This window comes from Quercus robur, chromosome 2 (genome assembly GCF_932294415.1).
Source record: "Quercus robur chromosome 2, dhQueRobu3.1, whole genome shotgun sequence".
Taxonomy (NCBI): domain Eukaryota; kingdom Viridiplantae; phylum Streptophyta; class Magnoliopsida; order Fagales; family Fagaceae; genus Quercus; species Quercus robur.
Window position 1 is genome coordinate 62,138,432 of NC_065535.1, and position 71,783 is coordinate 62,210,214.

At 36.8% G+C, this 71,783-nt stretch overlaps 5 protein-coding genes across 7 annotated transcripts; 2 read left to right on the plus strand and 3 right to left on the minus strand.

The window, feature by feature from the left end:
• Positions 1-9,788: 9,788 nt before the first annotated feature.
• Positions 9,789-15,332, minus strand: LOC126714394 (NAC domain containing protein 50-like). 2 transcript variants are annotated; one of them, XM_050414531.1, is made up of 2 exons: positions 14,444-15,332; positions 9,789-9,996 (listed from the first exon to the last, which is right to left on the minus strand). In XM_050414531.1, exons 1-2 carry the CDS (start codon positions 14,912-14,914, stop codon positions 9,952-9,954), a joined length of 516 nt encoding a protein of 171 aa, XP_050270488.1. In that variant the 5' UTR covers positions 14,915-15,332; the 3' UTR covers positions 9,789-9,951. The 2 variants fall into 2 exon arrangements, with proteins under 2 accessions (XP_050270488.1, XP_050270487.1); XM_050414530.1 differs by lacking the exon at positions 9,789-9,996 and adding an exon at positions 13,562-13,768.
• Positions 15,333-15,582: 250 nt separating this feature from the next.
• On the plus strand, positions 15,583-16,304 carry LOC126706940 (DNA replication licensing factor MCM4-like). The gene is made up of 2 exons (XM_050406535.1): positions 15,583-15,992; positions 16,084-16,304. Exons 1-2 carry the CDS (start codon positions 15,809-15,811, stop codon positions 16,302-16,304), a joined length of 405 nt encoding a protein of 134 aa, XP_050262492.1. The 5' UTR covers positions 15,583-15,808.
• An 8,187-nt stretch (positions 16,305-24,491) lies between these two features.
• On the minus strand, positions 24,492-26,276 carry LOC126714395 (uncharacterized). The gene is made up of 3 exons (XM_050414532.1): positions 26,024-26,276; positions 24,983-25,071; positions 24,492-24,854 (listed from the first exon to the last, which is right to left on the minus strand). The coding sequence occupies exons 1-3, from the start codon at positions 26,045-26,047 to the stop codon at positions 24,707-24,709; spliced, it is 261 nt and encodes an 86-aa protein (XP_050270489.1). The 5' UTR covers positions 26,048-26,276; the 3' UTR covers positions 24,492-24,706.
• Positions 26,277-38,982: 12,706 nt separating this feature from the next.
• On the plus strand, positions 38,983-41,589 carry LOC126714398 (COBRA-like protein 4). Its single transcript, XM_050414535.1, has 6 exons — positions 38,983-39,139; positions 39,246-39,325; positions 39,523-39,979; positions 40,511-40,658; positions 40,744-41,021; positions 41,113-41,589. The coding sequence occupies exons 1-6, from the start codon at positions 39,088-39,090 to the stop codon at positions 41,394-41,396; spliced, it is 1,299 nt and encodes a 432-aa protein (XP_050270492.1). The 5' UTR covers positions 38,983-39,087; the 3' UTR covers positions 41,397-41,589.
• Positions 41,590-41,802: 213 nt separating this feature from the next.
• On the minus strand, positions 41,803-46,516 carry LOC126714396 (COBRA-like protein 1). 2 transcript variants are annotated; one of them, XM_050414533.1, is made up of 6 exons: positions 46,281-46,516; positions 44,805-44,884; positions 43,393-43,849; positions 43,072-43,231; positions 42,709-42,986; positions 41,803-42,481 (listed from the first exon to the last, which is right to left on the minus strand). In XM_050414533.1, exons 1-6 carry the CDS (start codon positions 46,351-46,353, stop codon positions 42,192-42,194), a joined length of 1,338 nt encoding a protein of 445 aa, XP_050270490.1. In that variant the 5' UTR covers positions 46,354-46,516; the 3' UTR covers positions 41,803-42,191. The 2 variants fall into 2 exon arrangements, with proteins under 2 accessions (XP_050270490.1, XP_050270491.1); XM_050414534.1 differs by having other exon boundaries at positions 46,276-46,511.
• Positions 46,517-71,783: the final 25,267 nt, after the last annotated feature.

The following is a 71,783-nucleotide window of genomic DNA, read 5'->3' on the forward strand; positions in this document are numbered from 1 at the left end:
ATCAACTCATTATGCTGCTGTTCTGCACATTCTTCGATACTTGAAGGGCACCCTCTTTCATGGCCTTTTCTACTCAGCTCAGTCTCCTCTTGTACTCCGTGCATTCTTTGATGCTGATTGGGCAGGAGATCCTACTGATCGCAGGTCTACTACAGGTTACTGTTTTCTCCTTGGTTCTTCTTTGATTTCTTGGCGAAGCAAGAAACAAACTTTTGTGGCCCGCTCCAGTACTGAAGCAGAATATCGTGCTCTTGCTGATACCACATCTGAGCTCCTTTGGCTACGATGGCTCCTTAAGGATTTGGGTGTGTCCACCTCCTCTGCTACTCCCCTTTATTGTGACAACCAGAGTGCCATTCATATTGCTCATAATGATGTCTTTCATGAACGGACTAAACACATCGAGATTGATTGTCATTTTATCCGTTATCATCTTGTCCATGGTGCTCTTAAGCTTTTCTCCGTCTCCTCCAAAGATCAACTTGCAGATATCTTCACCAAGTCACTTCCTAAGGGACGCACTCGTGATTTGGTTGACGACCTCAAGTTGGTCTCACATCCACCTTGAGTTTGAGGGGGGCTGTTAATGTGTATTGTGTTATGGGCTTTAGGCCCAATTAGGTTACTTGTATAGCACACTTGTACTTGTACTACACTCTACTTGTACTACACACATATGCCTCCTATATAAAGGCAGTGATGTATATTCTTTCATTGAGGAAATACAATACAATTATTTTGTATTTCTAACACTTATAGTAACCTTATATGTTATATTCTATCATCATTTGGAAATTTGACCAATCTTGAATAGTTAGACCTCTCTTTCAACAAGTTCGATGGGGAGATTCCTAGTCAATTAGCAGATCTAACGATGCTTGAAGTCTTAAAGCTATCACATTACAAACTCATAGGACACATACCTTCAGGAAATCAATTCAATACATTCAACAATGATTTGTACACTGAAAACTTGGTATTGTGTGGGCTTCCATTGTCAAGAACATGCGACAACCATGAGGCAAAGCAACCACCACCACCGATCTTGCAACAAGATGAAAATTTAGAGCATGAAAATGGGTTTAATTGGCAAGCTGTTTCCATAGGTTATGCATGTGGAACAATATTTGGAATTTTTATGGGATATCTTATGTTTGAAATTGAAAAACCAAAGTGGCTTGTGAGGATGGTCAAATTGGTGTAGCATATCACGCATAGAAGATTGAAGAAGAATGTCCACAAACGTGGTGGAAGAAGATAACTATTTCTAAGGTATGTGATGTTATTATTTTTTAGACTTTAGAATGAATCTCTATACCAGAAAACATAAGGTTTTTATTATTATTAGCGACTAAGAACTTTTTTTTTCCTGTTCCTTTGAAGATTATAGTTATGTATCTTGGATATCTTATGAATTACCTACTTATTCAAATTCTTTGAGTGTAATTTAGATGCCATGGACATCTTTTTTTTTTTTTTTTTTTTATCTCTTGCCTACTTGCATATCTCTCAAAATAAATTAATTGTATTATTTCCACTATTCCAAATAGTTCGTTTGAAACTTTGTTAGATCATAGTTGATTCAATTACTATGTTGTGTTCAATTTTTGAAGGAAAAGAATATATGTGTCTGATTTTGACTAATTTGTTGAGAATCCATAATTTACCCCAAATGTTTGGGATTGAGCGTTGCTGTTGTTGTTGAATTATTGTTTTGAGTTTGATTATAGTAATTTGTTGTTGAATTATTGATCAGTACAAAACTTTGGAAAAAAAAAAAAGTGTGGTTACTTAATTGTATTAACTTGAAAATTCACTTTTTTTTTAATAAATATCAATTGAACTAGTTATTGGAATACTCAACACAAAAGAATGTAAAAATGTTTATGAGTAAAACAGTAATGATTTTATATCCTGCATGAACAACATGTATTCTTGTAATTGCAAAGCCAATGACTCAATTTGAACAGGATATTATATGGCAAATGGGGCTTGAATCCTTGTATGCCATTTAAGAAGACATAATATGGCTATGATGATGGTTGCTATTTCTAGTCTTATGCAAAATGGTGCATTTTGGTGTCTTGATGTAGTCACAATTGTTGGTTTGTTCACATGGATCATCCCTTGGTTTTATTTCTATTTGCTATGTAGGTTTATTATTTTGTTTTTAAAGGATAGGCTGACTTAGTTTGTTAGCTTGTGTTGAGGTGACACTGTTATGCTTGTGTTTTCGGTGCTTACAAATTATTCCTCTGTCTAGTGTAGTTGCCTTTTGGGCTCTATGTACTTTGGTTTGTATTTAATAAAATTGATTGATTCATCAAAAAAATTTATTTATATCGTAACCAATGATTGGTTTAAAATATCATGCATGTATAATATTAATTTTGCATGTGAATATTGATCCTGCCAATAATACTCAATAATTTACTTAATCAATTCAGACAATTCCATTTTTTTGTTGTTGATAATTTTAGAAAAATCTATGTTAGCTTGTGGGACTATACTACTTTGTGTGAATGTCTTTTTTATTTATGCATAAATGATTGTTCAATAAATGCCAATTAAAATTATTTTTATAAATGTTTACTAGGCTATGCTATGGTGGAATAGCTTTAGCACTAGTAATTATCATAGACTGAGGCCCTTAGACCTTAGTGCTTGCTTGCCTAGAGATTTCCTTCCACTTTCTTGAGGAGAAAAACAAGTGAGGATTCCAATGGATACAACAAATGGATCCGACTTAGCCTTGGGCTGGCCAAATATGCATTTTGTGTTAACCTTTGTAAAGATGGATTTCATTTGGGCTCAACTTCAATGGAACATGACTGTGTAAATGATGACTCCAAATTCAATTTCTTTCCACCATCAAAGAAAAAAAGGACATTTTGATTGAACTTTGAAGAAATATGTCTCCATCAAAGAATTACATTGAGATTGTTTTCTCCTTTATTGTTTCCATCTAGTTTCTTTATTATTTGATGCCTTTTGTCACTCTCTTCTCCCTCCGTCCCTCTCCTTCTCCCTCCGTCTCTCTCTCTCTCTCTCTCTCTCTCTCTCTCTCTCTAAATTAAGAGGCTCATCCATAGTTGGTTTATTAATATAGACTTTTCAATTACTCAAAAATTTATTTTGTGTTAACTGATTTTTTTTTTTAATAAATAGTAATACTTATTAGAACACACATGAAAATAATAATAATAGTGTTTTAAACCGGGTTTATAATACATTACATAATCAGAGTACAACTACAAAAGGGCCTAACTTTTGTAGTTGTAGACTGGGGTTATAATTGGTATTGGAGTTAGTTGTGATAGTTGGTGTTGGAGTCAGTATTAGGCCCAAAATTACCTCCACCTTGGATGAGAGGTCAATCCAGTTTTCATTATTGGACAGTAGGTTTTTATACGTATGTTTTATTGATCTGATTGGTTTACTTAAGATGCATATTTTCTGCTTATCTTATCAAGCATGTGTACTCACTGTAATCAGGAATAATCCTGCAATAGTTAATTTCCTAGTTATAGTCATTCTTTTTTAATCAAATGGTTTCTTATTTTTAAAATTGATGTGCACCAAACACAGAATCTTGACATTTTTAGAAAAATGTGTATCATTTTGACTTTTAAAAGCTACATCACATTTGTTTGGCTATGTACAAGATTGTTTGAGATGAGAATCATGAATCACTACAAGAAAAAAGACCTGTTACAACAAGTAATATTGCAACAACAAAAATAATTGGGGTAATATATATATATATATATATATACTATAACATATGTGGGTTGTCTTTTGTTGTAATAGTAGCTTAAATTTATTACATCAATTAAGATTGTTGCAAGAATTACCTTGTTACTTCTAAATGTGTTGTTGTAATATCTAAACCTTATTTTATTTTGAAATATGTTGTTGCAATAAGTAACCACTTATTTCACATCAAAATATATTGTTGTAATAGGTAAAAAAAGACTTGTTACATGTGTTTGATTGTAAACTCAACATATTATGTATATATTTGTGTTTTTGGACATATTAATTTGATGGAGTACTTTGACTTTTGCATTTTTTAATTTGTATCTTTAATTTATTATTGTAGTTCCTCAATATAATGTTTATATTTTCTTATAATGTGTATATTGCAAGACAGAGTAATAAACAAATTAATAATAATAATAATAACTCAACCTATTGTAATAAAGTTGTTTGTAATAAGCTATGGCATTTTTCACATATTACAACAAAACCTTTGAAGCAGTAAACTATTGCCACAAAATTATTTATTGTAATAAAGAAGTTATTGCATCAACTTGTTTGTTGCAATATGTAGAATTTATTGCAATAAGATCTTTTGCTGCGTAAACCTATTACCTCGAAGTTTATTACAACGACTCGTAATAACTTTTTCGACGTTGCAATAACACCTTATTGCAATGACTTTGTTATTATTGCAATGATTTTTCCTATTGTAGCAAGCCTTTTTTCTTGTTGTGATAACCACTAGGCACTTGAACATACATTTTGAAAGAAACAAAAACTCGATTTTAATGCACAACGATGCCTTCCATTCTCATTGATTATTTCTTCATGTAATATATGTTTTATCACCTGTCTTAACTTCTATATAAACCCCTGCCTCATTCTCATTCTCCAAGCACCTGCCTCATTCTCCACATAATCCAAAATGAAAATGAATGTGCTCCATTTCCTGTTCCTAGCAGCTATGGTGGTCAAAGCTGCTTCCCAACCACCAAACCCCACCCCTTTCCCAGATCTCCCTTATGACTACTATTCCGTGGTCCTACATTGGCCAAAGTCTGTCTGCAACATTGGATGGTATCAATAGTAGTCTCCCTTATGACTACTATTACCACCAAATTATTTGTTGTAATAAAGAAGTTATTGCATCAACCTGTTTGTTGCAATATGTAGAGTTTATTGCAACGAGATCTTTGTGTTGCATAGAGCTATTGCCTCGAAGTTTATTACAACGGCTCCCAATGACTTTGTAGTTATTGCAACGATTTTCCCCGTTGTAACAGGGTTTTTTTCTTGTAGTAAATGATTCGCACTGTTGCATTGTTGTTGGGCTTTTTTGTGTGTGTTTAAAAAGGTCAAGATGTTAAAAGGATCATATTCAAACTTATTTCAAGTAGGTTTAAAAAAAAAAAAACTTAGGGTCAAGGTGTTCAAATTTCTATTGTAGGGAGTCAAAAGTAAAAATAAATAAAATTAAAAAAAAAAAAAAAAAACCAAAACCAATTCTACCTTAGCAAAAGATCAGGGTCCAATGTCTCTTCTTCTCAAGAGACCCACTCTACGAATGTCACAAGTATCTTCACACCTAAGCCAAGAAAGGACCTCCCTTAGGTTGTTTAATTGAGAGCTTCTAGTTCTCTCGATATGCCTAGATTGTCTTTCCTAGTGAGATGATTTAACCACACATTGGAGTCAAAGTTAGGAAATGAGAGTGTAACAAATGACCGATTGGGAAAAGGTTTGGCGAGGAGGTAGTTGGAGTAATGCTTAGGACACAGAAAAGTGCACAACTTTGTGCCACAACTCGCCACGTGGCGAGTTGTGATTGGTGCAGCTATGTCCCCACATGGCCCACGATCACACTTACACCAATCACAAACGCCCCACGTTGCGAGTTGTGGCACAAAGTTGTGCACTTTTCTATGTCTTGAGCATTACTCAGGAGGTAGACCAAAAGGTGGAGTTTCAAACCTAGCTCATACCAAGAGAAAGATTCCAAACAAATACAAAGAAGACAGTGAAAGAAGTGTATTTCAAACCAGCATGTGCAAAGTAAAGAGCGAAAAATGTGCTTTGTATTATATATATTACCAATTGAAGGGGTTCATTTTAACCCCTTGGACTGAATATGTTTTTAATAAAAAAAAAAAAAAAATTCAAAGTTGCTATTTTGCTAATATGGATGAAATTTTAAGGAACTTTTATTTATTTATTTTGTTTTGTTTTTTGAGATAGAAGTTTTTAGGAACTTAATGTTGTTTTTAAGCTTGCATGTAATATTTAAGGGATTGTGGTTAGACTTATTTGGAAGGTCTACATTAATAATAAAGACAACTTCAGGTACTAAAGTATTAGAAAATGAAACTTTAATTAGAGACCAGATGGGTAATAACCCCAAAACTAAAAGAGCCAAAATATAATTTACCATTATTATTATTTACTTCATAGTCTCTATATTTTTTTTTTCAAGCAAAAGTCTCTGAAAACCACTTATGCTTAAATTAAAAAGTGCTATTCTCACATTTAAATAATCGATAGTTTATTTATATGTGACTTAAGGGTTTTATCTAGAGATAGCTTGGAATATCCTACCAACGAAACAAGTGTTCATCTCTTTACCTATTGTTGATTACTCGATTTCTTAGCACAAATTGTTTGGTCTATGATTTAGCAGATAGTGGTCACTTAAGATATCATCTCTTAATATTCAAAGCTCAAGTTAGTGAGTTAAAATTATGTTGAATACATACAAAGCTTTTCTATCCAACAAGCAGTGGAATCACAAAACTTTGTACTATATGCTGCTACATGTTATGCATTGATTTGAATAGCTAATGATATGAGCCAAGGGCTGGAGCCTTTAGATCCAACATTGTTAGTTGAAAACATCAACTTTTATTATAACAACTACAATAGGACGACATGAGAAACCGCACTGGTGAGAAAGACAAGGCAACTAGGCAAGAGTGTTTCTCATTTATTACTTTATCTTCTACCAATAACAACTTTTCACCTTGTTGTTATGAAATATTTTTACACAATAATTTGTATTTGTGCTCCACTATTTTGACATGATATATGAAAACATAAATTAACTCTTGTTTTCAGTTATGAAACACACTAAGGTGTTTGACATTGACTTAAAAAGTTAGTTTTTTTTACTATTTAGCTTATTTTTATTATTATTCAACTTATTTTTGCTATTATTCATAGGTCCCATTGCACTTTTTAGTATTATTCATGGGTCTTACTGTACTATTTTAGCTACTTTTTATCCTTATCTATAATATTTTTTCAGCAAAAAGTTTTCAGTTTCAACTAAATGATTTTACCCTTTTTTACCTTGGAATGAAAGAAAGATGATGAAAAAAGAGGCATGTTGTAAGGGAAGCCAATTTTTGGCTCATAACTTACCTAATCGAGCCACCTGTATTTTTTTATTTTTTATTTTTTAAGGGAAAGCTCTCCATCTCCTCGGTGTCCTTCTCTATTTGCCAAAAGGGTGATGGAGATGGGATCAGTAAATTGAGTGTAAGTGTAAGTTTCCTTTAATATATTAATTTTCAATAACAAACCATGGTAAGTGTACGTTTGGCAAAGATCATTTTTGCCAACTTTTTTTTACTATTCAACCTATTTTTGCTACTATTTATGGGCCTCACTGTACTCTTTGGTACTATTCATAGGTGTTACTGTACTATTTTAGCTAATTTTTATCTTTATCTACAGTATTTTTAGCAAAAAAATTTCAATTTCAGCAAAATAAGTGGATCCTAAATGGACCCTAAATATAATAGGAAGTTTAAGGTTATAGTATAGATTCTATATATAGACAACAATTTTAGTAAGTAACAGTTGAGCTTTGAGCTTTTAAGAGATGGGATTAACCATTGCATCTCCTTAAATCTTCTTGCCGAAGAAATTGAGCTAGATGCCAATTTGGTTTTTGACTCAGCAAAACAAATGAGCCTTCCAATGCAAATGATTCAATTTTAGCACTGCAAGGATGGTTTGAAGCAAATCCCTTTAGTAAAAAAATCAACACTTTTATAGGGAAGTGAACAAATGTGCCGATGCCCTTTTGAGGTGTGTGGCCAATCTTAACGAGGATTTTGTTTTGTTTTTGGAACCTCTTATTTATTAATACCGTATTTTGTAATGCCTCAATTAACATGCCAAAATATTGATTTAAGTCCTAAAAAATGAAAACCACATTTTTAAAATGTAAGAAAACGAGGAATTACATTGATTTAATCGTTCTAATGATCCAAGAGTTCAAAATCCCAAGCTTGCCATTTTTTTGCTAAGTTTGAATTTTTGATCCAACTGTCCAATTAAAATAAATATTTATCCATTTTAAAGATAATGAATTTCCCTTCAAAAAGATAGCACAAGGCCTATGATTTAGAATTTAAGTGGATTTAAACTCTTCGGTTTTTACACTCAATAATTTACTTGTCACAAAAATTAAAAAAAATTAGATGATGGATACGTGGCGCAAAATTGGATTTCAATTGAAATCCAATTTAGAATCTAATTGGATTTAGATTCGTTGATTTTTACACTTTATAATTCACTTTGCATAAAATTAAAAATTAGATAAAACACATAATGCAAAATTAAGAATCTAATTGAATTTTTTTTCAATTAACCATAAAACGGTCTTACTAGCTAAACAATTAATGTGTTTATTTACAAGCCTTTGACCACAAGTGTTTTTGGACCTCAACAGAGGACGATACCCCATCCGTTGTCTTTGGGTTTGGATGAAAGAGGCCTATTACTTGTTGGACCTTATTGATTTAAGCTACTTTTAACATTTGATTTTACTTCTTTATTTCTTGTTTTGTAATTTGATTTTTATTTTCGTTTAATATATGATGTGATCTGATAAGAGAGTTGATTATTGCAGAATAATATTTGAATATTTTCTTTGTGCAGGTCGTCCTTAGTTCAGAGTTCAACTAAGTAAACTAAATATTGGCTTGCATGCATTTTTAGTGTTTGTATCATTGCATGTACCGGCACTTGGTTTCAGCACGTAAGCAAACTATATCTAGTGTTTGAAAAACTGTACTATTTTCTTTGAATTTTATTTTCTTACCTATCTGCTAATACCAACAGGAAATTATTATTATTATTATTTTATTTTTTTTAAAAGCAAAAGGGAATAAGGAAAATTGAATGACTTTGCAACTAATAGTCTAATACACTTAGGATCCGTTTGGATACAGCTGAAAATTGAAAATTGAAAAATATTGTAGCAAAATAATTTTTAAATGTGTGAATAGTACCGTGAAACCTATTTTTAATGAAAAAGTTACTGAAAAGTGAAATTTGTGGGTCCATAAACAGTACACGATGTACACTGATTGGCTGAAAAAAGTTTGAAAAGTCCAACTTTGCGGCTACTGTTCATTGAACAGTGCATAAACAGTAGCCGCAATCTCAAAAATGTGTAAAAAAAAAAAAAAAAAAAAGGAAAAACGCAGACCCACGTTTCAGTTTCAACCGAATCCAAACGTAGCTTTAAGTCTAGTTAATATAACTTTTGAACAAGTTTACCGGTATCACTCTAGAGTCTAAATAAGAGTCAAAAAGATCCTATGGTACAGTTAGTTAACTCGTTCATCATGCCTTCCTCTCTCTCTCTCTCTCTCTCTCTCTCTCATGATTCGAAATGGCATGGCATGGCATGGCCTAAGATAAAGCAAAGGTCAAATATAGGAACAATTAATTACATCATAATAATAAGCTATTAACACAATTAATTTATAATAAATTTGAAAAAACCATAAAAAAAAATGTTGTAAGAAACACTTATTCAAAAAATGACAGAAAAATGAAATAGTACTAGTACTAAGAAATAATAAAAATGAAATACTGTGAAATTAGTGTTAATTACTAACGTCGTATACATGCTCAAGATAAGCAAGGTCAAATTAGGAACAAATACATCAGAATTGATATTAACATGATTAATCTTATAGTTTGAAAAAATCAATAAAAAAAAATGTTGCATGTAAATCATTCAGAAAATGACCCAAAGAATGAAATAGCACTAATAAAGAAATGATAAAAATGAAATACTGTGAAATTAGTGTTTTTTTACTTTCTATTAAAAAAAAAGGTTAATCTAGATTGGAGAAGCTCCATCTCTTGCCCAACGATGTCTTAGATGTTGCTCTTCTAGATATTCTCCTTCTTTGAAATGCAGCAAATGACATAATTATCCTGCAATAACAACAACAATAAAACCATTTAGGGAGACATTTAACCCATATTGAAAATTTTGCATTGTGTATTTTTTTACTTTTTAAATTATTAAACATGAAAATTAGGAAATCGGCAAAAAATCCATGGCTGTTTATTCCATAATAAATAAAATCAAATAACTTTGGACAATATACAACATTAAGCAATTCAGCATCATTAAGAAAAAAAAAAAGTGGGTCACCATAATTGTAGCCAAATAAAATGGGAGAGAATAAGCATTTAAAGTCGGACTCGATCATAGAATTAATTATGTATAGAACTTATGCGTCAACACCCACTTCCTAGAATATGTTAAAGTTCACCCTCATATATTCTCAGTTGCATCCTTTGCTAGACATTCTAATCAGATACATGCATCAAAAGAAGTCATGAATGTTCTGTCACACACACATGCGCATCCATAGATCTCACCCAATAACTTTTTTTTTTTTTTTTGAGGGTGACCCAATAACTTAATTTGAGCAATATATATATATATGCAAAAATATAAAGCAAGCATCATTAAAAAAACCAAAACTGAGTCACCATTATAGCAACCAAACGATATTTCAAAGAAACTCAAGAAACAGAGCAATATGGATTATAATTATATAATATCAAGAAGAAGGAAAAAAAAAACTTACATGATTAGCCGTGTTTGTAAACTCCCCGTCAAGTCGGTATTCATTCATGGTCCACCTTCCCGTGCCATTGAAGCCATTCTTAGCGACAAAACTGAAACTTCGCTTAGACCCATAGTGTATTGTTTTGCTATCATCGTAAAGCTCTTGGTCTTTTTGACTTCTCCAGGTTGCAGAATGTGTAGATCTCTCAATGTGCTTATTTTTCTTCTTCAGTTTGGTGTAAAAATAGAGACGGTCCATATGGGTTTCTTGAAAAATCTTCATCCACGCGCTTGGATCCCCAAAAACATCACAGTCGACGATAACATTCATCGAGTCCTCCAACATTGGGTTCCCTTGGACCTTGTTGAGAAGATAGTAGAGAACAATTTCTTGGTCATTGGGTCTAAACTTGACACCAGGTGGCAACTCCATATGTAACTTTCTGCACCAGCACTGATCTGATGATGAATCTTGTTGTTGTGTCGACATTGAGTGCTCAAAAGATCACTGGAGTTGAAACTAACCGAGAATCTTCAAAGGGTTTGAAGATGATGAATGGAGTTTGCGTAAAAGAAAATTTCTTCAAGTGGGTTTGAAGTGAAGAGCACGCAGTACTGAATGTTTTTGTAGCTACAGAGAAGAGAAGAGAAGAGAAGAGAAGAAATAATAATGATTGCAGAAAGGAAAGCTTAGGGTCTGAGTTATTAATGGAGGTTTAGGGTTAAGGAAGGTTATATGTATTTATATATAAAAAGAGAGACAAGTTGTGTGATGTGGGGCAAAATGGTAATTAGATATAATAGCCCTCCAACGGTCAGAACTCAGAACAGCTGTGGAAAGTTAATCAATGTAATTTGTTTTGTCTTTTTTCGAATTGGGTTTAATTAATTTTCTTTCCTAAAGGCGGCGGCATTCCACGTGTCCTATGGAGAGTGGCTAGAATTTTATTCATTACATACCAGGTCAGTTGTAGTTGTACACGTGATGAGGGTTTTAGTTGTAGTGAGGTGGGACTGTGTCTGTGGGAGTTTGAGAGACCAACGGAGTGGAAGTTGAGGGACTTGGGGATTGGGTTATGTGGTTATGGTTGAAGAAACTTTGTTCAAGCATTTTCTCAAACATGGTGGAGGCATTAATGTTAAGGGAGGCTAGCATTGATGTTAGACAATATATGGTTTCCACTCCCACGTCCACCGACGATCCGAGGGAGGTGAGGGCTACGACGCCGATGATGCTCGGCCGACGTTTGTTTGGGGCACGAACATAAGCGTCGAGGATGTGATTTATCAATTTTTGAAGCGTTTCCGGAAGATGGGTTGCTCAGGGAAGGGAAGTATGAGATTGCTATCAAAAGAGTATGCCCTTGTGAGGTGTGTGGCCAATCTTAATTAGTATTTTGTTTTGTTTTTGGAACCTCTTATTTATTAATACCGTATTTTGTAAGGCCTCAATTAACATGCCAAAATATTGATTTAAGTCCTAAAAAATGAAATCCACACTTTTAAAATGTAAGAAAATGAGGAATTACATTGATTTAATCATTCTAATGATCCAAGAGTTCAAAATCCCAAGCTTGCTATTTTTTTGTTAAGTTTGAATTTTTGATCCAACCGTCCAATCAAAATAAATATTTATCCATTTTAAAGATAATGAATTTCCCTTCAAAAAGATAGCACAAGGGCCTATGATTTAGAATTTAATTAGATTTAAACTCTTTCAATTTTTACACTCAATAATTTACTTTGCACAAAATTAAAAATTAGATAAAACACATAATGCAAAATTAAGAATCTAATTGAATTTTTTTCAATTAACCATAAAACGGTCTTACTAGCTAAACAATTAATGCGTTTATTTACAAGCCTTTGACCACAAGTGTTTTTGGACCTCAACAGAGGACGATACCCCATCCGTTGTCTTTGGGTTTGGATGAAAGAGGCCTATTACTTGTTGGACCTTATTGATTTAAGCTACTTTTAACATTTGATTTTACTTCTTTATTTCTTGTTTTGTAATTTGATTTTTATTTTCGTTTAATATATGATGTGATCTGATAAGAGAGTTGATTATTGCAGAATAATATTTGAATATTTTCTTTGTGCAGGTCGTACTTAGTTCAGAGTTCAACTAAGTAAACTAAATATTGGCTTGCATGCATTTTTAGTGTTTGTATCATTGCATGTACCGGCACTTGGTTTCAGCATGTAAGCAAACTATATCTAGTGTTTGAAAAACTGTCTACTATTTTCTTTGAATTTTATTTTCTTACCTATCTGCTAATACCAACAGGAAATTATTATTATAATTATTATTATTTTTATTTTTATTTTTTTTATAGCAAAAGGGAATAAGAAAAATTGAATGACGTTGCAACTAATAGTCTAATACACTTAAGTCTAGTTAATATAACTTTTGAACAAGCTTACCCGTATCACTCTAGAGTCTAAATAAGAGTCAAAAAGATCCTATGGTACAGTTAGTTAACTCGTTCATCTTGTCTTCCTCAAAAAAAAAAAAAAATGTTGTTCATCTTGTAATACATACATACATCTCTCTCTCTCTCTCTCATGATTCGAAATGGCATGGCATGGCATGGCCTAATATAAAGCAAAGGTCAAATATAGGAACAATTACATCATAATAATAAGATATTAACACAATTAATCTATAATAAATTTGAAAAAACCATAAAAAAAATGTTGTAAGAAACACTCATTCAAAAAATGACAGAAAAATGAAATAGTACTAGTACTAAGAAATAATAAAAAAGAAATACTGTGAAATTAGTGTTAATTACTAACGTTGTATACATGCTCAAGATAAGCAAAGGTCAAATTAGGAACAAATACATCAGAATTGATATTAACATGATTAATCTAATAGTTCGAAAAAATCAATAAAAAAAATGTTGCATGTAAATCATTCAGAAAATGACCCAAAGAATGAAATAGCACTAATAAAGAAATGATAAAAATGAAATACTGTGAAATTAGTGTTTTTTTACTTTCTATTAAAAAAAAGGTTAGTCTAGATTGGAGAAGCTCCATCTCTTGCCCAACGATGTCTTAGATGTTGCTCTTCTAGATATTCTCCTTCTTTGAAATGCAGCAAATGACATAATTATCCTGCAATAACAACATCACTAAAACCATTTAGGGAGACGTTTAACCCATATTGAAAATTTTGCATTGTGTATTTTTTTAGTTTTTAAATTATTAAACATGAAAATTAGGAAATCAGCAAAAAATCCATAGCTGTTTATTCCATAATAAATAAAATCAAATAACTTTGGACAATATACAACATTAAGCAATTCAGCATCATTAAGAAAAAAAAAAAAGGTGGGTCACCATAATTGTAGCCAAATAAAATGGGAGAGAATAAGCATTTAAAGTCCGACTCGATCATAGAATCAATTATGTATAGAACTTATGTATCAACACCCACTTCCTAGAATATGTTAAAGTTCACCCTCATATATTCTCAGTTGCATCCTTTGCTAGACATTCTAATCAGATACATGCATCAAAAGAAGTCATGAATGTTCTGTCACACACACATGCGCATCCATAAATCTCACCCAATAACTTAATTTGAGCAATATATATATATGCAACAATATAAAGCAAGCATCATTAAAAGAACCAAAACTGAGTCACCATTATAGCAACCAAACGATATTTCAAAGAAACTCAAGAAACAGAGCAATATGGATTATAAATATATAATATCAAGAAGAAGAAAAAAAAAATGCTTCTCAAAAAAAAAAAAAAAAAAGAAGAAGAAAAAAAAAAACTTACATGATTAGCCGTGTTTGCAAACTCCCCGTCAAGTCGGTATTCATTCATGGTCCACCTTCCCGTGCCATTGAAGCCATTCTTAGCGACAAAACTGAAACTTCGCTTAGACCCATAGTGTATTGTTTTGCTATCATCGTAAAGCTCTTGGTCTTTTTGACTTCTCCAGGTTGCAGAATGTGTAGATCTCTCAATGTGCTTATTTTTCTTCTTCAGTTTGGTGTAAAAATAGAGACGGTCCATATGGGTTTCTTGAAAAATCTTCATCCACGCGCTTGGATCCCCAAAAACATCACAGTCGACGATAACATTCATCGAGTCCTCCAACATTGGGTTCCCTTGGACCTTGTTGAGAAGATAGTAGAGAACAATTTCTTGGTCATTGGGTCTAAACTTGAGACCAAGTGGCAACTCCATATGTAACTTTCTGCACCAGCACTGATCTGATGATGAATCTTGTTGTTGTGTCGACATTGAGTGCTGAAAAGATCACTGGAGTTGAAACTAACCGAGAATCTTCAAAGGGTTTGAAGATGATGAATGGAGTTTGCGTAAAAGAAAATTTCTTCAAGTGGGTTTGAAGTGAAGAGCACGCAGTACTGAATGTTTTTATAGCTACAGAGAAGAGAAGAGAAGAGAAGAAATAATAATGATTGCAGAAAGGAAAGCTTAGGGTCTGAGTTATTAATGGAGGTTTAGGGTTAAGGAAGGTTATATGTATTTATATATAAAAAGAGAGACAAGTTGTGTGATGTGGGGCAAAATGGTAATTAGATATAATAGCCCTCCAACGGTCAGAACTCAGAACGGCTGTGGAAAGTTAATCAATGTAATTTGTTTTGTCTTTTTTCGAATTGGGTTTAATTAATTTTCTTTCCTAAAGGCGGCGGCATTTCCACGTGTCCTATGGAGAGTGGCTAGAATTTTATTCATTACATACCAGGTCAGTTGTAGTTGTACACGTGATGAGGGTTTTAGTTGTAGTGAGGTGGGACTGTGTCTGTGGGAGTTTAAGAGACCAACGGAGTGGAAGTTGAGGGACTTGGGGACGGGGTTAAGTGGTTATGGTTGAAGAAACTTTGTTCAGGCATTTTCTCAAACATGGTGGAGGCATCAATGTTAAGGGAGGCTAGCATTGATGTTAAACAATATATGGTTTCCACTCTGACTCCCACGTCCACCGACGATCAGAGGGAGGTGAGGGCTACGACGCCGATTATGCTCGGCCGACGTTTGTTTGGGGCACGAACATAAGCGTTGAGTATGTGATTTATCGGTTTTTGAAGCATTTCCGGAATATGGGTTGCTCAGGGAAGGGAAGTATGAGATTGCGATCAAAAGGGTCATTGAAATGAAATCGAAGGCGACATGTTTGATTATGATCCTGACTTGTACACCAAGATGGTTAGGTACCCACTTGAAGTGCTGGGGATTTTCGACATTGTTTTGATGAACAAGGTGGGACGAATTAACCCCTTGTTTGAAAAGCACATTCAAACTCGGATTTTCAATCTCAAGAGCTCCACTTCAATGAGAAATCTTAACCCATCTGGTTAGTTTCTCTTTTTGCTTCTTAAACAATTTTTTAAACCCATATTTGACTTTTGGGATATTTGTACTGATTTGGGTTGTGTTTTGATTAGATGTTGAGAGGATGGTATCTCTAAAGGGTATGATTATTCGAAGTAGCTCCATAATTCCCGAGATTAGAGAAGCGATATTTAGATGTCTTGTGTGTGGTTACTACTCAGATCCTGTTGTTATAAATAGAGGTAATTTCATTTGGGTTGTTGTGATGATTATTGGTTTAATTTGTGTCATAGTAATTGTTTTTGTTGAAATGAATGTATTTAGTAGTTGTTGACTAGTGAGTTTTGTCAGGGCAAATAACTGAACCCAAGATATCCTTGAAGGAAGAGTAGTGGGGTTGTAATAGGACACTGGCTGTGATATCTGACCGTCGATTGTGTACAAGTTCCTGAAATTCAAAAATCAAAGCGAATGATTAATAAAAATTAAAAAAAAAAAAACATATATAGAGAGAGAAAATAAAATGGTTTTATGTTATGAGTTTTGAAGAGGAAATTAATTACCTGAAGGATTTGGATTGTTGTTGTTGTTGTTGATGATGGTGTTGTTGATGTTGTTGTTGGGGTTGGTAGTGTGGTTGAAACTGGTGTTGAGGAAAAGAAGCCATTTTGAAAGAGAGAGAGAGAAATGAGAAAAGAGGTCTGAACAAAATATAGAGAGAGAGAGAGAGAGAGAGAGAGGGGCTGGCGAGGTAGCCGATGGGGGAAGATTCTTCCTATTTTGCTATTTGGATATCACTGGATAAAAGGAGCTCAACGGAAATTTCCTACTACCGAAGAGGTAGTTTTAAATTCTGTAAAATACACACGAGGGAGCAAGCTGTTGCTTTCCATGAGGAGATGGAAGTTGAGTTGGCATTTGAGTTTCAAAAATGGATTAGAGGATATTTTAGGCAATCAGGCTGGCTTTAAATTTTGGTTTGTACTTTGTAGTTCAATAAATAAGCTCTGAAGTTCCCCAAGTTGTAGCCTGTTCAATAAACAATCAGTCAACTATAGAGAGTTTGTATGGTGCTCACTACTCTACTTGCATGTGATTGTTCATTTTAGTCAACTAGACTTCATTTTCGCACACTTTCACTCTTTGTTTACTCACATTCTCGTCGTTTCATTTCGTCTCATCTCTCTGCTTCATTACAATACATACTATCAGCGTGGAATCAACGCACTTCGTAGCAAAAAACTCCAAAAAATGGCGAACCCAATTTCATTCTTTCAACTGAACACCGGCGCTAAGATCCCTTCGGTCGCTTTGGGTACGTGGCAATCTGACCCTGGCCTCGTCAGCGAAGCTGTCGCCACTGCCATTAAGGTTTTCCACAGACTCTCTCTCTCATTTTTTCTTCTTCTTTATTTTCAACGTGATTATGGTGAAGAAAACAAATTTATGTCACAGACACAGACTGAGTAAAGTCAGTTCTAAAAAGTTTTCCTGGAAGAACTTTTCCGTGGAAATTGGATTTCGTCCATTTGTTAATTTATTGCTACCCATGATGATGGATTTTATATTAATGAAAAATATTAGATTTTAGAAAAGCATGGTGCCGAAATTCCAGAGATCTAGGGGTCTGTTTGGCAAATCGAATTCAAATTAGAATAAAATGAACAATCACATGCAAGTAGAGTAGTGAGCACTATAAAAACTCTCTATAGTTGACTGATTGTTTATTGAACAGGCTACAACTTGGGGAACTTCAGAGCTTATATGTTGAACTACAAAGTACAAACCAAAATTTAAAGCCAGCCTGATTGCCTAAAATATCCTCTAATCCATTTTTGAAACTCAAATGCCAACTCAACTTCCATCTCCTCATGGAAAGCAACAGCTTGCTCCCTCGTGTGTATTTTACAGAATTTAAAACTACCTCTTCGGTGGTAGGAAATTTCCATTGAGCTCCTTTTATCCAGTGATATCCATTTCTTTGAATTCTATAAATTTCCCAACTTAATGTTATATACCTGAAAAAACTCCCACTTAAATATTTTTCCCAAGTGCAACCACCAAAATATGTTACCTTCTCCATATCACATTGAGAGTCCCATTTGGAAATCAAAATTCTCAAGGGAAAAAGCATTTAATAGTTTGGAGTTTAACTTCCACCGTCAAGACAATACACGTGTAGGTACTTTCCAATAGTTCTGGAATATAAATATTGATATGAACTTAAACTAGATGTTACTGAATATAATAATTTCATCTGGGGGTGGGGCACACATCAAAGACATTTTTATCTTGGACTCATTACGTGAAAATTGTAGGAATGTCATCTTGCATCTTGCAAGCTCATATACCGCAGAAGAATGAAATTCGTCATGTTGAAATCCCATGTTTTGAAATCCCATGAAAACTTGTGAAGATTCAACTCAATGGGTTCTCTTTCCATCGGTTCTCTTTGGGGTTTATTCCTAGTAGCCAGCTTTTTCAAATGCAGTAATCGATGTGCCTACAGTATGCCACAGCAACTCAATTTTTTATATCGTCTTCCATTGACATTCTTAAGCAAGATGAATCTTCTATTGGTTTAATTGGGAACTCAAGAACTCAATCAAGGGCACTTAATTAGCTCTAGGATTCTACAGTCCTGATTTCATTCTATAAGTGACACATACATCTCTCTCCCTCTCTCTCTGTTTGTGTGTCTCTCTCTTTCGCACTTTTTGCAGCAAATTCAAGAGATAATTCAATGCTAAGCTTTAGAGCTAGGAGGCAAGGTTGAGCAGAGTTCCAAAACAAAGCCATACTTGATTCATCTTTGCACGGTGAGGTTGGAAAAGACAAATAATTGAGATTTTTCTAATGAACAATAAATGAATATGTTCAACACACCATATATGTTGGTTAGGAATGTAATTTGAATATTTTTGTTTGTATCTAGGATATGTGATACTGTAAATATACTTAATGAACATGAATATCTTGTGAGTTTGTATAGATTTTTATTATTGTTTTGGTACTATGTATTATAGTCCCCGGTAATGTTATAGGTATAAACCAACACTAAACTTAGTTTTAATTATGTTGATTGTTGTATTACTGGAAGTATGTGCAGTAATAATCCGCTTAAATCTTATTCTTTCAAAGCAATTCTTGTAGGAAGGGTAGGTATGGGTGTTAAAATTCAATCTTGAGTTCTATACCTACGGTTCTAAATAGTTTGCTTTTCAATGTTCCTATCTTCATTACATTAAGTAAAGGTTGGATTGCTGAAATTTCTAATAGGCACTAGAACTTATGAATTTATTAATAGTAATACATCCGTTGCACGATCATTTCCTTCTTATCAACTTGCTTTTTCTTTTTCCAAATTGAGTTTTATGAGTTTGGAAGAAAAATTATATATTTTATATATAAAAAAAGTATTGTTATCTTATATTCTTTGTATACCAAGAAAGGTACTTCTTGTCTACCAAAGAATTGCAATTAAAGTCATATATACATAGGTAAAACTCTAATGCGTTGGTGAAGTAAATTTGGTGCAGGTGAGAACTAGAAAACAAAATTTGTCCAGTCATAGAGTACATACTAAGATTTTTTTTGGTTTGTTAGTGTAAGGGCACTTTCAGGTGCATAGGTAAAACTCTAATGCGTTGGTGAAGTAAAAAAGTATTGTTATCTTATTAATTTTATAGATTTTTTTTTTAATGTGAAAATAATTTCTTTTTTTAATGACAAATTTTTAACAAAATTAGACAAAAGACTTGAATTAAATAAATTTTAAACTTAGAAGATTCAATTGAATGAAAGTAAAATTAGATAACTGAAATGAATTTCATCCAAACTTAAAGGGTGAAATTTGCATTTTAGCCAAAACTTTATTAAAAATAAGATAAATTTAGTACATTTTAAGTCAAATTTAACTCAATCAGTGGTTGATTTTTCTCTATCTAAGCTACAAAGTTATCCAAAACATTTACTTTTTTGGCATATTTTGCCAAAATGTGTGCTGATATATTCCCTCTTGTCGCTTCAAGTGGGAGACTTGAAGTTGAACTATTTTAAAATCTTGAAATTTTTTTATTGAGTCCGAATTTTTTTTGAAGAATGCAATTTGCATTTTAGCCAAAACTTTATTAAAAAGAAGATAAATTTAGTACATTTTGAGTCAAAGCCAACGCAATCAATAGTGCATTTTTCTCTATCCAATTTACAAAGTTATCCAAAACATTTACTTTTTTTTTGGCATATTTTGCCAAGATGCATGCTGACCTATTCTCTCTTGTTGCTTCATGTGGAAGACTTGAATTGTCTTGAAATTTTTTGTCTTGGAAAAAATATTGGACTTGGCAATAGAGGAGGTACAGGACCCCATTAGGCAATCTTAAATAATCTTAGAATCACATTCAAATATTAAATATCGTATACCCACCTCCTAAGCAAAAATAACACCTTCCTCCATGGCATTCGCTTCAATGTCTAAAGGTCTTTGTGGCTGATTAATCTTCTTACTCATAGCTGCTGTAACGCTCCCTCCATGGTCCGTAATCACCACGTAAACATCAGCCCACCTTAGCTTGGGTAAAAACCACCCCACTACCTTAACTTTATAACTTGGCGCCGGTGGTAACGACCAATGGTCATCCAACACTACCTGGGGGTTGTTTGATTGTATGGTTGGCAATCTGAAACTTGTCAAGCATTGTTCTAGCTTTCTGCACAATCGTTGTTGCAGGTTAGCGCGAGGTACCATGTTTAGTGGCATTTCTATTATGCCACATACTCCATACAATGGTAAAGATTAGTTCTAATAGTTCATCTCCGAAGTGCTGCACGAAGACTAAGTACCAAATCAAGTCCATAAATTCCGGATATCTGACTCCCTGTGTTTCAAAGGTGATGCCCAAACACAGCCAAATCTTCATACTGTTCTTTTATTTATTTATTTATTAATCTTTTTATCCTTTAGCTCTTATCTCTTTATGGCTCACTCTCCTTTTCTCTCACCTAAGTCGACCCATTTATCATAGATTTATTTATTAATCTTTTTATTTTTTATTTCTGTGGATTTGAATCTATGATTTCTCCGGTTGAAACAAACGGTATAAATTGAACTAGTAACAGCTCTAGGAATTTTTTTTACGGTGATTACTAAGAAATTTAAATTATACAAAATTTAATAAAGTAATAACTTGAATATTTGCTACAATTGTGAATCAAGTCACTAAGGAAAGTAAAATTGTTGTGACTTCAAAACTAAAAAGAATATAATTGTTGTCATCATCAAGGAGAACTGACAACTACAATATTTTTTTGTACCATTTTTTAAGTAAAAATGAAATTAGAGATTATTTTTATTGAATAGGTTGAACGAACTATAAATTTGAATGTTTAGCTATTTTTATCTTTTTGTTTTATAATAGGCTTTTTGTTGAATAATTAGATCACTTGTTGTTGTTTGGTCTTATCTTGTTTTTGTTTGGTTTATGTTTGTTGTTATTTCAATTTGGGCTAATATTTATTGTTGTTATTTAAGTTTTTTTTTTTTTAAAGGGATTAAGGATTATGTTAGGAGGCATAATTAATTTTGGAATAATGCTGCGTCTATAATATTTTTACAATAAATCTTATGCAAAAAGCTGTTATTGGTAGGTAAAAAAATAATATCAGTATTAAACCCAAATTAGAATCAATAACAGCTTATCACATTGGATTTGTTATAAAATATTGTGAATATAGCATTATTCTTATTTTTGTTGAACCTAACATTTTGTAATTCTCAAATTAGGGTATTCATTTTTATTAGGGTAGTCACAATAGGTTAGTTTAACATATAAATTTTTTATTTTTTTATTTTTTGGGCAAGGGTATATATGCCATTTTTTGCAAGTCAAGGTGGTCTTGTGACCACCTTGGTTTGCATGTAGAACCACTAGTAAATTGAACTACAAAAATCTTGGCAAATACCCTGTCATTATTGTGAATTTTAAGTTGCAAACAATTGTCCAAACCCCCAACCAATTCCAAGTAAAATTTGTGAAATTTATGTCATTGTGAATTTATTGTAATAAATTTGTGAGTTGTAATAGATTTTTTTTATGCCTTCTAGGTTCAAAATTTGTGGAGATTTATTCTATAGGCCCATTTTAATGGGTTAAAAAAAGAAGAAGATTTTTTAGTAGGTTTTAATTTTGCATTTACCATTTACGCCCCTAGAAAAAGAGATCGAAACAAAAATACCCGTTTTATCTTTTTTTTTTTTTTTTTTTGGATAATCCGTTCTATCATTTAGGTCCAAAAAAAAGGCCCAAATCAAGAACCCAGTCTCAGACTGGTTCGACGTGGGGTCCTACCTTTTTGGTGGGCTTTGGGTGTCAATATGCAAAACCAACCGAACTCATTTGGTCCAAAAATGCTCTTACTCTTGACTGGACCAAACCAAAAATACCCCTAAATGTTGACAATCCTTCTTTTTTTTTTTTTTTTTTTGCCATTAAAATAATAGGGATTTGAACACTGAAAAAAGTACCACTAAAATTACAAAGCTCTTAAATCAAACAATTATCTAGTAGATTATTTATTTTAAATAATTCGATATATAATTTATTTTGTATAATATCATTCAGTCCTGCAGTCTATTCAAAACCAAAACTCTAAGGAATTTCGAAATTATCAATATAAAAATAAAAAATTTTGACTTAAAGGAAAAAAAAAAAGTTATGAAAAATCGAATTTGTGTGCTAAGAGCCTTACATTGTTATTGTATTTTTTCTTTTACGTAGAGAACCATTATTTGAATTTCACTCCTCCATTCGGAGTAAAAAAACATTTTTAAAGACAGGGTCAACCCAAGGCAACCCCCTCCACAAAAAGTTTATACTCCTTCAGAAAGAAAAAAAAAAAAAAAAAAAAAAAGGCTAAGTCCTCATTATAAAAAAAATATAAAATTAAAATAAATAAAAAACCCCAAAATTTGATAAGAATAATTAAAAAAAAAAAATGGTTGCGGCACCTTTTTTTTTTTTTTTTTTTTTTCATAAGTAATGCTAGGAATTCTACAAATTTTACCATAAGTTTACAAATTGACATGCTACCAATGACAAAATAGAATTGTGGGGCCCGGCCCAAAACAATGGGCTACCTAAACACAGGCCCGTCCGAAAAGCATCATGTCCGAGGAGAAGTCATAGCCAAAACGTTATTCAAGCCCAACTATGGTAAAAGAAACTTGTCCGAGGAGTAACATCTCCTCGGACGCCACGAAGTCCAGACCAAGAGCTCGCCCCTACCACTGCAGCTCATCCTCCAAGCATATAAAAAGAATAAAACCCAAAATATCTCATGGAAAGCTGCTACCGTCACATTAAATGTGTCACAACCACCCTCTTGGCCGCATTAATGAGGAAAAGACCCCTGAACAGTACTGCCTTGGCCACTGCAACTCATAAGGGGATGATAAAGGTGTCTGATAGGACAGGTGCTCAAGTGGGGGCTTAGATGATCAACAAGTGTAAGGTTCAGATAAGAATAATAGAGCTATATAATGTAATAGAGTCCCTCAAAGAAAGGGACGGAAAAAAAAACTGTATTCATCACTCAAGAAATAAAATCTTCTGGGAAGTATCCATTCTGGTGTTTTTATCCCTGCAACAATATTCTCCATATCTAAGGCCGACCAGGTTCACTAAGGCTAAGTTCTTTCACCCATCCTCTACAAACATTTATTGTGTGCTGCGCTTTGGGCCAGGGCCTGATCAAAAAAGGTTTGGGCCAGGAAAATCGTGCAACTACAAGAATAATTCAAATCATTAATTATCTTCCTAAAAAAAATATTCATTAATGAAATTGTTGAAGTTGATCAATCATAATCATGTACCATACCAATTTGTGACTATTTTGTTATAGGTTTAGCATTTTCTTTCTTAGTTCTAATAAAGCCTCCAAAATACAAGATTAATAAAAACCTAATCCAATTGAAAATATATTGTACATGTGTTAGATCATCAATGATGACTAATCTCCCTAATAGTTTGAAATTTTAATTTTGTAAATCAATATCCTAAATGATTTCAACGTTATTTATCTATCTCTCAAATAAACACATACCAAATAAATTTTATCCCTCTCTCTCTCCCTCTTAACAGCAAGATATAAAATTCAAAATTATATTACAATTGTACTTAAATATGCATCATTTTATATCTAAGATAAAGTAAGCCTCTTTTTTATAAAATAATAAATTATCTTTTTTTGCGTTCAATTTAATACTTCAACCATGAAATTTAATTATATATAATTAAATTTATTTTAGTTAATATTAATTCATCAAATTATATATTTAATAAATCAAATTAACTTTGATTTGGTTTTCATCAATAAATAAATTTAATTAGTTAATATTTAGGTATAATCCCCTTAAATTTTTGTCTTAGACTATTATGTGGAGCCGGCTTGCTTAAAGAAAGAAATTAAATGAAGAAATTAAACAGGGGCTCATTCCTATCCAAAAAGAAAAAAAAAAGAAAAAAAAAAAAAAAAGGACTCAATTTTATTTATAGAGTGAGTCGAGTACAAAGGTTGGCCATAGCCATAGAATCCCAAAGAACTAAAGCACACACTCAAAGCAATATAAAGAGGTATAAATGATCAGCATCAAAAACAAACAAATCCAATCTCCCCTTGAATTGTTTTCTTTCATCTGTATGTATGTATGTATGTATGTATGTATTAATGTATGTGTGTTCAGTTATCTTGGGAGAAGAAGTTGTTAATGGTAGGCATGACTTCCGGCGGGCGGGTACGAAGGAACTTGCGGAAGCCATGCTCGGCATATCTCATTCCTTCCTCTCTGTTATCAAGCACTGCCATTTTACGGTGAGCTTTGTTCACTCTGCAAATTAACAAAGCCATAAGAAAATAGATAATCCTGCATAACAATTTTTTTTTTATTTTTATCCTATAGTAAAAAATTCTGAGGGGCTGATATCAAATTCTTGCAAATTAAAATTTATGTTGTACCTGACATCAGGGTTTTGCAATACGTTCCTTACAAGCTGGAAGGTGCACAGACTAGTTACGAAGGTCATTGCAGCCAATAGTGGATAAACCTGAATCCACAAACAAACCAATATTATTAATTTTTACCTTAGGCTAATATACACATCTGAAAAAAGCTATAAAAATAAGCTTGGGAATAGCCTACGAATAGACTACATCCACGTGACAGTCAACCTTGTACAAGGGTTTGTAGGATCAATTATTTGCACGTGCATGCATATTCAAGAACTTTTTAATTGAAATTCACATCTCCAAATATTTATAATAAAGATATTTAAAATTCAAATCTTCTCTATTTCTCTATTAATTTGTAACTATTGAATTGTCAAAAAAATTTAAAAGAATAAATTTAGGATGCATAGTGTTTTAGAAGATTATGAACAGTATAATAATCACGCCTACAAGCTTCCAAAACACGAGGTAGCAATTATTACAAGAGAAACCTACTTTAGGATCAACAATAAGTGCTAGGTTATTTTAAAGATCTCTTAATCCAACAAAACTCACACAGCCAACAAAAGATAAACTTAAATCAAAAGTACTACAAATAATAGAAGAAACAGACCGGTAGGTTGGTTCTTTTTCTTTAGACAAGGAATAGATTGATGTTATATACTATATACTCTAAATTTCAAAAATATATTTTTGAATCAAGTGATATTTATGTATTTAAAATTAAAATTTCAATACAAAAACTCATAAAATGGACCTTTCAGCATTGATGTTTAGTGGCCATGAAAATTTATTTATCTCACTCACACCATCATTATATATATATATATATATATATATATATATATATATAATAAAATGTTTTAAAAAATTACAACAAAAAGAGAACATAAAAAGTTTCGTATTAGCCATTACAATTTACAGCAATCAGGTTTAGCCTATGAGGTCAAGGGGTCAAATCAACTCAATGAAATCAAAATAATATTAATAATAATAGCCATGATTTGAGATTTAATTATTGGCCATGACATGATTGTATTAAATACTTACCTCTGGCCTCATCCAACGCCCCATTAGAAATATTTTCTTTCTTCTCTATTCCCTTCAAAATGTGTTGCAATGCTAGCTACTCTAAAGGTTTGTATTTCCAGGAAGATTATGTAATTTTTACCAAACAGTGTACTGAATTGAATATCTATGACTATGCCTGTGTATATATATAGGGGGAGATAAACTTGAAAACTCAGCCCAGGAGGAGATCAGATGAGACCAGCAAGATATGAACTGCCGGAAAAAAATTACTGTGGGCTGCATTAAACAGTTGACTTCACCCAAAAACCAGGTGCTCTAAGCCTCTTGTTTTCCATATCTGGAACTTAATTGGAAACTAATTTATAGTCAAAGCAATAACCGTGTAATTTCGAGCATTGACACTTATGACCAGAATATTCCAATGATCCAATCCTATGGAGCACATCCAAATTGACAGCTATGTATGCTATGTATGGTAATGACAAAATTCTTTCCCACTAGGACACATTCAAAGCAATAACCGTGTAACACATCCAAAAAAACAAAAATTTATTTCGTGGATGGATTGGACTTTTCTTGTGAATTGACCTTTATTTTTATTTTAAATTTATCTTAAGCTTGTGAATTTCATTAAAAAAATTAACGTAGTTGGCGATCAAAAAGAATAAAAATAATAGCATAATAAGCCATGAGTTTTATGTTCTCAAGATATTTAAGGTTCATATCTTCTCTTTTTTTTTTTTTGTAATTATCGAATTATTTTAACAAAATTCGCAATTATTCTAACAAAAAAAGTGATGTTAACTTTTCAAAATCTATTACTTCAACAAGTTGCTAAAAAATTATGAAATTTATTGTATTTATAACAAAACTTTGCCCATTACCTGCCACAACAACGCCAACTCTAAGCTTAGGCCTAAGGCCCTCTCATTGTAATATTTTTTAACTATTAAAATTGATAAAACAGTAGGAAAAATATTTGGTTGATTTCAAAAAGAGATGAGAGCAAAACGTACATATAAAAATTTAATTAATAGTTTTACATCTCTATAAACAAGAAGACTTTATTAATTTTTTTTTTTTTTTTGTTACATCGCTTGAATTTTTCTCCTTAAAGCCTTAAATTACATCAAACCAACACTGGTCATAATTAACGACAAGTTCTGCGCTTCTTTTATTTATTTTTGGTTGAATAATAAGGAATTAATGTGGAATAAACATTGCAAGTTGCAACCCATTTATGTCTATATAATACTCTAATACTTATCTTCTTTTGGAGGGTTAGGTCTAAATTCTCTACACTTATCTTATATTCTATCTAAACGGTTTTTTAATTCAATTTTTTGGATCAACTCCTAACTTACACCATGCTTGACAAAGTGGAGAGAGTGAAAAAGACAAAGAGTTTCTCTTTCAAAGCCTTTGGTTTGCAAATTTCAAGGGAGAACTCTGTCTTGTCTCTCAATTTACTTTAATTTGGGAGGTGAAAAAAATAGGGGACCCGGTGGAACACCACTCACTCCATTTTTATTTCTCCCCAATCAAACAAAGTATTTTACATTACTGGCTGCCTATAAATGTTTTGAGCTTTAATTGTTGTTGCGAAAGCATCATAGCAATAATTTGTTTTTGATGGGTTAGAAATTATCACTTTCATTATTGGTTAATTAGGGTCTATAATCTCATGTATGCCCAAATATATTGGATAGAAACAAGAAAAAACCTACAAATATATTTATACTATAAATATCAAACATCGGATCCACACTACTTTTACTTTGAGGGTTGTCATGACTTGTGCCCAAATACGTAGTGCATGTGTAAAGTGTATCTAGTTGCCGCCAATTGCTAGGATTTCTTTAAGTATAATTAGTTATCTATATTTAGTATCTGTATTTAGTTGGTTTTTCCTTAGGTCCTATTATAAGAATCCTTGAGTCCTCTAACTTACAATAGGTCAAACAATGTCTCAAACCAATAACAAAAATTTGGGAGTTCAGTTACTCGTGGAAAATGTGTTAGGACTTGCAACCTATGACGGCCAACCGAAATCACTACCTAATTATGATTATCTATTTGGGCCCTTCTATAATTTTTTACTGCATTCCATGATATCATACATGCATCAAGACATCAAGAGTGACATGTGGAAAAAATTTTGAAAATCTTTGTACCCACAAATAGCAAATGTCATGATGCACTCAAAATCTTGACGTAACTTTGTGCGGTCACGTTTTGGGGTTTAACTTAATCAACAAGATATTCTTTAGGGAATCTTTGGTTGGAGGTGGAATAGATGGATGAAAATTTAAGGAGAGAAAATAGGAGTGGAGTCCTTTGTGCTCCACTATATACTCCACAAATAAAAATATGCCACATGTCCATCTAATTTATTAAATGCTAAATTTATGTTTTCTATTATTTCAATTACCTAAATATGATGAGTTATTTATTTATTTATTTTAGGAAATTAAAATAATAGAATGCATAAATTTAGCATTTAATAAATTAGATGAACATGTGGCATGTTTTATATTTGTAGAGTATATAGTGAAACAGAAAGAGTGTAACAGAAGATTTGGACTTATAGGAGTGAGTGTTGTTTGGTAAGAAGAGAAAGGATGAAAAAATTTTGGTGACGCTCAGACATTTTCTCCCTTGATCCACCAAAAATTGATCTCTCCATTTCTGAGGGGAAACACAAGTGATTTAAATGCAACCATGTCAGTTACTTTTCTACCCGTCTTAAACGTTGTACATGCATATTTTCAATGTTTATTTTTTATTTTTTTTTATAACTTTTTTCGTCCTTTTCGTTTTTTGCTTTCTTTGTGGTTTGTTCTTTTTCAGTTTTCACTTTCTTTCTTTTGTTTATTTTATTTTATGTTGTTTATTTATTTTTCTTTCTTTGTGTTTGTTTAGTATCAATCTTTGTGCTTTCCTTTTTATCCCTATTGGTTTATTAAAAAAAATGTAATAAATTTAATAACAAAGAGAAAAAAAAGAATATGTATAATGTTTTAATTTTTATATAATATTTTATAAATTTTAATTGATAAAATAAGTAATATTTTATTAAAAAATTATTTCATATATAATTAAATAAGGATGTAAGAGTAAATTTATACTAACTACATTTTCTATTTTCCCATTTTTCTTCTCAACCAAACAAATTTTTTTTTCATTCCTCCACTTTTTCACCACTCCAACCAAAAACAAATGAATGAAATTAAAATCTCTTATATCCTTCTACTTTTCCATCCTCTCTCCATTTTCTATTCTTCAACTTTTCCATCTCCCTAACCAAACTGGCCCCCTTAAGCTCTTGTGGAGGCTCCACTCCAAAAAAAACCCTTGGGCTTCCTAGGATTTGTCCCCCTAAATTTATTTGTGTTCTTGATTGGGTACAACCTACAATGGGAGACCCCTGGAGTGGTTTTCTCAATGGTGGATTGTACCCTAGCCCAATTTGTTGTTAGATTGCTTTGCATTGGGCCCAGCTAAGGAGATTCCTAATTGCTGAATTACCCTTTTGAGATCTGAGCAAGATCTCTAAACCCTAAACTATGTTCTCACTTTCTCTCGTGTTATTCTCCCCCAATTTGATTTTCCTTCCCTCTTTTATACCCTCCCTTTGGTGGATCCCACATGATAACAAAATATTTCACACATGTTGTGGGTCCTATCATTTTTAGGGTTTAAGTGGATCTTTGAGTCTGTAATACTATTTCGGCCTATCAAATCATTCATCAAGGGTGAGACCCTAAATCCTGACATTGGAAAGATCACCTAGTAATTTGTACCAGACACCAATTCTGTACTCGGCAATGCATCCATACTTGTGTTATTCTTTGTCCTCGACATGGCTAATCATCCTCGGTGGGTAGGGATGGCAATTTTTGCCCGACTTGCGGATACCCGGTTTGACCCTAATGGGTCAGATTTTACTCGGTCTGATAAAAAATAGGGTTGGGTTTGGGTTAAAAAAAAAAAAAAAAAAAAAAAAAAAAAAAAAAAAAAAAAAAAAAAACTCAAAGCGAGTTCGGGTTTTTACAAAAACCCGGCCCAACCCGGTTATATATATACATAGTTACTAAAATACCCTAAATGTATATATAGTTATAACCCTAAAATTTTCACAGTCTCACCTCACACTCTCATCTCTTTAGCCGCCTTTCAAGTCTTATCTCTTCAGCTTAACCTCTCACTCATCAACCTTACTCAGTTTCCACTCTCAATCTCAACTCAAGCATTCAAGCCTCATGCAAGCCCTCCCTCAAGCGACCAAGACAATCCTTGTCAACAAGCCCAGCCACAATCAAGCATCAAGCACCTCGCCGACAAGCCTAGCCACCATCACGAAACTCTCAACCATCGTGAACTACCCCTCACTCGTTACAGATCCACAACTGGATGGATTTGGGTTTTTTTCTTTTCGTGTTTTTGTCAGCAAAATTTGGTTTTGGGTTTTGTTTTTGTGAGCCAAATTTGTTGGGTTTTTTTTTTTTTTTTTTTTGTGTGTGTTTTGTTGGTGGGATTTTTAGATTTGCTAATTTTATTTCTGGATTTGCAAAATTTCTGGGATTTGTTGGATTTTTTGTATAGATTGGTTTGTTAGATCTTGGCATCCGTTTGGATGCCAAGAAAATGTTCTATGATGATTTGTGATTTTGGGTTTGTACTGATTTCTTTGTTTGTGATTTTGGGCCGGGGCCCGCAAGCCCCGTGGGCTTCGATGGGGCGGGTTTGGGTGCAACAAAAAAAACCCGTTTATTAAATGAGCCGGGTTCGAGTAACGGGTATAGACCTGTGGGTCGGGTCTGGGTATAAAGAAACCTGGCCCGAACCCGACCCGTTGCTATTCCTATCAGTGGGGGCCTTAGTGGAATCAGCTTTATGGACCATATTCTCATAGCCAAATCCTAAAGGGCCAGACCCTACTTAGGGGCAAGCCTTTCCTGTTACCCCCACCACAGCTCTCATTTGTCAACTTGGTTGTATTTTGTTTTTGAAAACAATTTGAAAGAACTTTTGATAAGGAAAATTGAAAATTTGATAAGAGTTCTAGGTTTGGTCAATGAGGGCATGAAGGAGCGTATGCATGACATGTTGCAACATTTTGGAAAGTATGTTTGATTCACATATTCATACATGTGGTATTCACAAATCTTGTTGTTTATATACTTGCCTCACACCAGGAGACCCATGGACGAGTGATATTCACACGTCGCATGAGTAGGCCTCCAAGCTAGCCAAAATGCTACAAAAGGGCATGAATTGGTACAAATAATTAGGTCTTGTCGCATGTTAATTTACAAGTGGGTATTCACATTGCCTATTTTGGGTTGGTTAATCTTACCATTATGAATTCCTCCATAAGTGATATTCAAGTGGCTTATGGATGGTTCACTTGTTTAGATTGTACTAATTCAGTAACAACATGATATATGACATATATAATCATGCATCTACAAAAGGAAAGATAAATATATAAGAGCGCACTGTTAGTTAGAGTCCTCAAAAACTCGTTGCTTTGGCATCTGTTCTCTCCTTGGGTCTGAACCAAGGTTTCCTTAACCTGAGCTTTGCTCGAGGTTCCTCAATCTCACTAAGTTTGGTTCTCAAGTTTCCTTTTAAATTTGTACAGCATTTCCCATCTACTCTGACTCCTTCAACCATCATATTTTCCATCAAACCCATCCTAAACCGATTCCTTCAACCAACACAGTTTTGACAAAACCCATCCTAATCGACCCACCTCGTTGTGGTCCAAGGGTCCTACCCCTAACCACTTAGTGCAAATCCAAATGGACAAACAAAATAAGTTGGTAGAAGTGTTTACTGTGGATACCAGCAAACTCAGGTGCTCAGGCAAATCTTTAAAATTGAAAGCAAGTAAGAAGGCAATTGATGATTTATGCAATACAGGCCTGGTGGGTAAACTTTTGGCGGATAAAATCATCAACAAAAATGCAATCAAGGCCATCATCTTAAAAGCTTGGAGAACAGCAAAAGGGATTCAGATTGTTGATCTAAGGGAGAATGTGTTTTTTGTTCAAATTTGCCTGTGAAGGGGATAAAAAACGCATCTTAGAACTGGGGCCTTGGAATATTGAAGGATTCCCACTACTTTTGAAATAGTGGCAAAATAATTTAGCTATTGAAGATATGGATTTCTCCAGTATTCCACTCTGGATCCAAGTTCATGATCTCCCCATTGAGTATATGTCAAAGGAAAATGCAGAAGAAATTAGGGCTCTTGTGGGTGAGGTTCTAGATGTTGATCTCATGGGAGATGGGAAGATATGCATGAGCAAGTTCCTAAGGGTGAAGGTGGAGATAAAAGTAGAAAATCCTCTCTAGAGTGGTTTTTTTCTAGATAGAAAGCCTCAACTAGACTTATGGATTCAATTTAAATATGAAAGAATAGTTGAGTTTTGTTTTCAATGTGGCAGGCTGGAGCACTTAAAAGCTAAATGTACATGGTGGAATTCTTCTGATGAAAAATTAATGCGCAAAGAACCATATGGATTTGGTCCATGGATGAAAGTAGTACTAATGAATAAAAGAACAACCAGATGGGTTGAATTTATTGCAAAAGCTGCTCAAACTTCAGATGAGGATGGAAAAGGGCGGAGTAAGGACCTGGGTCAGAGAGACGAGGTGCGTAATCTTCATGCATTGGGTGATTTAGAGAATGAGAATGAGTGTGATTCTAGTGAGACCCAGGTGAGTGTCTCAAGGAAAACTCTGTCAAATTTTGAAGAATTGGTTGCTCATGTCATGTCAAAACAAACCGATATTGGAAACTTAGCCAATATCCCCATCCAATCCCAACCAGATATCCAACCAAGTCTCAAAAATCAAAAGCCTCTTAACCAACTCTTAAACCTGACAGCCTTCAACTCCATAACCCCTATGGAAACATCTAGATCCCTCACAACCAAATCTCTAGAACATCACACCGCATCTCCACTAAATATACCCACCACAAATAACACCTCCAAACACACATCAGTAGCATAAGACCATATCCTCATTCCTTTGACTAACCTAAACCTTGCAGACCCACCCCACTTAATTAGGTTTGATTGCTCAGGCCCATCAAAGTTAATGACCAAGGCAATGCAACAAGCCATTATCAGCCCATCTAAAGCCCAAAATGTGGTAAGTATTGGAGCAAAGAGGAAGTTGGAGGAGGAGGAGAGCCCAACCCATTGTAGAGCTCTCAAACTAACCAAGGTGGGCTTTGGTTTACTTAAACTGGAATTGCAACTCAATTGTCTAAGCTCACTGAAGCTGCAACAAGATAAGAAGAGAAAAATAAAATTTTTGGCTAGAGAGAAAGCTAAACATCCTCCATGTTTGCCAATAAAAGAGGTAACCCATGTGAACTCTAGAAATTTGATTAATGTTGAGTCCCTTACATCCAAAAAGGCTAAGGAGGCGGGCCTTATCATGCCCCCACCTCAACCATGATTACCTTATCTTGGACTTGCCAGGACTTGGCTTGGGTTTCGGCAAAAAGAACTCTTAAAGCCTTAATAAGGGATATTGGTCTGGATATAGTATTTTTATCCGAAACTAAAATTCCCATAAATAGAAGTAGAAAATTGCTGGAGTCGTTGGGATTTTATAATATTGAGTATGTTGATCCAAAGGGTAAAAAAGGAGGTCTTATTGTTTGTTGGAAAACAGGGGTGGATTTGGAAGTCACATATAAATGCAGTAATATGATAAATGTTCTAATGTTCTCTAATCCTATTAATGAGCCTTGGTTATGTCTTTTATGTATGGCCCTCTAAAGCGTAGTGATAGAGGCCTTTTTTGGGAAGCAGTAGAGAAGGTGAGAGAAGCCTTTAGTAGAGGGTGGCTTTGCATTGGGGACTAACCATGTTTTTCCACAGGCAAATAAGAAAGGTGGGAAACCGGTGGCTAATCCATCCAACGGAGGTCCTAATGAAGTGATAGATAAAAGTGGACTCATCAATCTCCAATTTTCTAGCAACCCTTTCACTTGGTCTAATAGGAGGGAGGGCCTAGCGAATATAAAAGAAAGGCTTGACAGAGCCTTTGCAAATGATAAATGAAGGCTTATCTTTCCTAGAGCTACTGTTCACAATTTACCAGCTGCATCATCATACCACTCACCAATTGTACTCTTTATAGAAGGGGAACAACGTTGTAATAAAAGACCTTTTAAATTCAAAGAGGCGTGGACTAGGGATGAATCAAGCCATTTTGTTGTAGAGAAGGCTTGGAGAGGGGATATGAGGGGAACCCTGATGTTCAAAGTTTGTAAGAAACTTAAAGAAATAAAGAATGAATTCAAAATATGGAACGGGGAGTACTTGGGAACATTCAATCCAATATCAAAGAATGTTGGAAGCAGCTGGAAAAAATCCAAAGGGAAGATCCAACATAGGAGAATTTGAGTAAAGAGGCAAGCATTTATTTAAATCTCTAGGAATGGTTTCAAAGGGAGGAAACATTATGGAGACAAAAATCCAGAAATATAAAGCTGGCAGCGATAGATTTGAATACTAAATTCTTTCACCTCTCAACGATAATAAGAAGGAGAAGGAATGCCATAGACTTCCTTAAGAATTAACAAGGCATTTGGGTGTCGGGTAGAGAGGAAATTGGTAAATGTTTTGAGGAGTTTTTTATTAATTTATTTTCCTCTTCTAGCCCTTCTATCCCTGATACTCTTGATGATCTTATTTCACCAATTTTGTCTGAAGAAGATCTAGCTATGCTTTCATAGATGCCTATGGCAGAAGAGATTAAAGAAGTGGTATTCAGTTTGGGCGCAAACAAGGGCCTAGGCCCAGATAGCATATTAGCCCACTCTTACAAGTTCTACTGGAATATCATTGGAGGTGATATAATTGAAGCAATCACAAGCTTTTTTTATGAGGGGTTATATGTTGAGGGAAATAACTCATTCTTTTATTGTCCTCATTCCCAAAGGTAGTAATGTAGCATCTATGTCACAATATAGGCCAATAAACTTGTGTAATGTCTTGTACAAAATTATCTCCAAGTTGCTGGCCAACTTATTGAAGAAAGTTCTCGCAAAATTGATTTCCCCTTGGTAAACAGCCTTTGTCCTGGTCCACAAAATTCAAGAAAACACCTTTCTAGCTCAAGGGGTGGATGGGTTTAAAGATAGATACGGAGAAAGCCTATGATAGGCTAGAATGGAACTTTCTATTGAATGTGCTCAAATTCTTTGGATTCCCTAGCATGTGGATTCAATGGGTCATGCAATGTGTGACCACTCCTTCATTTTTCATCCTAATAAATGGTAGTCCTTATGGTTTTTTTAGACCAGAAAGAGGAATTCGCCAAGGAAATCGCCTTTCCCTTTTTCTCTTCATATTAGCAGTAGAAGTTCTGGCTAGGCTCATAAACAGAGAAGCAAGTCAACACAAAATCAAGGGATTTAAGCTTGCCCTTGACCTTATGCCAATCACTCATCTCCAATTTGCAAATGATTTGTTTATTTTTGCTTAAGCAGAAGATGAAAACATGGAGAGAATCAAGGTAATCCTTGAAACTTACTCTAGCTAGTCTGGACAGAAAGTAAACATTTTGAAGTTTCTGATAATTTTCAGTAAAAACCTTTTTCATGGGGTGAAAAATCACCTAGTTAGGTTAATAGGAATAAATGCCTCAAATAGAAAAGAAAAATATTTGGGCATTCCTATGGCCTCTGGTAAGGATAAAAAGGTAGCATTAGAGGAGATTATAGAAAAAGTAAAGTCAAAGCTTCAAGGATCGAAAATGAAAACTTTACCACAGGCAGGCAGAGCTACCTTTATCACATCAGTGGCGAATTCAATCCCTTCATACCAAGTAGCCTCCTTACTCCTACCAAAGCAAGTGTGTTCCAAGTTAGATGCTCTTAATCGAAAATTTTGGTGGGGGTAAGAAAGATGATAATAAACCGGGATGTTGCCTTAAGAGTTAGGAATCCATTTGCACACCAAAAAGTATGGGAGGTTTGAGCATTAAAAAGATAGAAGATATGAATAGAACATTAGTGGCAAAGATGTCCTGAGAAATTGTTAGCAATGTTGATAAAGTGTGGGTGAAAGTTTTCCAAAAGAAATATGTGAAAAACAAAAATTTCATGAAGGTCCTTATGCTGAAATCTGCATCATGGTCTTGACAAAGTATATTTGGTTGTAGAGATGTATTGAAAAATGGGCTTTGCCATAGAATTGGAGCTTGAGTGCAAATGGGGAATACTCAGTTAAATCGGCTTATGTTGCATTGAGGATCACAAACTCAGCCAACCATCCCAACTTGCAAAACAAAGACCGGAAGAATCTTTGGAAATTGAAACGTAATGCCAAGCTCAAAAACCTCCTCTGGAAAATGGTTTGGAACATCCTACCTACTTGCTCAATCCTCAACAACAGGTTTGTTCTCTGTTTGTTCTCTCTTTTGTTAAGTGTTATTTGTGCAACAATGCAGTTGAGTCTATTGAGCATCTTTTTATTCAATGTGATTGGGCTGTCCAAATTTGGCTATTGTCACCTTGGCCAATTAATTTGGATAGATTAAATAACCTCTCAATTTCAAATTGGGTGAAAATGATTTTGTACCCTGAAGACTTGCTGGGCTAAATAGTGAAAAATCCATAAATTTCCAGCTTTTTGCTGCAATTGTATGTGATCACCTATGGATGATTAGAAACAAAGTAAGGGTAGAGGGAGTCAAAAGCAATCCTATGGAGATTGCAAGACAAATATTAAGAGCTTTTGAAGAGCACAAACAAGCAGGGAGAGAACTAATCAAGAAATCATCTAGAGACCCAAATGGTATCCTCCAACTGCATATTGGATTAAATTGAACTTTGATGTAGCTATAAGAGAAGGATATAGCTGTGTGGCTATGGTAAGCAGGGACCATGATGGGAATCTTATAAAGGCGTGGACTGAGAAAATTAGTCCAAGAAGTTCTTTTCGAGGTGAAGCTGAGGCAGCTTGGTGTGCTATTCGTAGGGCAGCAGCTAAGGGATTTAACAAAATAATTATAGAAGGAGATGCATGGAATGGGATCCTCTGCAAAAATCAACCGTACGGTGTGAGAGGAAGGGGTGCTACCATACGTCTATACCATATTTCTCACTTGTTTTCTCTCTCTACTCTCTAGACATACAAGTCACACTTGAACACCAACCCAATATATAATATATTTATATGGGTGAGAGAGTATCATAATGTATTGCTTTTAATGGGCTAAACCAATGTTTTAAGAAGTAGAGGTTAGGGACTTTTTCATTGTGTGTTAATCCAAAATGCAAGCCCGTCCCATTAAGTGTCGCGTATGATCAAATAAAATATACTAATAAAATCCATACTACTAATCATAAGTTGCAATAAAATGGTCCACTATCAACAATGTGGTGATCACTATCTACTATTGGGTCTTACAAATGTTCACACTCCAACTAATCCAAGTTTTATTAAATACACAAAAAATGACCATGCTACCCCATAACACAACAAATGCCAGCATAGTAATTAATCCTGACCATGTCCCAAAAGTGGCATGCTTCATATATCAATGCACTTATAGTCAAATTTGGTCTAAAAACTCACTTTTGTTACTTTAATTAATCTATGATTCATAAATTATATTAATCTCAATACTCTACCACTATTCTATTTAAATAGCCAAATAGAGAGAGATATGTGAGAAAATGAAAAAAAAAAAAAAAAAAATCTTTTACTTCTATCTTTCAAATTGATTTTTCTAATTGTAATTTTTTCTTTGGGCTAAGTAAAGAAAGAGGTTTTAATTCATCTAAAGGATCCTAACTGACTGAGGGCCATAGGCTGAGTGACAAAAAAGACTACAAAAAGGGATATTTGAGAATTTTTACTGTTGAAGCATCCAAGTCTTCTATTTTGGGGTTGGTTTGCTACTTTGCAGAGAGAAGCATTCGAGTCTTCTAAAAAATGCATAAAGTTGGGGTGTCTTTTTTTTCTGAGAAAAGGGACTCATCACTTGTCCCTACACAGTCTGCTGGCCGAAAACTCTTGCTTCTGGCTGAAAACATGCATATGAAAGCAAGGTTTTAACGGACGAAATCCGAATTTAGTTGGCAACAAGTTCTATGACTACATATTTGTCAATATGGCCTCGGCAAAATGACCATGATACCTAACCTACCACATTTCCGTAAACTGTTTGCCTATGTCTGTGAATAATATATTAATATTGCTATTGTTCACATTTTTGGTTTATGAATGTTCACGTTTCGGTTTTGGAATTGGATATGAAAATGAACAAGTGATATATGTTAATCAGAATTCCATAACCAAGGTCCCTAACCAAGTTGCTAGAAGGTAGAATGGATTAACAGCTTGCTCATACAAAAAAGAAAAAAAAAAAGGAACTTAACCAATTAGGCGTCCGTTTAGTTAGGTGTTTTGGAGCCTAAAAACGTGTTTTTAAAAGCCACAACTTCATTTTGTAAAAGCAACTCTATATAATTTTTTACTACAAACATTTATTTTAAACCCAAAACACCATTTGCAACGGTTTGGCTAAAATTCAATACAAAGAAAACACCCAAAAGAAGAAAAAAATTAGGGAGACTATATAGAAAGAATTTAACAAGTATACCTCATTCAATCATATGCCTTAGTCCTAACTCCTAAACACAAAGATGGTTCATTCCTCATTGGGGTTATTAGAGTAGATTCCCAACACATCATGTCACCTTCAATTCAACCAGGACCGTTGGAGTGTTGCGCTCGCTATATTGTTTAGTCTTTGTGTCTCCCGCCTATTCTCTCCCTCGTTAGTCCTTGCTTCAAGATATGGGAAGCCAATCAGAAAACTCCAGAAACCCCATGAGAAAAAGAGTGACACCGACTTTACCATTTTTATTTTATTTTTTATGTATCTAACAACCTTTTGGTAAGCCATCTCTATAACCGACATTTCCTTCCAACAGTCTCTCTTTTCTTATATACAAACATTAGCCAGTAGCCATCCCCACTTTGATACTGGAAATTTCAGGGTACTGAATTTAACAACAATACTAGAAGCTTGAGACAATGAGATTTTTTGTCTCCGCTTTCTTCTTCCTTGTGTTGCTTACTTATACAGGTAAGCTTATAGTTCCCTAAATGCTAATTGGATTTACTTACTTCCTTCTTTCTCTCTCTGTATTATTCTCTTTCTCAATTCCCTTCATTCTGTTTTGTAATTGTAGCTGCATATGATCCCTTGGATCCAAATGGGAACGTTACAATTAAATGGGATATCATGTCTTGGACCCCAGATGGCTATGTGGTGAGTAAAAGCTTATAGCAAATTTTCCAATATCAAAATTAACATACATGTCAAAAAAATATGTTCGAAAAAGAATATATGTTGCTGATCCTGACTAATCTGTTGAAGATTCAAATCAACCCCGAAAAGGGTTGTTATGAATCTTATTGAATTTAGAATTGTATGGATGACTATGCTTCTTTTCCAATATTTGGCAGGCGGTTGTAACATTGAACAATTTCCAAATGTACCGCCACATAATGAGTCCAGGTTGGACCTTAGGATGGACATGGGCTAAGAAGGAAGTGATATGGTCCATGGTAGGGGCTCAAGCCACTGAACAAGGAGACTGTTCCAAATTCAAAGGTGACATACCTCATTGCTGCAAGAAAATTCCAACAGTTGTAGATCTGCTCCCTGGTGTCCCTTACAACCAGCAATTCACAAATTGCTGCAAAGGTGGTGTGGTGGCAGCATGGGGTCAAGATCCAACTGCTGCTGTCTCAGCCTTCCAATTGAGTGTTGGGCTAGCGGGTACTTCAAACAAGACAGTGAAACTTCCCAAGAACTTCACCTTGTTAGGTCCAGGGCCAGGGTACACCTGTGGCCCTGCCAAGGTTGTGCCTTCCACCGCTTTCCTCACACCAGACCACCGCCGCAAGACTCAGGCACTGAGTAAGTTACATTGTCCCTTCTTCACATATATTGAAGTTTGTCAACTGCTCCAGATGAATCTGTGTTCCACAATTCATTTTCTAAAACACCTTTCTTGTTTGAAAGATCACTTCTGTCTTGCAGAATTTGATTTTACTATAAATAAATGATGTTTTTCCAGTTATTTTAATATTTTGATTCAGATTAGGCCAAAATGTACTGCTGGTAGCCTGATACCCAACCTTTAACCCATGATCAATTTTAGTTCCTAAAGTTTAAAGTGATCATTTTTAATTCCTTGAAAGCTTAGTCCTAAATGAAATAATGACGCAACAGTTTTTAGTTTGGCCATGTCATTTAGGATTCTAAGGGACTGCTAAAAGCAAACACTTTAAACTTCAAGAATTAAAATCGCCAATGGCCTAACTTTTAGGATAAATGGTAGTATTTAAGGCTTCAGATTATGGGCCAAGTAATTTTTAGTCCTAAATTTGTCACTATGATCTGCTATACAAATACAATGGTTAACATCTTTCCTCTCATCTCATGCAGTGACATGGAACGTGACCTGCACTTATTCCCAGTTTCTTGCCAGGAAAAACCCAAGTTGTTGTGTTTCTTTCTCATCCTTCTACAATGACACAATCACTCCTTGCCCCTCTTGTGCTTGTGGTTGCCAGAACAAGAACAAGTGTGTCAAGTAAGTCTCTCCTTTTTAATATCTTGACTTCGATGCATCTATCAAGTTGCAACATCATATCAAATGATGAATGTTGGTTTTACAGGAGCGACTCTAAAATTCTTCAAATGAAGGGAATAAACACTCCGAAGAAAGACAACACACCACTGTTGCAATGCACACACCACATGTGCCCTGTCCGGGTGCACTGGCATGTGAAGCAAAACTATAAGGACTATTGGCGTGTGAAGCTTGCTGTTACAAACTTCAACTATCGGATGAACTACACGCTTTGGAGTCTAGTTGTTCAGCATCCAAATCTCAACAATGTGACACAAGTTTTCAGCTTTGATTACAAACCTCTTGTTCCCTACGAATCTATAAGTAAGTGCAATAAATTTCCATTTTTTACACTATTACAGGATTGAATTTCGGTTCAGGTGAGTGACAATATTCAATGTTACTTTATATGCAGATGACACAGGTATGTTCTACGGCATGAAATACTATAATGACTTACTCATGGAAGCTGGACCATTTGGTAACATTCAGTCAGAGGTGCTTCTTCAAAAGGACAAGAACACTTTCACCTTCAAGCAAGGATGGGCATTTCCTCGCAAAGTTTACTTCAATGGTGATGAATGCATGCTGCCCCCACCCGATACATACCCACATCTGCCTAATTCTGCCCCTAAAAGCCTACTTGCCTTATCAACATTGATTTCTTCATTGATTTTCTTGTTGATATCTATCTGGTGATGAGCTTCTTGGACTCAAGAAATGTTATGGAAAATTTTGAAGCTTAAGTTACTTTGACACAGATAAAAGAGAGAAATGGTATAACAATTCAATATTCTTTTGAAAGAGCCAAACTTGACTTATGGAGATGGAATTGTATTCTATGATACATGAGCTTGTGAATAGAGAAATCTATTTGTGTTTTGATTCCTAATACTGCAATGTGATATTAATTCTTCATCTATGTTTCTTCTTACAAAATAGGCAGATATACTTCGAAGGTTACTGGACAAAATATACTCCTTGTAGAATCAAGTAAGCACCTTATAAATAAGATGTTTCATTCACATGCAAAATCACCCTTTGATTCATCAAGGGATGAGATTTAATTGAATCAACATGCGCACGTGATTAATAAAAATACGAGTAAGAGTAAAAACAATATTGTGATCAAAATGAGAAAGTAGCTTCATGTCCTTGTTTCTTTGGGCAACACAGTCCTAGTTACTAGTTCCTGTTATTACAATCACTTTTACAAAATGGATGTGGATATCATACAAACAAGATGATTCAGTAAGTGAACATAAATACAACAGCTAGAAGCAACAAAAAGGTCGTTAATTCACCCACCCCTATCTGGTACAACAGAATATTTTGGTAACAGATCATAGCGCTCACAAGATCACATTTAACTGCGGCTGGAAGTAATAGCCCAAATGCATGAAACTTCAGTCAGTTTGCCTGAGTACTGGAGTCTCTTTGATCTGGCTGAAAATTTTATAGTATCACTTTTAAGTATACCAGAGATTAGAAGCTTTAGGCATATGCAAACATGAATGTCAAGGTTGACAAGAGGGTCATGACTATAGTAAGCAAGGAGATGTGTTGCTGGGAACTAGCATTTGGCGACCATGGATAGGCATCAGGAGGTGGCATGACACAATTATCACCGTTGAAATAAACCCTTCGAGGGAAAGCCCAACCCTTGTCAAAAGTGAAAGTCGCATCCTTCTGAAAAAGTACCTCTGACTGAACATTACCAAGAGGGCCAGCTTGCATGAGAAAATCGTTGTAGAACTTAATTCCCCATAGCATGGCAGTATCATCTATTGGAAAGAAGAATACATTAAATACATTTTGTCAACTTCCAATTTGTATTACAAGTAAAAAGTAAAAAATGCAATTGTTTTCAGAAAAATGATGACAACTAGTAATTCACTCTATACGTGACAGCAGAAACTTCCAATTCAGAACAACAGATAATGTGCCTTAACCCCCCCACCCCAACTAAAATAATAAAAACAGACCATCTGCATATTAGGATATCACTTACTGATATCTCCATAAGGTGTTAATGACTTGTAGTCAAAGCTGAAAGTCTGGGTCAAATTGCTAAAATTGGGGTGTTGAACAACTATGTTCCAATCTGAATAGTTCATCCTGTAATCGAAGTTTGTAACAGTGATCTTCACCCGCCAGTATTCTTTATAGTTAAGCTTAACATGCCAGTGGACTCGGATTGGGCACATATGACTTGTACATTGAACCAGAGGCGTATAGCTGTTCTTGCCAGAACCGGAAACAACTGAAGCTAGATATGGCGAATCTGCCCTGTAATCCACAGAGGAAAATATCATCCAGAAATAAGTTAGAAGTTAGAAGAAAGAGTTAAGTTGTTCTGATTAAGAGAACTTACTCAACACAGCTCCCTGGCTGGGTTATGTTGTTTTGGCAACCACATGCACATTTTGGGCACTGTACTATTGTGTCATTATAGAAGGCTGAGAGTGAGACACAGCAAGTAGGAGCTTTTTGAGCTAGAAATTGCGAATATGTGCATGTAACATTCCATGTCACTGCCATGAAAGAGAGACATGTTTGAAACCCAACAAATAAGCGAAATACCAATTGAAAAATTTATGCATATCATCTGCTGTGAAAATGAAACTATCACAGTGCTGGTATGATCCTCAAAGCTGAAAAAGAGCATATATAGATGTAATCTTCATTAACTTACTCAAAGCTTGTGTGGCTCTCCTTTTATCTGCTGTAATAAATTTAGTGGGTCTAACAACTTTTGCAGGTCCACATGTATAACCAGGTCCTGGCGCTTTCAGAGTGAAGTTTTTAGGCACTCTGACTGTTTTGTTGGAGGTTCCAGCTGAACCAACGCTGAGCTGAAATGAACCTGCCGCATTAGCTGGATCTTGCACCCATGAGCTGAGTACACCCCCTTTGCAACAATTTGCAATCTGCTGGTTGTAAGGTGTTCCAGGTAATAGATCCACAATCTTAGGGGTTTTCTTACAGCAATGTGGGATGTTCGCTTTAAATCGAGAACAATCCCCTTGGTCTGTGGCTTGGCCTCCTGTCATGCTCCATATTACCTCCTTCTTTGCCCACGTCCACCCCAGTGTCCACCCCGGTGTTTGAATGTGACGATATGCCTGGAAGTTGTATATTGTGACTACTGCCTGTCCATTCAACATAGATGCTGATTAGCTAACAGAAATGACATTTGATGATTTATAATGACTCTGCCAGCAGACAAGAGATGAGTTTAATATGCTCAACAGAGAAATACTTCACATGACTGTAGATAATGATGGCCGTTTGCATAATCAATCACTTCTAAGGGAATAAAGCCCTACAATTCATCCTCTTAACTAAGAAAATGTAAAACAGTTGCTCATCATAAATATCTCAACTAGGGATACTGGATTGAAAAAGAACAGTATTAAGAAAACCTCGATGTTGCATTTTGGATAAATATGGTAGACATTATAGCTACTGAATTGGTGAAGGAAATTGAGAGAATTTCTTCTCTCATAGGCAAACCCCCATCACTCTAGTCAAGATGCACATTAGCAACATGAACAGAAAATAACTCCATTGCTCAAAAAAATTACTCCCTCCGTCCCACTTTGTTTGTCCTGTTTGAAAAGTCAAACTTTTTAAGGGGACATCATTTATTGTCTTGTCTACCTTTTAAAAATGTATAAATTTCCAAAACTACCCTTAAATAAATTTATCAAAAAATTGAATTAGTAAATTAATAGGGGTATAATAGGAACATTAGTATATTAATAACTTTTATTTTTAGAAACAGGACAGTATTTTGGGACATCCCAAAATGGAATAGAGGACAAACAAAGTGGGACGGAGGGAGTAGATTAAATGATTTAAGTACTGAACAAGCAGCTCAAAGTGTAAGATTCAAAATTCAGAACCTTTTTGAGTTTTCAATCATATTATAATGCCTAGTTCTATGATCTCTCTTAGCTAGCCACAAACTTAGTCCATGCAACAAAATAGGCGAAGTTACTTGAGTAAGCAATGAAATATGAGAGATCTCTAACTTGAACATGCACTAAAATGACAGAGAATGTGCACAAAAGACAGAGACTCTATCAATAAACTAATACTCACAACATAGCCATCAGGAGTCCAGCTAATTATATCCCATTTGATTGTGATATTTCCATTTGGGTCAAGTGCGTCATAGGCTTCTGAAACAGAAACAACCAGCCAAAACAGAGCATCATTTTTTAGTTCTTTGGAAAATGAGAATTGCAAAAAGAAAAGCATAACAGAAACTAAGAAATAGAGAGAATACCTAAGCTTGTTCAAGTAGTAACAAAGCCAAAAAAATTAAAAAAAGTAATTAGTTTGGCTAATTAATAACCTAGATGGCAAGATGATAAGATTTGTATTTCTTTTTTTAAAATCATTATTACATAGTAGTTGAACCCAAAACTTCAAATTGTAAGATTAAAACTCTTTTTGACAAAATTTTCCATTGGAATGTAACCGACGGCCTCTAGTAATATATATGTGTGTATATATATATATATATATATATTTGTGAAGTAACCTCTAGTAATATTACATGACTACTTGTTGACATACAGGTGCGAGTGTAAATCCCAAATGGAGAAAAATTAAAGAAGTTTAAGAATTAATATAACATAGTTGGGCCCCCATAGGCTTAAACTTTTACCCTAAGCAGTGTCATTATATATTATATTACGCCCTCAATTATAGTCCCCCTAGGTGTTATCTCCCCAATACTACTCAATAGTCAATACCCATATCCTGATCATTTCCTAGTCCCAATAACAAAGAAGATATAATTCAGCTTATATCGCCAATTTTTTTAATCCCTTTTTTCATGGTACTATTTTCTGTAGTAAAGCAAGGTGAAATATCACATAAAGAACAACATAAATGAATTCTATAAAGCTTTTTTGATTAACAAAGTAAAACCCACTTTCTCATTTCTGAAATTTAATAAACAAAGCTTCCCAAATTCTACAAACGTTACTCCAGTTAGTCAACCACACCCCAAGAATATAATTCTTCAAAAACAAGACCCCCGCTTTTTAAACAGATTAAAAATCAAAGAAAAAATCATTAACGAAAATAAGAAAACAGGGTGAAGAATCTATATTTGGAAAGACTAAATGAAAAAAGAAAAACTTTTTTCATGCTACTATTTTCTGCAGTTAAAGCAAGGTGAACTATCATCTAAAGAGCAACATAAATGAATTCTATAAAGCTTTATTTTCCAACCGATTATGGAAAGAACTGAAAATAGCTCATGTTTCATCATCAACCTAACAAGGAGAGCAAAAGATCATACATGCTTAAACTTTTTGATTAACAAAGTAAAACCCACTTTCTCATTTATCAAATTTAATAAACAAAGCTTCCCAAATTCCACAAACGTTACTCCAATCAGTCAACCACACCCCAAGAATGGGATTCTTTAAAAACAAAACTACTGCTTTTTAAAAAAGATTAAAGATCAAAGAAAAAATCATTAACGAAAATAAGAAAACAGGTAAAGATTCTATATTTGGAAAGACTGAATGAAAAAAGAAAAAAAGAGTGTGCCAACCTCACCTGTTGAAGTGAAGCTATTGCATGAAAGGAAAAACAGAAGCGAAATGATGAATTTGAAGATGATGCCCATCATGGGTGAGAAGCCAAAACCGATTTTCTCTTCTGGTTTCAATGAGTGTCAGAGTGCTCAACGCAGAAACAGAGAGAAGACTGAACTTTGGAGTCTCGAGAGAAAAAGAAAGAACGCGTGGGAAGCTGGCTTTTGCTCACTTGGCAAGCAGTTTACGAAAATTCACTTTTGACTTTGCCCACCGAAATTTTTTTTTATCAACTCATATTTGAATATAAAAAATATAACAACAACGTTAGTCGCTTCCGCGTATAATTTTTTAAGTGCACATATTATTCCCTAAAAAAAAAATCACATTTTATGTAACCGACCTTTAAACTTTTATTTCAAATTTGTCTTTATATGTTTCACTTTAATTTTTATATTATAAAATTTTTCATATATATATATATATATATATACTTATGAATAAAATATATTGATGCCATGTTAGAGAGCTCCATGCCATTGATTTTCACTTGCTAGGTTCATGTTTTTCATTTATAAAGATAAGAATAAAATCCTTTCAAACAATTTAATATATAAGTACAATTTAAAACAAATATCAAGATGGAGGTCTAAATATATAATTTAATTAAGTATTTTTATATTTACTGTTAGATGCGTACTTTAATCTAGAAATAATTTGGGATTATCCAAAATCTTCAATATTGTACTTATTTGGAAATGAATAACTAGGTTCTCTCTTTTTTTTTTAATATTAAATTATACTTTTGATCATTAAAGTTTAGGATTGTATATATATATATATATATTGGTCTTGTATGGTTGATTATGTTTTCATATTGGTCTGGCCATCTATTTCCATAAAATAATAAGACCATTAAGTGCTCATATACGTTTAACTATTCCATGAAATACTAGTTCTAGAATGCCATAAAATCTAAGAATTTTATTGTTATAGGCAAAAAAACCATATTTGTCAAATTACTAATGAAAATGATGGCAAGTAAAAACGAATCAAACACAAAAAACCAAAATTAAGGAAACCCCCAAACTTTAAGGCTCACAATTGTACATGTGCGCATTTGTCCACATATGCTCACACTTGTATTAAATTATACATCTGTTCATTTACCGTACTATTTAAAACCCCAAATCACTTGAATTCGGCTTAGGACAAAACTTGTTTATGTTCATTTATTTAACAAAGGAAAAAAAAAAAAATTTATGCAACCTGGGTTGTAGGAATTTTTATACAACCCACTATGTGGTGGTTAAAAAATTCATCCATGTGTACTTATAGTCACATGATATTTTTAATAAATCATGTGACTTATTTAAATAATACACTTGATGCATTTTACTTTGAGGCAGTGAGTACAACATTCATGTACATTATTTGGTTGAAGATTAGAAAACAAAGTAAGAGTTGACTTTAAGGGTCTATTTGGTTGGAATGATGGAAAAGTAAAAAAAAATAGAAAATTTATTTGTTTGGTTAAGAAGAAAAATGAAAGAATAAGAAATGTAGTTTGCATGAATTTATTCTTATACCCCTACTAGCTTGTAACTCATGCATATGCATGGATGCATTTAAAAATAAACACATTTTTTATCATAAAAATATTACTTAATTAATCAAATTATTAGAAAAAATAAACATAATTAGATGCATGTTAAAATTCATGCCTAAATTTAATACTACTTATAATAATTTTTAATAAGATAGAAGGAGTGGTGATTTTTGTTGAGTAGATATATGATTGGTTTTTTATTTTTATTTTGTAGTAAATTAATATTAGACTCTTAGTATTTTGCACTAATTAACTTACTTAAGACAAAAATTAAAAAAACTTGATTAGACACATGACACAAAATTAGCCCACAATTGAAATTTTATTTGGAATTTAATTGAATTTTCTCTGAATGTTGGCTTTATATATATATATAAATATTACATAATATATAAGAAACAATTTTTTTTTAAAGTATATTATTTTTAAAAAATATATTTAAAATAATTTCAAACATTATAAAAGTGGCACAACAAAATTATCTCTATATGTGTGTGTAAGATGTGATTAATTAAATTGATTAAAATAACATATTAAAAAAAAAAAAAAAAAGGAAGAAGAAGAAGAAGAAGAAGAGAGAGAAAACCCAATAAACAAAAACAATTGCGTGGATAGTGGAACTTGATTCCTTGCTAGTGCGCTATTAGCGGATTAAATCAAAAGGAAGAAAAGCATTTGAAAAGGACAAAACAAATTGAGTTGTGGCTGGGTACGGGGCAGTCACCTTGTAAAAATAGACTTTTCCTCCTAAGGCTTCTTTTCTCTTCAATTTTTTCTCCAAATTAGGGAAGTTCATTTTTAGTGGGTCCAAAGAAAAAACTCCTAAATCCCACTAGTTTTCTCTCTTTAAAATCCATCAAATCAAACACTCCAAAAAACATTTTCTCTCATTTTTTTCATCTTTCCTTTTAAATAAGAAAACCAAAAATAGAAAACAGAAAACAGAAATGGATGGTATAATAAAAAAAAGAAATAAAAAAAGTACTAAACGAAGAAAACACAGGTTGCACATTTTTTGGTCGATTTCTTTCTCTTGGTTTTCCTCTTCAGTTTTCTCCACAATTTGGGAAGAAAACATTATGGTGAGCTTGTGGAGAAAACATCCGAGCCCTACTAGCTTTCTTTCCACAAATTCACCCAACCAAACACCTTGATAAATTTCTTTTCCTCCCCTTTTTCTCTCCATTTTTTTCCATCATACCTAAAATTCGCCCAACCAAATAGACCCTAAAATCCACCAAATCAAACGGACCCTAAGACTCTATTATTGGGATCCCCAAGGCATTGATGCCATAAATGCCATGTGTTTGATAGATAGGGTGCTGAAAAAGCGCAGTGAAGACCAGAGGTATGAGTTGGGAATGGGATATAAGCCATCCTAAGGGCCCTTTGTAAATGATTTTTCATGTTGGAAGATCTTGTATACATAATTTATTCTAGGATGCACAAACATGGATATAGACATGGTACAATTATAAGTACGACGATATGATGACACGAGTAATTTTTAAAAAATTATAACATGATATTGCAAATGGGACACTGTTATGACACGAATACGATATAGATACCACACCCAAAATAAAGTGTACGTGCATCCTAGAATTTATTTGAGTCAAAGTAACACCAAAAATGATTGTAGCACAAAGTTTATGAACTGAAATAAAATTGGCAGCTATTTAAGAGACTCAAAAGATGTTATTCATGATCTATTTAAAGGAATTTGTGTTAATACTATCTTTGCATTTATGTGAGATTGGTAATCTTTGTACATTACCTACAGAGAGTCGCTTAATATATACCTGTGTAAGGCTGATGATGCAGAGTTCGGTTGCCAAGGTTCGGCGTGATGTGATTAGTGGATCAAGTAGTTGTAACAAAGAAATCATTACGTTGAAGTGTATGAGGTCGTGTTGAGGCCATAGCTGCCAATTTTATTGGTGGATGTTTGTATTGGTAGGCATAATCCATGCAATGATAACAATCAATGGCCAAGTGAAGACCTGTCTTAATTCCCATAGATCTCACAGGTTGACCTTAAGTTATATGTTCTATTCTGAGACTAGTTCAATGAACTTCCAGTTGGATGATTGTAGTAATGAGAGGGAAAATAGTTATATCGACCTCTGCCTCTTTAATCGAAATTCCTTCCCCTTCCTTTGTTGAAGGATTTGCCTTGAAAGGGATTTGAACCAAGTTTGATAGTTCTTTGTGGTGGTCATCATTGCCATGTGGTGAACATTTTTGAAAGTTTCATCTTAGTCTATAATTGACTTTTCTTCTATGTGTAACATAACATGTAGTTCATCGAAGGAGACTTTATTACTCCTTATTTTGATCGCAGTACAGAATGGGAGGCACTCGCTGTTGGGTGACACCCACGAGTCCAGCCCACACTCTTTGTCAAAGCTCCTTAAATGAGCTTGTGAGAGAAACTTGTCAAGAACTAAATGAAGTAAGCTTTTATGTGCAAAAGTCAAGCCATATGTATGGAGGATGTATCTATTGTCTTGTGCGTGTCCTACAAGCTAGAGAAGAAAAGCTGAATAATAAATAAATGAGGTCATTCGGCCAATGAGTGAGTGAGAAGTCCCAGTGTGTGAGGACAGTACAATCTTGAAGAACTAAGTGAGTGAGAGCAAGTGAAAGAGAAGAGAAAAACACACAGAGTAAGAGAAAATTACGAGAGATATACAATAAGAAAGAGAGCAGTGAGTGAAAAGAAAAAAAAAAAAGAGTTTTTCTTTGCATAAGTTGTATCTCTAAATATTGTAATCTCTATTTAATATAGTGAAATTATGCGAAGTTTGTTCTGTAGTTTTTTTATTCAAGGAAAAAGAGTTCTTTACGTAAATTTTTGTGTGATTATGCTTCCATTGTGCTCGCTGAAATTTATTCACATTTATATAGAATTTTTCTCAACACTCGTGAGGCAATCCTTTTAGAGAAAACTATAACAGCTCTTCATCATCGAGGTTGACACCAACAGCTACAAGACTATTCTTGCTTCTTTGAGCTTGTGCAAGTAGGTAACAATAGAATATATCATTTCTATTCCTGATATGCTACATTTTAGCTTTGAGATTCGAAAGATTGTATCTGGAAATTAAGGTGTACGTCTTCTTGAGAGCATTCTACACTTCTTTGCTAAAGATAACCCAAACGCTTGTGAAAGAGCAGATATAGTGAGGGTTGAAATAATGATAGGTAATTCTTGATCTCTGTGAATCCAAGCCTGAAAATCCATATTCTTGATAGTAGTGTTTCCTTCATCATCGTGAAGAAACTGAACAGGATATATTCAAACATCAACTAAGTTTTTGCAATCAATAGAATCTGATGGACATTAGGTTTGGCATGTCTGATAGTAACAAGATTGGTGCTTGTGATGAAAAATTTAATGATAGATATGTGTTTGCAGTGAAGGACGCCATTATAAGCTCTGATACCATGAAGAAACTTCAATGCATTCTATTAGTTTTGGAGAGACTGGTCAAGATTTAGTTGATTATCTTGATTGAATGAATATTACAACAATACTCTGTTTTATATATATTATAAGAAACAAAGATTGGGAGGTCATCATAGTTCATCGAATCTTATATTTATATTATTAAAAATTGAAACCTAGCATTTAATGTTATTACGCTCACGTTGAGTCACATCATCATTTTTTATTTCTAATTTTTCTTATATATTTTTTTAAACATTTTCTCATTTAAGGTGACTGTAAGGACACAAAATCTGTAACGGCCCAGCGACGATGTTGGGCTCGCACACGGAAGGTCCCTCACAATAATATTTGTAGAGAGTGGGGTTAAAAAGCCAGCGTTGGATCACAGGATGGCATTTTGGGCCTGACTTTAGATGAACCAACATGAGATAAAGCTTTGGGCTGAATATTCAGGCCCTCCGACCTTGTATTGAGGAGGATATGGCTCCTCGGATACTGTCCGAGGAGCGGTGGAGTTGTCCCCGATTGCCCGTCGGCGGATTTTTTAGGTGATGTCCAGCGTATACTCTTCAGACATTCCCTTTCATCAAGTTCCTTTTTTTTGGAGCCCCCTCCTTTGGTCACATATCATTCTCTTTTATACTAGCCTACGTTCGTTGTCCTTCGTCCACGTGTAGGGTCGATCTTTCCAGGGCAGATATCTGTCCCATCAGTCTAATCCCTGAATTGTGGGAGATGATCCATAAAGCCTAAAAATCCGGCTCTGTCTGGGGCGATGTCATGTCAATGAAGGATATTTAAAGACTATTTTCGTGAGATATTTTCTGATCTTTCAAGTCTGCCTGTATCCCATTCTTGTCAATGGGGTTCTGGGCTTTCCGAGGACTGAGCGGTCCTCGGACGTACCCTTGAACCACATTGGGCTCACTATTTTTGGGCTTGGGCCTTGGCCTCCTTTAATTTGGTGACCTGTGGATTCCCCATAAGCTTGCGAGCTGGGCCCATAGAATATTGGGCCCCACAATAGCCCCTCAAAACCCTGCTGTCCAACGTCTGGGTTGGAGAGGTGGGTTTTGGTAATACCGAGCCTTGATTGCGGCTCATTTAATTTGGCCCTTGATCAACGTTGATGACTCTTCACCTCCACGAGGGATGCGCCGGTCTACGAGCCGTTTTTCCTGGATTTACGTACGTGGCCGTTATGCCGCGTGGTTATCTGCAACGTGCCTTTAATCTCTTACCATTTACGAGACCTTCCAGATGCAACGGTTACTGATGGTGTGGGAGAACGAAACGGCGCGTCCTACTCTGGATTTCCTTGAGGATTTGAATGTGTCTTATACCCTCTTCCTCGTCCCCTATATAAAGAGAGAAGACAGAGGGTGACCCTTTCATATCCGAATCCTTTACGTTCTTCCCAGAATCCATTTCCTCCATCCGGTTACTCCCTATTCAATAATACTTATCTCATAATCATCCACCATGAACAAACCCTTCCTTTCCCAGAAACGCCATGTCCCTACAAAACTCGAGATGGCTCGGTCGGGGCAAGGGTGGCGGAGGCTTAAGATTTGCCTCCCCATTCTTTTAGCCAAAATCCGAAGCAGGGACTCGTCACACCCCATTTCTGGTGTGACTGAGTCGAAAACATCCCTTGTCATCTCCATCCGCTCTCTCATGAGCATACCTAATAAGGCTCCCCTTCTCCCTCTTTTGCTCCTTTTACTTTCTTTTCATTGCTTCCCTCTTCTTCTCCTTCTTCCCGCTCATGTCCTCCATCTTCTTTTTCCCTTGCTTTTTTCAGCAACAAGAGCTTGCTGAAGTGCTTCCATGTGTTCCAATTCTTCTTCCTTGTCCTTCATTATTTTTGTATAAGGTTCTTCTCCTGATATGAGCAGTACTGAGGCAGAGATTTCAGAGAGACTTTGAAGGCGAATTCAGAAGACACTTGGTGGTTTACTTAGTTATGTTACGGTTGTTGTTACTGTTTTAGTAGTTCAATTTTTTGTATAGGCTTGTTTAAGCCCTTCCTTGTATGTTGTAACAGTTTTTCATATTAATAAAAATGATTGTTATTCTATTTCGTATGTCTTGGCTATATGTTTTAACAAATGTGAAAGCGCTGTTCGGCACAATAGTATAGCATTTGAATCAATAATAACTAAGGTCAAAGTAATCGTTCCTAAAAAGACGTCACGATAACTCTAACAAAAATATTATTCAACATGGCAATCCGACCAGTAAGGAATGAGACTTATCTTAAAATTGGCCGTGATGTGTGTTAAATGCTTCGATAAGATGTAAGAAGTAGCTATCCGAGGACGTGTTACCCATCGGATGAATGGCCTCCTTTGGTTGACGATCATTAGGTTGTTCTGCTATCTTCATGATGCGCGAGACTTAACCCTTTCCAGTATTGAAGCCGAGAAATTTCTTCATTCGGGCAGTTGATCTCCCAATGAGCCTGAGTCCGAGGACTTTGTAAAACCTGGGTTTCGTTCTAGACTTATGCGTTTTATCCTATGTACTTGACTTTTCCCCTTAGGCTTGAGTCCGAGACTTGGGTCTTTATTGGTACTAGGTTTTCCCTTTTTAGCTTGAGTCCGAGGACCATGCAAGCCTTAGGTTCTGTCCGAGACCAATGTCTGCATTAGTACTTGGTTTTCCCTTTTAACTTGATTCCGAGGACCCTGCAAGCCTTAGGTTCCGTCCAGGACCAACGTCTGCATCAGTACTTGGTTTTCCCTTTTAACTTGAGTCCGAGGACCATGCAAGCCTTAGGTTCTGTCCAAGACCAATGTCTGCGTCAGTACTTGGTTTTCCCTTTTTAGCTTGAGTCTGAGGACCATGCAAGCCTTAGGTTCTGTCCAAGACCAATGTCTGCGTCAGTACTTGGTTTTCCCTTTTTAGCTTGAGTCCGAGGACCATGCAAGCCTTAGGTTCTGTCCAAGACCAATGTCTGCGTCAGTACTTGGTTTTCCCTTTTAACCTGAGCATTTCTCGAGGTGCCGAACAGGGTGTCCCTGGGCCTTCACGCAAAGCGGGCCTGGGCCGCGAATTCAATGGACCCGCTAATTAAGGGATATTTCTGCAACCTCTGGCCATGCAGTACTTCTCTGACGCCCCAAGGATCGAGGCGCGCCTTTACGAGGCTCTTTGAATCTCTTTGGCTGCAGTTGACGTTGGAAGTTGAGCTAAGACTACTTTGTCTGTAGTGCTCCTTGGGACGCCGCGTGAGTTGACTGCCATCATCTTGTCTTTTTAAATAAATAGGAGGAAGAAAAGGGTGCTTTATATATATACACCCCTCCTTTTGGTTTTCTCTTACATCACGCCTTCCATATCCGGAGTCCTCCTTTCTTGGCATAACATGTTGAAAACGAGGGTTGGGAAGAAAGAACTTCCTCCACCGCAGAAGCGCCGTGTCTTCATGAGGTTTATAACAGTAAGGTATGGGCACAGGAAGCACAAGTTCAAGGGAGTACTCCATCTCCACCGAGAGGGAAAGGAACTTTCCCCTCTTTTAGTCAAAATCCGAAGCAGGTTCTGTCCTTGCCAGAGTTTTGGTGCGGCAGAAGAAAGGTTCTTCCCCATCAGCGCCTCTGCTTTGCGGTAGGCGTATATTTAGAGAAAGCCCCACCACCTCCAACTCTCTACACCTTTTCTTCAACGGTGTCAGGTTCAAGTTGGGTCTCTTTGGCTGCCTGAGTTATGGGCAGGCAAAGATGCGGGGGAAGAATAAGGTCTCGGGGCTGTAGCCAACCTCTCCTCCGACATACCTCCTCGGCTTTCTACAGCTTTCTTGTATTTTTCTTTTTCTTGCTTATGTAGTAGGCTTCGACGTAGGCTGATTCCAGCTTTTCCTTGTACACTGTACTATCTCTTCTTCATGATAAGAATGGAAATTTCTTTACTTGTTCTGAGCACTGTTTCTTTGACAACACTGTTTCTTGAATGGGTGTGCCCTATGTGTGCGTTTCTTCAAGAGTACTTAGAGCCGTATGACTTGAAGCATAATTCAACTAACTCCAATTTATCGACCATACCAGGCATTACATTGATGATTCATAATAAATGAAACTTAAGAAAACTAACCGAGATATCAGTTGGATATTCTGTGATAAGCGCGTGAATATCGTCCAAGGCTGATGATTTCTAAGCAATCCATCTGAGCCATCGACTGGGATATAGGGGGTTCCGGTGATGTCTTCATCTTTGTACTTGGTTTCCCCATAGGCTTGGGTCCGAGGACCATGCAAGGCCTTGGTTCTGTCCATTACTTTTAAGATGTCTTCATCTTTGTACTTGGTTTCCCCATAGGCTTGGGTCCGAGGACCATGCAAGGCCTTGGTTCTGTCCATTACTTTTAAGATGTCTTCATCTTTGTACTTGGTTTCCCCATAGGCTTGGGTCCGAGGACCATGCAAGGCCTTGGTTCTGTCCATTACTTTTAAGATGTCTTCATCTTTGTACTTGGTTTCCCCATAGGCTTGGGTCCGAGGACCATGCAAGGCCTTGGTTCTGTCCATTACTTTTAAGATGTCTTCATCTTTGTACTTGGTTTCCCCATAGGCTTGGGTCCGAGGACCATGCAAGGCCTTGGTTCTGTCCATTACTTTTAAGATGTCTTCATCTTTGTACTTGGTTTCCCCATAGGCTTGGGTCCGAGTACCATGCAAGGCCTTGGTTCTGTCCATTACTTTTAAGATGTCTTCATCTTTGTCCTTGGTTTCCCCATAGGCTTGGGTCCGAGGACCATGCAAGGCCTTGATTCTGTCCATTACTTTTAAGATGTCTTCATCTTTGTACTTGGTTTCCCCATAGGCTTGGGTCCGAGGACCATGCAAGGCCTTGGTTCTGTCCATTACTTTTAAGATGTCTTCATCTTTGTACTTGGTTTCCCCATAGGCTTGGGTCCGAGGACCATGCAAGGCCTTGGTGTCTTTTCTCTATATTGATTTATCTTTCGAAGGTCAGCCCCTAGGCCAGGGAGGGAGGAGCAGGTTCGAGGCCGCAAGCCCCTAGAGCTGTCCGCTCCGTTGGCAGTGTAAGGCGCAGCCCCCAGCAGAGGCTTATGGCGGAGCAGTAACCGTACGTCGCTGGAGATGGGAAAAACTCGTGAATCTCCGGTTATTGGAGAGCTGACTCATGCACCACCCGTGCCAACGCATAAGCCTTCCCCACAGACGGCGCCAATTGTAAGGACACAAAATCTGTAAGGGCCCAGCGACGATGTTGGGCTCGCACACGGAAGGTCCCTCACAATAATATTTGTAGAGAGTGGGGTTAAAAAGCCAGCGTTGGATCACAGGATGGCATTTTGGGCCTGACTTTAGATGAACCAACATGAGATAAAGCTTTGGGCTGAATATTCAGGCCCTCCGACCTTGTATTGAGGAGGATATGGCTCCTCGGATACTGTCCGAGGAGCGGTGGAGTTGTCCCCGATTGCCCGTCGGCGGGTTTTTTAGGTGATGTCCAGCGTATACTCTTCAGACATTCCCTTTCATCAAGTTCCTTTTTTTTGGAGCCCCCTCCTTTGGTCACATATCATTCTCTTTTATACTAGCCTACGTTCGTTGTCCTTCGTCCACGTGTAGGGTCGATCTTTTCAGGGCAGATATCTGTCCCATCAGTCTAATCCCTGAATTGTGGGAGATGATCCATAAAGCCTAAAAATCCGGCTCTGTCTGGGGCGATGTCATGTCAATGAAGGATATTTAAAGACTATTTTCGTGAGATATTTTCTGATCTTTCAAGTCTGCCTGTATCCCATTCTTGTCAATGGGGTTCTGGGCTTTCCGAGGACTGAGCGGTCCTCGGACGTACCCTTGAACCACATTGGGCTCACTATTTTTGGGCTTGGGCCTTGGCCTCCTTTAATTTGGTGACCTGTGGATTCCCCATAAGCTTGCGAGCTGGGCCCATAGAATGTTGGGCCCCACAGTGACTTAAAAACTCCATTATCTAAAAATTAAAATTTCTTTTAATCATTATTTTTATTATTAATTTTCCAAAACTCTTTTCCCTTTTACCTCTTTATCTCTCCACTATTTTCTATCTTAATATCATTCTTTATTTATCTTTTTATCTTCTTTTATTTTATCTTAATATCATTCTTTCTTTACCTTTTTATCTTCTTTTGACTCTTCTTATTCTCAATATCTTACTATAAATTTGACGTTTTCTTTTTCATTCTATGTATAGTTTTCTTACAAAAAAAAAAATGTTACTTCTCTCTCTCTCTTTCTCTCTCTCTCTCTCAATTTGTTTTTCATTTTTTGTTTGATTTTTTTTTTATTGCATCAATTCTTTAGGTTGATGAATTTTTGTGTTAATTAGAATTCTACTTTGGCTCGATGTAATTTAGTTTTGTGTTTTAAGTTGCTATCCTTTATATGCTCTTTGATTAAATATTATCCTACTGCATTATACATATAGTATATAATAATATAATGTTATTATATTACATACAATGACTTGGATAATTTGATGTTTATTGCTATATATTTTATTTTTACTCTTTTTTCCTCTCGTCTTATTTTATTCAACATTTAAGTCCAGTTACATCCTCCATACTATTAAGTTATATAGCACAAATCAAGAAAATGGCTAAACACAAACCTGCATTCCTTTACCATACATTGGGGGAATCAATATATTTGTGTGATAAAGGGTCATATAATTTATAATTTAGATAGCACACTTTGAATGTGTCTAGGCCAATAGATTGAGCAATTCGTAGACTTAAAAGGCTATTGAGAATGAACTTTTTGAATCAAGTCTAAAAAAGTATGAACTACTATATATCATTTAGATAAAAACTTTTATCATAGATACATTAATATTTTTTTGCCACAAATTTAAATCACGCAAACTTAATAATTTTATGTTATGTGTTAGCATTGTCTCTGCTTCTTCTTCTTCTTCTCAAAAATATTATGTATTATCTTTAAAGGATGCCAACAATATTGATCTTATGGGAAAAGTTACATAAAATATTAAGAAAAAAATGTTTTATATTACAATCTACTAAAAATGTTTTTTAAATATTTAAATCTTTCTATTTTTCATATCACTGATGTATTTTACAATTACCACATGTTTTAACTTAAGTCTTAATATTTTTAAGTTGTTTTGGCAAAAAGGAAAAAAAAAAAAAAAAAGGGTTGTCACAAAAGAGGAGTTCATGTAAAGATTTTTACAAAATGAAATTTCTGTTTTGCAAAGCCACCAAACTTGATATTTTGCAAATAATAGAACCACTTGCAACAATATTTGTATGGTTATACGGTTCCAACTAAAGCAATTATGTATACTTTTAGTCTTCCAAAAACACACATCTACAAGTAGTTAAACACTCATTTTGGGTACTTTTAACTTTTCATATAATTTTACCTTTACATATTCATCTATTTTAATTTAGATTAAAAAAAATTAATTTAGATGTTTATAAGTAAACAATGAAATAATGATTCATGAATAATAATAAAAAAAAAAAATTTATCTATGCATATTTATCTTGTGCAGTTGTAACTTTACATATAATTTTGTATTTATATATTCATCTACTTTAATTTAGATGTTTATAACTTAATAATGAAATCTATACACAAGGTAATTAAAACAATCATATTTCTACAATTCAAAAAGTCACAATTTCTTTTTTCAAAAAAAGGCCTTTTACATTTCCTTGGAATTATTTTTTAAAATTTTTTTATAAAACCTTTGCTGACATACCACTAATCTAACCACTTCATACATTAAAAAAATTTAAGGCTCATTATTAATATATTATAGATATCTTAATTGATTGAGACTAAACCAGAGAAATGCCTTTTATATTTTCTTGAAAATTCATAAGGAAAAAAAAAAAAAAAAACCTTTGACATACAACTAAAGTAACTACATCTATAACTATTTAAGCCATTCATGATATCTATTTCTTATTGATAACCATAAAATTTACAACTAGCAAGAGAACATACAAAATAATAAATGAAGGAAGAAAAAAAGAAATGAAATCAAACGTCTATTAATAGCCGCTATTTGGAAAATAAATAGGTGGTCAAGAAGAGTAAGATAAAAAAATAGAGATGGCTATACAGAGGACATTGAAAACTTTATAGTGCAATAAAATCAAAATTAAATATAATAATACAAAATTTAAACTTAAAACTAATCAAACTCTAACTAGGGAAATTATATATATATATATATATATATATATGAGGTGGGTTTAAGTTACACCTGGTGTAACTTGAAAAGAGTTACACCTTTTTATAGCCTTTGATTCTTATAAGATCTAATGGTGAGAAAGACACTAATTTTCACATCATTAATATATTAAAATTTAATTACATAACTGCCCCCAAAATTAATGTACATCACTTTATTATTCATTTTTTTTACAAAAACTATGCACCTTCACTCTCTAATTCATCTCTCCCATGGCTCCACCTTATTACGTTGGCCACAAAACCACCAAAGGAACAAAACGTACTTAACCAAGTTTGTGGAGGTTGTTTTTCTCAAAAACAAAATTTTTTTGGATGTGGTTTTTAATTCTTAAACGAGTTGGGTTTTTCAAAAAGGGTGGGTCTCAGTAAAACTCGATGGTGGCAGGAAAGGCTTGGTCCTTGGTTAGAAAGGATGGTTTTGGTCTAAACCCATTATCACTTTGTAATACATATGCAGCTATCAATTAGAATCATAAAGAACCTTAAAATGTGCGGGGAATGTCACCGTGTGGCAAAATTGGTGTCCAAAGTTTACAACAAAGAAGTAATTGTTAGAGATAAAACTTGATGATTTCACCATTTCAGGCTTGGTTTGTGTTCATATACATAAAGATATTGGTGAGAGCTTAATAAAGGAGACTCTGTAAATTATTGATCCAGTTTTCTCTGTGTGTACCATCTACTTCTAAAGGGCAAACAAAATCAATACTTCCTTTTTCAATCTTTAACCATGAAGTCTGAAGAGACAATCAATACTTATAACTAGTATTTGTGAGGGTGGGTCTCCATTTGAAACCCAACTGGTTTTATGGTGAAGAGGATGGAGCTGTGGTAGAGGTGACGCCTAAAAGAGAAGGGAAATTGAGAAAATAAAGAATAAAATAATATACATTTATTGTGGAGATAGCTAAGTTATTAATTTCTAGAATATTAATGATAGCAGAAATAAAAAAAAAAAAAAAAAAAACAAAAAAAAAAAAAATGATAGTAGAAATTGCTCTCTTTATCACCATTAGATCTTATAAAAATCAAAGGCTACAAAAAGGTGTAACTCTTTTAAAGTTATATCAGGTATAACTTGAACCCATCTATATATATATATATATATATATATATATATATATATAAAATCATAATTGTGGGGCCCGGCCTAAAAATGATGGGCTATTCCAAACTCAGGCCCGTCCGAGGAGCGTACTGTCCGAAGAGAAGCCTCATATGAAGCGTTACTCAACCCCAATAGCGCCAAGGAAACCTGTCCGAGGAGCAACTCCTCCTCGGACATCACGAAGCCCCAAACGAGGAACTTTCCCCAGCCGTTTCAGCTCATCTTCCCAACATATAAAATGAATTAATTCCAAAATATCTCATGGAAGGCTACCACCACATTAATTGAGCCCCAACCACCCTTTTGGCCGCATTAATGAGGAAAAGACTCCTGAACAGTACCGCCTTGGCTTCTGCAACTCACAAAGGGTCTGATGAGGGCGTCTGATGGGACAAGTGCTCAAGTGGATGCTTGGATGACTAACAGGTGTAAGGTTGAGATGAAAAGAAGAGAAATATATAATGTAGTGGAGTCCCTCAAAGAAGGGGACGAGAGAACTGTATCAGGAACAAAAAGAAATAAAATCAAACTTAAGAAAGGTCCATTCTGGTGTTTTTATTCTCTTTTTGCAAACAATATTGTCCATGCACTAGACCGAGCAAGTTCACTGAGGCTAAGCTCTTTGACCCATCCTCTACAAATAATTATTGTGGGTTGCGCTTTGGGCCAGGGCCTAATCAACATAAGTTGGGCCAGGAAAATCGTGCAACTACAATTGGCGCCGTCTGTGGGAAGAGCTAGGGCATCAGCTAGTGCAACGGTCGAGCATGGAAGAACTAGATCCCCACCAGGAGGATCCTCACCAAGCTAACTCCCAACGGACACGACCCACCGAGTCCTAGAGGCAAAATAACCCAACCAACCCAGGCGGCAGGGGGAATCGTGAGGGAAGTGTGCATACTATCCGGACGAGCCAGAGTCACACTCAGACAGGAAGTCATGTGTCTCAGAGGTGAAATAGTCACCAGGCCATGCAGCGAGAGATAGATGACTTAAAAAGGAAGTTACGGCGTGTACAGCGAAGACGATCTCCCTCTGACTCAGGCGAGTCTTCTAATGCGGAGGACATGAGTTACAGACGAAGGTCAAGGACCCCCCCAAGTGAGACCTTTTCTTACGAAAAAGAACCACACCCAGTACGGAAGTATGAGAGCCCATCCAGCAAAGGTTCGGGGAGCGACGCCATGAAGAAGGCATTGGATCAGGTCTCAAGGTCACCCTTCACGAGTAGAATCGAAGGGGCTAAGCTGCCAAGACGCTTCAACCAACCGGTATTCGCCATCTATACCGGCAGAACAGACTCGGTAGAGCACGTGAGTCAGTTCAACCAAAAAATGGCGATCTATTCGCAAAACGAAGCCCTAATGTGCAAGATCTTCCCATCCAGCTTGGGATCGATGGCAATGAGGTGGTTCAACAGCCTAAAGACGAACTCCGTAGGCTCCTACAAGCAGCTTACTCAAGCTTTTTGCTCCCGTTTTATTACAAACACCAGAGTCCCTCGACCTCTCAGTTCGCTACTGTCCTTGTCCATGCATGAAGGAGAAACTCTGAAAGCATACTCGGATAGGTATTGGGAGGTGTATAACGATTTAGATGACAACCATGATAATGTTGCTATCAGCACGTTTAAAAGCGGCCTCCCTACCTGGCATGGCTTGAGGAAATCCCTCACCGGAAAACCAGTTACTGACGTCCAACAGCTAATGGATAGGATCGACAAGTACAAAAGAGTGGAGGAGGATCAGCTGCAAGGGAAGGGAAAGGAGAAGGTCGTCCCCCTTAAAGCAAATGATTTCAGGACGGAACATCACAATCCTGGTTAGCCGAGGAGAGATTTTCCGCGACAGGCTGGGCAGAGCAACCCGCAAACAGTGAATGCCGTATTCAGAGAGCCGGTACAACAAGTACTGGAGAAAGTAAGGGATGAACCCTATTTCAGATGGCCGGGAAAGATGGCTGGAGACCCTGCCAGACGTAATCAGAACTTGTATTGCCACTATCATCAGGACCACGGGCATACTACTGAGGACTGCAGGAATCTGTGGAATCACCTGGATCAATTGGTCCGAGAAGGAAAGCTACGTCACCTGCTGCACCCATCGAGCGGCCATCCCGGCCAAGCAACACAAGAACCTCGAAGGGACGTGTCTTTAAGACCCCCCACCGGGACGATACATGTCTTTAAGACCCCCCACCCATCCCCAGGGTATTAGCCGTGGATCGCCTTCCCTCCGAAGGCAGGCAAAGGGAGCCCAAAAAGTTAAAAAAGGGAAGCTCTTTGATACTGGGGTTCTCGGATGAGGATAAGAGAGGAACAATTCAACCTCACGATGACGCCTTGGTGGTCACCTTGCGGATTGGGGGTTTCGATGTGAAAAGGGTATTAGTAGACTCTGGAAGTGCGGTGGAGATAATGTACCCCGACCTATACAAGGGGCTGAATTTGAAGCCAGAAGATTTGACAGCTTATGACTCCCCCCTCCTCAGCTTTGAGGGGAAGCTTGTTACGCCAAAGGGGCAAATCCGACTGCCCGTACAGACTGGGGCGGAAGTGGTGGAAGTGAATTTCATCGTGGTCGACGCTTATTCACCCTACACCGCGATAGTTGCAAGGCCATGGATCCACAACCTAGAGGCCGTGACCTCCACACTTCACTAGAAAGTGAAATACCCATCCAGAGGACAAGTGGAAGAGATCCGAGGAGATCAGGCCGTTGCCAGGAAGTGTGTGGTGGCCGCCATTTTACATCGGCCCTTGGTCGAGTCCTCGGCCCCGAAGAGCTTATAGCAACCAGCCTCCTCGGCAAAGCCAGACGAGGGGCTAGCCGAGGAGATAAGGTGTGAAGGTTTAGATAAGGTTGCTGTCAGCAATGACCCGAAGAAGTTCTTTCAGGTCGGCTCTGAATTGCCCTCTCAAGAAAAGGAAGAACTGGTCAGATTTCTCAGAGAAAATGTCGACGTATTCGCTTGGGACGCCTACGATGCCCCTAGAGTTGATCCCAGCCTCATCTGCCACCACCTGAACGTCAACCCCTCTTCCACTCCGAGGAAGCAACCACCCCGACGCCCTTCAAAGGAACACGCTAGTGCCGTAAGAGACGAGGTGGCCAAGTTGAAAAGAGCAGGGGCTATCAAAGAGGTCTTTTATCCTGAATGGTTGGCGAACACAGTGGTGGTAAGGAAGAAGACGGGGAAGTGGAGGGTCTGCGTGGACTTCACGGACCTGAACAAGGCGTGCCCCAAGGACCCATTCCCTCTACCCAAAATCGATCGATTGGTGGATGCAACCGTGGGGCACCCTCGGATGAGCTTCTTGGACGCCTTCCAAGGCTATCATCAGATACCCCTTGCGCTAGAGGACCAAGAGAAAACGGCCTTCATGACGCCCATCGGAAATTATCATTATAAGGTGATGCCATTCGGGCTAAAGAACGCGGGCTCAACTTACCAAAGGATGATGACCCGGATGTTCGAGCCACAACTGGGCAAGATCATTGAGGTGTATATAGACGATATGGTTGTGAAGAGTAAAAGGGAGTCCGAGCACATAAAAGACCTTGGAACAGTCTTCGCTATCTTAAGGGAGCACCGGTTGCGGCTGAAGGCCTCCAAATGTTCATTCGGGGTCGGGTCTGGGAAATTCCTAGGGTACATGGTCACCCATAGGGGAATAGAAGTAAGTCCCGACCAAATCAAAGCCATTAGCAGTCTACAGACTCCTCGGAACCCGAAGGAGGTGCAGAAGCTCACTGGCATGATTACGGCATTAAACCGGTTCATATCACGATCGGCGGATCGATGTCGGCCTTTTTACCTCCTGATAAACAAGTGGAAAGAGTTTAAATGGTCGGAGGATTGCGTTCAGGCTTTCCAATAGCTTAAAGACTACCTGTCCCGACCACCCATCATGTCCAGTCCGGAGGCAGACGAGGTGCTGTTTGCCTACATCGCCGTAGCTCCCCACACCGTAAGCCTGGTACTGATACGGGATGATGATGGGGTGCAGCGACCGGTGTACTATGTGAGCAAATCACTACATGAGGCCGAGGTGCGATACCTACCCTTAGAAAAGGCAATTCTGGCGATAGTGCATGCAACCCGGAAGCTTCCTCATTACTTTCAGGCGCATACGGTCATCATTCTGACTCAGCTTCCCCTTCGAGCCGTGCTTCGAAGCGCGGACTACACAGGAAGGATCGCCATGTGGAGTGCTCTTTTGGGGGCTTTTGATATTAAATATATGCCCAGACCCTCCGTCAAAGGACAGGTCCTCGCAGACTTGGTAGCGGAGTTTGCTGAGCCCTCTATAGAAACGATGACCGAGAAGAAAGACCTGGGCGGAAAACTGATTGGCGCAGTTTCAGCCGGGGAGACCATGCATTGGAAGGTCTACGTGGATGGCGCGGCCAACCAGAGAGGATCAGGAGTTGGGATAGTGTTAATATCGCCGGACGGCACTGTCGTTGAAAAGTCATTAAGACTCGGATTCTCGGCTACGAACAATGAAGCCGAATACGAAGCCTTACTTTAAGGAATGGCAATGGTTCAAAGATTGGGTGGAAGAGTAATAGAAGCCTTCTCGGACTCCAGATTAGTGGTCGGACAAGTGATGGGAGAGCTAGAAGCTCGAGATACTAGGATGCAAGAGTATCTGGGACAAGTCAAACGGCTACAGGCGAGCTTTGAATCCTTCAGTCTGACGCACGTCTCCAGGAGCGTAAACACTCATGCAGACTCGCTGGCCACTCTTGCCACGTCCTCGGCACGTAATTTGCCACGAATGATCCTAGTCGAAGATCTAGTCAAGGCCAGTCCCATCAGCGGAAACCCGACCCAGGTCCATCAGATTAGACAGAGCCCCAGTTGGATGGACCCCATAAGGAATTTCCTCCAAGACGATATCTTACCGGAAGAAAAACTAGAAGCCGAGAAGATACGAAGAAATGCTCCTCGTTTTTGGCTATCAGAGGACCGCAAACTTTATCGGCGCTCCTACTCTGGACCTTACTTACTCTGCGTACATCCAGAAGAGTCCGAGTCTCTTCTTGAGGAGTTGCATGAGGGAGTATGTGGAAGTCACACCGGAGGAAGATCGCTGGCGCACAGGGCACTCACCCAAGGATACTGGTGGCCGAACATGCAGAGACAGGCCCAGGAATACGCTAAGAAGTGCGATCAGTGCCAAAGATTCGCCCCAAATATCCACCAACCCGGAGGGGTTCTCAACCCACTCTCCAGTCCATGGCCGTTCGCGCAATGGGGTCTTGATATTGTCGGGCCTTTCCCCAAGGCTGCGGGGAACAAGCGATACATAATAGTCGGAACCGATTACTTCACTAAATGGGTGGAAGCTGAACCTTTGGCCAACATCAGGGACGTGGACGCCTAGAAATTCATCTGGAAGAACATTATCACCCGCTTCGGAACTCCGAGAACACTCATTTCCGACAATGGTCTTCAGTTTGACAGCAAGAATTTTAGGGAGTATTGCCGTGAGTTTGGGATCATTAATCGATATTCCACCCCCACATACCCCCAAGGAAATGGGCAAGTCGAGGCCGTAAACAAGGTCATAGTGAACGGGTTGAAGAAAAGACTGGATGAGTCAAAGGGGAGATGGGTAGAAGAACTACCGCATGTCTTATGGACCTATCGGACAACGCCACGGCGTTCAACCGGTGAAACCCCCTTCTCAATGACTTATGGGGCTGAGGCTGTGCTTCCGATCGAGAACAATTTCCCCACGTTGAGGTCTAGCTCGTTTACCCCAAGCGATAACGATGAGTTGCTAGGAAGAAGTCTGGACCTAGCCGAGGAAAGAAGGGAAAAGGCCACGATTCACATGGCCTATTATCACCAGAAGCTAAGACAAGGGTATGATGCTACCGTCAAATTGCGGCCTCTGGGTCCAGGCGATCTCGTGATGAGGAAGATTCTTGGCAACGCAAAGAACCCCTCTTGGGGGAAGTTGGGGCCCAATTGGGAGGGACCATACCGTGTCACATCCGTGGCCGGAATAGGCGCCTACTACCTAGAAGATTTGGATGAAAAAGCTGTACCTCGACCGTGGAATGTAAATAACCTCAGGAGGTATTATTATTAATAAGAATGGCTTAGCATACGTTTTCTTTTATGACTATTTGCCGCTTGCCAGTCTACATTATAATTATTTATAAGTTTTAAACAGAACCTAAGTCCTGCATGGCTCCTCGGACCACAGACTTGGAGGAAATTAATACTTAAGCCAATTATTTATAAGTTTAAACAGAACCTAAGTCCTGCATGGCTCCTCGGACCACAAACTTGGGGGAAATTAATACTTATGCCAACTATTTATAAGTTTTAAACTAAACCTAAGTCCTGCATGGCTCCTCGGACCACAGACTTTTGGGGAAATTATTACTCATGACAGTTCATAGTTTTAAACAGAACCTAAGTCCTGCATGGCTCCTCGGACCACAGACTTTGGGGAAATTATTACTCATGACAATTCATAGTTTTAAGCAGAACCTAAGTCCTGCCAGGCTCCTCGGACCACAGACTTTTGGGGAGATTATTACTTGTGATAGATTGGGAGATTATTACTTAAAGGAAATCATTTTAATGCGTGCGCGCAGTTTAGTACCATTGCAATCGTCAAATGCGCAGCGCCAGAAACCCATTTTATTTTGACCGATTACCCATATCCACATCGATCGTAAATGTTTAAAGAAGAGTGCTACTAACGCACATCCGTAGTAGGCAAAACGAACATTTTTATATTAATATTCCGAGTACATTAGAAAGAGAGGTCCTTACAAAAAAGGGAAAAGTAGGATAACTCTCATTTAAAAGAAAAATAAAATAAAATAAAAAATAAAAACTATTTACAGATATTGAAAGCCAAAAAGGCTAAGCTTGAGCAGGAGGATCTTCTTTCTGCTCGGGTTGAGGAGGAGGAACCTCGATGGTAGAGTCTGCAGCGGGATCCTCCGCCATATCAGGCACAAGGACGGCATCAGGCACTGCCAGGTCCTGCTCCGAAGCCACTTGGGCATCTTCAGGATTCGCACGGATCTCCCTAAGATAGAAGATGCTCTCGGGCAGTCTTAGTGCCGAGTCCGCAGGAACTCCTGCAGCATCGAGAGCATGAGCCCATGAAATGCCGCAGTACTCCCTGCATACCTCGGGAATCTCCTCAGACAGCCTGGCCTCCGTCTCTTCAGCCCCGAGCTGGCGAGCAGCATTCTTCTCGGCCTCTGTAGCCTCTCGGATCAGCTGGGCCTCCTCCTTTACCTGCCTCAGCTCATCCTCTACTTTTTGCAGGGCAATCTTGAGATCCTGCATTGCTTGCCTCTCGGTGATGAGGTTAAGTTGCGTCGTGTACAGCTCTTTGCGCTGGTCCTCCGCCTGGGTCTCAGCACTCTTTAAACCAGCCTCTGCACTTTTGCGCCGGTTCTCCGACACCTTGAACTCGTCTGTGAGTTGGAGGTGCTCGTGCTTGAGGGATCCCAAGGCTTTCTCCATCTCCACCCGAGCCTGGGTCTCAGCCTCAACCCGACTACGGCTATCGCGGCAAAACTCATCAGCCACGAACACCTGCTGAGTAATCTGCGAACGAAACAAGAGTGTTAAAGAAATCTAACAGGATAGGAAAATCAATAGAACAGTAAAAGGATTACTTACCAACGCGAGATCCCTTTTTAGGGATAGGAAGAGCTCGTGCTGGGAGAACCGCCTATAGGCCTCCATGTCCCGAGGAAGGAGTAGGGGTTACTCTAGGGCGTCAGCCACGTACCCTGCTCGGCCTCGGTTATACTCTCGGACCGAAGTATTGTAGGAGATGGCAACCCCATCCAGCTCCAGCTTGGGGTTCCATGCACGAGGGGAGGCGCGCACATCAGCAAGGTTCTCCTCATTCCGGCTCTCCGAGGAGTTACCCCTTCTGCTTCTTGGCGCCCGCGTAGTCTTTTACTGCTTGGTCGGCTGGGCAGTCACCTCACCTTCCTCAGGAGTGTCAACCGGCCTCTTCTTCTTTAGGTCCGGATTAACCTTAAGGCCAGGGTCCGAGACGCCCTGGGGGATCACAGGGGGAAGGGTTTTGACCTTTGATGGACTTGGTCCCTTCGATGACTGAACCTTTGATGACTGACCTTTCCCTCGGGAGGCCATCAGCTCCTTTAGAGTCTTTCCCTTTCCTGCCATGGGCTCTATCTCTTCGTCTGAAGTATCGTCCGAGCAGATAATGATTGAGGGAATACCAACTGCGGAATGTTGGTCCTGCTCTGCTTCGGGATTAGAAAGCTCCACCAAGGGGTCTTGCTGAATTTCCTCCTCGAAGTAAAACTTATCTATCTCTTCCTCAAGGGAAAAACGAGATGATTCAGCCTCTTCTTCAACCAAAACAGCAGTGCCAGGCTCGTTTACTGGAGGTAGCTGCTCTGCTAAGTAGGGATTTCTGACACCTGGCAACACAACTGGTGGCAAATCGTGGTCAGCTAGGAATCCGTCCTGAGACACGTCAATTCTAGCCAGCCTCGGACTGCCAGCCCTTATAGCGTGACCGACTGCCTGAAAAGCGCTACTCAGAGGTTGATAACCCAGAACCAGATGGGCCGCACGCAACTGTCCGTCCTGGGCGACGTAAATCTCTGACCTGAGAAGATAGTTCAGCGCTGGCACGTTCACAAGGCTTATCCGAGGAGCAACGTGACTTTTATCTGCAAACAAACCAAGAAAAGTGAGGATAGACCATGAAATTTTCCAATTACAAAGAAAGCAAGAAAAATAACCCCTCAACACTAAATCATTTCCCCGAAAAGGATCAATCCTAAAAGCGCCGCACCTGGGTTTCCTGCCCGAGTTGGACAATGAATACCGTCAAACCACTCCCCAGAAGTAATGAGGAAGTCATTCTTCACGGTCTTATTGGAAACTGGAAGACAAGAGATCAACCTAACGTCCTCGTTCCGGGATTTAAGATAATACCCATCATCCCCGAGGCGGTGACATTCGTACAGATAAGCCACATCGTGCCAAGTAAGGCCTAGATTCATCCGCTTGTTTAAGACATCTACACAACCTAGTATCTTGAACATATTCGGGGCACACTGATACGGCGTCAACCTATGGTTGAACAGGTATTCCCTCGTGATCCTACGCATGGGAAGTGTCATCCCTCCCTCTATGAAAGCAATCATGGGGATAACAACTTCTCCCACAACTCTATCTGTCAATACTCCTTCCAGAGGACAGTACCGCAGCCTAACCCCAAGGGGAATGTGATATTTCGCCCTAAAGGCCTCCATAGCGGCTGGAGTTTTTACTAATTTTTCGAATCTACCCATCTGAACTGAAAGGGGGAAATGAAAGTAGAGACCATGAAGAAAAGTAAAGTCCGAGGAGGGAATTGAAACGGAGAGAAAAGCGAAATGTACTGGTACCTTCACAAAACGCTCAAGGGGACGCCTGGAAATCTCTCTTGGACGAAACGCTTCACAAAAACGGCTACGGCGGCGTAACGGACGCAAGTGTTCGTATATCTCTGGGATTCGATGGAGTTCTCTGGAGTCTTCTGAGGTTTGTGAAATGCAGATGAAAGAAGGAACTGAACCCCTCTGACGTCTTATATAGCCGGGAGGAGAGAGAAAAGATCATCCCTGCCTAAAAATACGAGAAAAAACGATGGCCGTTCGATCCACGCCAAGCCGTTGGATGAAGGGAACATAACGCCTCTAGAAGTTAATGGCCACGCCTCGTAAATTGTAGCGCGCCAAAAGTAACGGTCCGCACGCGCGCCCCACGATCTCCTTATTTCCCTCCACTCACAAACATCAAAACCCCGCTTTTCCCCTCGGAGGGAGGTAAAAACAGGAGTTTTGAGGGGCTATTGTGGGGCCCGGCCCAAAAATGATGGGCTATTCCAAACTCAGGCCCGTCCGAGGAGCGTACTGTCCGAAGAAAAGCCTTATATGAAGCGTTACTCAACCCCAATAGCGCCAAGGAAACCTGTCCGAGGAGCAACTCCTCCTCGGACATCACGAAGCCCCAAACGAGGAACTTTCCCCAGCCGTTTCAGCTCATCTTCCCAACATATAAAATGAATTAATTCCAAAATATCTCATGGAAGGCTACCACCACATTAATTGCGCCCCAACCACCCTCTTGGCCGCATTAATGAGGAAAAGACTCCTGAACAGTACCGCCTTGGCCTCTGCAACTCACAAAGGGTCTGATGAGGGCGTCTGATGGGACAGGTGCTCAAGTGGATGCTTGGATGACTAACAGGTGTAAGGTTGAGATGAAAAGAAGAGAAATATATAATGTAGTGGAGTCCCTCAAAGAAGGGGACGAGAGAACTGTATCAGGAACAAAAAGAAATAAAATCAGACTTAAGAAAGGTCCATTCTGGTGTTTTTATTCTCTTTTTGCAAACAATATTGTCCATGCACTAGACCGAGTAAGTTCACTGAGGCTAAGCTCTTTGACCCATCCTCTACAAATAATTATTGTGGGTTGCGCTTTGGGCCAGGGCCTAATCAACATAAGTTGGGCCAGGAAAATCGTGCAACTACAATAATCTTCATACACCATGACTTAAAAAAAATTAATGAATAGTTCTACCTCTTATTTAATGTCTATGTTATGCAAATCATCAACCAATAAATATATGATAATGGTAAAAAATGTTATAGACAGGATTATGAAAAATATGATAAAACTATTTAAAAAAAAAAAAAAAAAAAACTCTTTATAAAGTCTAGGGGACTAAAATAGTATTTTATCCAAAAAATTATCACACACAACACGTGGGTCTGGGACTAGTTACAAACTAATGACTAGGATCGGTATTTTTAAGTTTCAATTTTTTTTTTTTTTTGAAAAAAATACCATTGAAGTATTATTAATTTGCTGGTAAATCAACCATTACAAATGAAAAGCAGTCGGAAGGAACATCCTCTATCCAAGATTCCAAACTTTAAGAGTGGAAGAAAAAATCTTTTCTATGGAATATATCTTTATAAACAATTGCGTTTTGTAAAATGTATTCCTCAGAAATGCTACCAATTACCGAACACAACCTAAGACTCTAGAGTTCATTCAACTATTTGCAAATCAAGTAAGAAAAATAA

Coding starts and splice junctions, on each gene's coding strand:
- LOC126706940 (XM_050406535.1), top strand. CDS start 15,809: ATGTTTGATTATGATCCTGACTTGTACACCAAGATGGTTAGGTACCCA. Junction 15,993..16,083: donor GAGAAATCTTAACCCATCTG/GTTAGTTTCTCT, acceptor TGTTTTGATTAG/ATGTTGAGAGGATGGTATCT.
- LOC126714394 (XM_050414531.1), bottom strand. CDS start 14,914: ATGTCGACACAACAACAAGATTCATCATCAGATCAGTGCTGGTGCAGA. Junction 9,997..14,443: donor TTGCAAACACGGCTAATCAT/GTAAGTTTTTTT, acceptor TTGTTATTGCAG/GATAATTATGTCATTTGCTG.
- LOC126714396 (XM_050414533.1), bottom strand. CDS start 46,353: ATGATGGGCATCATCTTCAAATTCATCATTTCGCTTCTGTTTTTCCTT. Junction 43,850..44,804: donor GGACTCCTGATGGCTATGTT/GTGAGTATTAGT, acceptor TTGAATGGACAG/GCAGTAGTCACAATATACAA. Junction 43,232..43,392: donor GAGAGCCACACAAGCTTTGA/GTAAGTTAATGA, acceptor CTTTCATGGCAG/TGACATGGAATGTTACATGC.
- LOC126714398 (XM_050414535.1), top strand. CDS start 39,088: ATGAGATTTTTTGTCTCCGCTTTCTTCTTCCTTGTGTTGCTTACTTAT. Junction 39,980..40,510: donor CCGCAAGACTCAGGCACTGA/GTAAGTTACATT, acceptor CATCTCATGCAG/TGACATGGAACGTGACCTGC. Junction 41,022..41,112: donor TGTTCCCTACGAATCTATAA/GTAAGTGCAATA, acceptor CTTTATATGCAG/ATGACACAGGTATGTTCTAC.
- LOC126714395 (XM_050414532.1), bottom strand. CDS start 26,047: ATGGGGCGTTGGATGAGGCCAGAG. Junction 25,072..26,023: donor GGCGTTGGATGAGGCCAGAG/GTAAGTATTTAA, acceptor TTGTGGATTCAG/GTTTATCCACTATTGGCTGC. Junction 24,855..24,982: donor TTGCAAAACCCTGATGTCAG/GTACAACATAAA, acceptor GTTAATTTGCAG/AGTGAACAAAGCTCACCGTA.